This window comes from Odocoileus virginianus, chromosome 31 (assembly GCF_023699985.2).
Source record: "Odocoileus virginianus isolate 20LAN1187 ecotype Illinois chromosome 31, Ovbor_1.2, whole genome shotgun sequence".
Taxonomy (NCBI): Eukaryota; Metazoa; Chordata; class Mammalia; order Artiodactyla; family Cervidae; genus Odocoileus; species Odocoileus virginianus.
In genome coordinates, this window is record NC_069704.1 from 32,309,967 (window position 1) to 32,382,055 (window position 72,089).

The 72,089-nt window shown below is 39.3% G+C and overlaps 1 long non-coding RNA gene across 1 annotated transcript; it reads right to left on the reverse strand.

The window, feature by feature from the left end:
- Positions 1 to 37,107: 37,107 nt before the first annotated feature.
- Positions 37,108 to 46,310, reverse strand: LOC139032445 (uncharacterized). Its single transcript, XR_011484988.1, has 2 exons — positions 46,048 to 46,310; positions 37,108 to 43,868 (listed from the first exon to the last, which is right to left on the reverse strand). It is a non-coding gene; the product is annotated as an uncharacterized lncRNA (long non-coding RNA).
- Positions 46,311 to 72,089: the final 25,779 nt, after the last annotated feature.

Sequence of the window (72,089 nt, forward strand, 5' to 3'; positions counted from 1 at the left end):
AAACTGTCCAAGTGGTCTTATGAAAGCCTCCTCTTTGGAATTTAGGTAAGGAAGGTAATATCCATCTCCCTCCTTTCTGGGGGAATTAGAGACTCAGGCTGACAACAGCTCTTTCTGAAGAAATATCCCTGTTACTTCACACAATGTACAGTTTTTATAACCTTGATATTGCTGAAGGGGTCAAGAATGATGGATCTTGTTTTCTATCGTTACTTTGAAAATCATGTGTTTGAGAGTTTTTCCCACACCTGCTTTGATAAACTGAACATATCTTAGAAATACTTGGGTTGAAATTAAGACCAGAATGGTCCCACTTTAACATACCTTATATTAATAAACCAATATTTCCCCTAGTGGCTTTAACTTGTAAGTTGGGGTTAGGTAGGGCCTCACTGATCAGAAATGTTAGCTACTCTTTATTCTTTAACTGCCAACACAGAACCAGTATTTTATATGTCCAAACAATGGCTATATGGATTGAGAAAGGTAATTGATTAGACAACTGTAGATATCACAGAGACTTGAATTTGCTAAGTTAAATTTTCCTTTAAGCATTGAAGTTCCATGGGACAGTCTGTAAAGACTTTGTAATCATGTTTCTGCAAGTTTAATTCTTATTCCCTGGGAAGCCAAATATAAGAACTATTTTAGTTATGATCTTAGAGACAGAAGGGTGAATCAGAGATACTCTTCTCACTGCACAAGCCAATGAAAAAAGTACTAAAATTAACCTTCGATCTCATTCCACTAGTTCATTGTTTCACCAGCCTGTACCTCTTTACATTCCAGGTCAACATAAGCACATTTCTATTGTACTTAATGGTGCAATGTTAGGGGTGGTGGTTTTGGTTGAGGGTGAGACAGTCATGAAGACCTGCAATGAATCCAAAATGGAACACAGGAACGTAAGTGCCACACTCCATCCTACTGGGTTATTGGTCACCATGAATGTTTCTCTTTCATTCCTCAATTATCTTTTCCCTGTGTGAAGGACCATTATCCAGAATCTTGCAAATATGTGGCCTGATTTTGTGGATTCCCTAAAAATTATTGCAACTTCTTTGTATGTTGTTTCACACATCTATTAATAAATCTTTTTATTAAACTTAGCCTAAAGAAACTGACAAATTCAATTAACCATTCAAGAGGCTAGACTTGATTGTAAAGAAGCCAGCATTTATACTCTTACTTATCAGAGGACTTGGTGAAGTCCTTCTTTGATGATAATATTGGGCTTTATCATGATAAATATAGTCCTTCCTTAATATGGCTCCATTTTTATTCCTTTGCTTTTATGTGCTTTCTAACTATGAAAAGTATTCCTCTAGTAATGACCAAAGACTACCAAGGCTGGTGGCCCAGGCTAGTACAATCAGTTGAAATTAAGAGAGAAGAAAATATAAGGGATTGACATACAACAGTAAATCTTTTGATTTAATGGGTGCATGAGTAGCAAACCCATATACTACTGGTGATGGCTTTAAACTGTGTTTGCAAATTCTATGATACTTCTTCAAAAAGTAGAGTTTAAGTCCCCTTTTCATCAGTGTGAGAACCTAGTGACTAGCATATGTTAATGTGATGGCATGTAGCTTTGTAAAAGGCACTGGAACTTCAGCTTTTCTCTCTTGGGTTATTGACTTTGAAAGAAGACATCATGGTGGCCTAAGGGCACATCAAACAGTCCATGGAGAGGCTTCTGAGGCAAAGAGCTGAGGCTTCCTGGCAACAGCCATGAGGATGAGTCATCTTGCATGCTGATCTTCTAGCTCCAGTCAAACTTTCAGATTTTATTGCAGCCCAAGCTGACATCTTAACTACAGCATCATGAGAGGCTCAAAGTCAGAAATATCCAGCTAAATATTTGAGTTCTTGATACATAGAAACTGAGATATAATTATTTAAAAATCTATAAGTTTTGAGGGTAATTTGTTATGCAGCAACAGATAAATAATACCCTCCTGAAAGCAATACTTTCTGCATGTCTCTGAAATGGAGAGACACTGAAGTTGAGTTGAGTTGAAGTTTCATCTTAGTGATAAAACACAAGTCTTTCTTTTGTTTACTGCAAAAAATAGATGATTTGATTACTTTAAGAAGAGAATTCGTTGGCATAAAAGTGGAGCTTTAGAGAAAGCTGAAAATGGCAGCAAAAAGCACTCAAGGGTTTACCATTAAAGGTAACTGAAATCATTGAAGGCTACTGTTAGCAAGAGGTTTTTTATGTTGATAGAAAAGGGGGCAAGGGGGAAATGTGACACATTTTCTTAAGGGTATTTTCATTTACCAAAAATAGAATCTTAGGGGCATTCACATACTAGATTTGGCAGGATTTTCAAAGCAGAAAATCTTATGCAAACTCAGTTTGGTATCCTAGCAGAAATGAGAAATGCCTGCATTTGCTATTGGGTTGGCTTCCCTAGTGCACCAGGGTCCTGCTCTGTCCATGGCAATTTCCCTACATTCTGCCTACACCTAAGTAGTTATAAAATGTCTCCATATGTACTTTACTAATCTCTCCTTGAACTGCTTAATTTGAGAGTAACATCTTGTTCTTGCTGGTAGGATCCTTGGAGATCTGCCCCAAACCCACAATGTTGCCTTTTTGCCAATAGGTGGGGATTGGGCCTTATCGAGATCAGGGCCACCTCATTTTAATTTGTGGCCCCAGCAAAGCATCCAGCCCTCAGTAAGCAGTCAACACAAACGTAACAAACATGTGAACAAACGCACTCAGAGGAAGCAGAGGTAAGACATACAGTAAGGATGGGAGAGAAAACCCATTCAACCAAGAAGTATATTTTGAATGAACCTGAGAAGGAATATATTCCATCTCAAATATTATGAAGCTTGAGAATAATACCAGAAGCTGCATATTTTAAAAATTCTCTTCAGATAAAAGGCAACGTCTAAGTCAAAACTTGACCTGTAAGGGTAAGTTTTGTGTTTAAGAGCCAAATGGTTTGCAATCAGTCCGGCCTCACTGAATCCTCATGCTCCTTTTCTAGTTTTACAAAGTTAAGAAAGCCATTTAAACATTTGCAACCTCAGTTTTCTCATCTGTGAGATGGGAATAACAATATCTACCTTTAAGTGTTGTTGTAAAGTGAGATCATGTTTGTAAAGCTCTTAATATAGGGTTGAACACTGAGACAGAACTCAATAAATGAAGGCTTTTGTGTTTTTGTTATGATTTCTCAAAAGACATACAAAGCTAAAAATGCAGTAAACACAAAAATTAAAGATAACATATGCTGTGGACAATCTTTCTCCCTTTATTACACAATGTAAACTTGTACTGAAAATATGCTAGTCTCTGATCACTTAATCAGTCATTATGCATTGAGTATTTCCATCCTGGACTCCTTCCTATGTCAACTAAGCTTCTGCTTTAGGGCCTTTGCACTTATTGTTTTATCTGCTTCAAAAGCTCTTCTTTCAGATATTTACACATCTCTATGATTCATTTTGTTCAGATTACTATACAAATACAACAGAGGTTTCACTTCTCCTTACCTGGCTTAACTTTTCTTTATAGCCATTATTACTACCTGGTATGTAGGCATACATTCAGCTCTCCATATCTACAGTTTTTGCATCTTCAATTTGGATTCAACCAATTGAGGACTGAAAATATATTTTTTAATTCTAAAAAGTTCCAAAAAGCAAAACATGAATTTGCCATGCACCAGAAACTATTTATACAATATTTACATTGTGTTTGCATTTATCTACATGCGGTTACATTGTGTATATTCCCTCTAATCCACAGGTGATTTTAATCATACAGGAGATACACATAAGTTATATGCAAATATGATATCATTTTATATAAAGGACTTGAGTATCCACAGATTTTGATATCTGGGGACTGTGCTAGAACTAATTCCCTGTGGATACTGAGGACTACTGTGTTTGCTTCTTGGTGTATTATCTGTCTTCCTCATCCCTGTATAAGACTCAGGAGGGCAGCGACTTTGCTTTACTCACTGCTGAGTCCCAGTTTATAGAACAGTGCTTAGCACTTAATGAGTATGTAATAAATACTTGATGAATGAATGACTGAATAAAATTCTGAGTTGCAAAGATAATAGTGTATGATATTATATCAGAACTAGAGCTTACAGACTATATACTTGCACTTGTCCATTATTTTCTTCCCACCTGTATATCCTAATTCCATATTTTAAATCAAATTTAACTTCAACTCCCAGTCCCAACTCTCAACTGTTCCCAGGGAGATTTGTTCAAAGTACACTTGACATTAATACATCCCTTCTCTGAAATCCCTTAAGTTAGATCCTGATTAATGAGAAACAACTGAACAAGAGAAGCTATGTGACTGATTTCCTATGGTGGAGAAAGATAATTTGTGCTTTAGTGAAGATAATCCCTATTAAACTTCTTCAACCTAATAGCTTTATAAATAAGTACATTCACATTCACCTGGTGTTTGTACTCCTACCATCCTCTTACAGCCTCCTGTGGGAAGGTGTGGGGGCATATGAACTGGACAACTCAGTTTTGGCTGGTACCTAAATCCTGTAGAAGTCATTCCAAACGCATGGACTGTCCAGTTAGCGTAAACCTGCCCAGCCCTTGGGATAAATATATTAGTTTTCTGATTATATAAGAGAAAGAATATTTATGTTATCATAATTCTATTCCAGATCCTAGGAGATCTAGGAGATTACTCAGTCATCATGCAAGGAGAGAGTTACAAAAAGGAGGCATTTTCCAAGAGCCCTGGCTCTAGGATCAGTATGCAAACTCTGTGTTCTTGAGCAAATAGTTTACTTCCTCTGAAACTAAGTTTTCTTCTCTGCAAATACTTGGCCAATTTACCACACAAGGATGGAAGTGGCTTCATAAGCTATAAAGAGGTTTATATATTGAAGCAAAATTTACCCAGAGTGTCATGCCCAACTGGTGCGATCTTGGTAGATACCCACCACGCACTAAGACAAGCACTGTGGGTGTGATGAGTTCTAAAGCAAACCTAGGGCCACTGAATTAGTTTCCCAGGGCTGCTGGAACAAAGAACCACAGACCGGACAGCTTAAACAACAAACGTTTATTGTCTCAGAGTTTTGAAAGCTAAAGTCAGAGATCAAGGTTTGGCTCCTTCTAAGAGCTGTGAGAAAGGATCTGATCCATGCCTCTCTCCTAGTTCCTGGGGGTTTTCTGGCAATCTTTAGCATTCCTTGGCTTTAGAAGCCTTTCCTCAGTCTCTGCCTTCATCTTCACATGATGCTCTCCCCATGTGTGTGTGTGTCTTTGGGTCCCAACTTTCCCTATGTATAAGGACACCAGACACAATGGCCTAGGGCTCATCCTAACGACCTTATCTGAACTTAACTAATTACATCTGCAAAGACTCTACTTCCAAATAAGGTCACATTGTGAGATACTGGGGACAGGACATCAACACATGAATTTGGGGGAGAAATAATTCAACCCACGTAACAATTGTGTACCCAGAATGCCTTGCCAGATCAGATTATCACGAGGCAAAAGTTTGTTTTCCAGTTAATCTAATTTACCTTCCCTTACAATATGTTCTCTTTCCTCTAGCCGACTGCCGCACACTTCCATGATATCTTCCTGTTGGTGCCCAAACATCAGTTCCATACCAATGAGGAGAGAGGTGGGAGTGGTCTGCCTTAATAGGATGAATATTTTATCACGCATGTTGTTCAGAGTTGCTAGAGCAAGGTGATAATCAAAAGCAGATGAACTTTCAGTTGGTTATATTATTGCTAAATCCTCTACAGACAGTGTATCCCTTTATTGCCAGCACTCAGAGAGGATTGCTCCCACTGACCTGCCCAAACACAGCTCAGTTCACCAGTGGCAATAGCATGAATGTTTTCCCAGGAGGCTCCTCAATCCCTCTGCAAATAGAGTTTCAACAAACCTCATCGGCAAATGCATAAACATGCCCAGATATCCTTGTTGAGAAAGACTATCCTAAACTTGTTTATGGCTAAGAGAGTACAAAATGAACTTCTAAAAATGTACCGGGGTATGATTTAACAAACCCAACAAGGATCATTTATCTTTGGAAATGTACCTTTCATGGCTCTGCTATCTATTGTTAATTAAAGACTCATATTTTGTGAAGTTAATGTTAATTTGTCAGTCTTGCTGAGATGCAAATAATTTTTGTCCAGTTGAAAAGATAACCCTGTAAGGCATTCACCTAGCAATCTTAATCTTCTTTTCTTAAATGCCTACAAATACCTAGCTCCTCAAAAAATTTTAATTGAATTTATTATCTTAGTGGGTCCATTGTTAATTAATTAATATGTCTTTGACACGGTCAAAATGCATCAGTCCTCAGTAGAAGGATATGCTTAGCTGCATCCCAATTTTTATAGTGTATGGCTTATTCCAAACTGCTTAATATCCTGAAGTATGGTTGATGAAGACACTGGTACTTCTTTTATTCAATATATTTCTGTCTCTTCTTCCCTTTGACTGCTGTTAATGCTTCATTCTTTTTTACTCAATGTGAGAAAGAGCCACCAATAAAGGGAGAGGGAAAGTTTTGTTCTTATACACATATAAGAACAATTAGAAGGAGAGTTTTAGGTAGAAAATAGAGTGAGATGGCTTTCCATTGAATTGTATACTTGCCACACAATGAAAATTAATTTCTGGGCAGATGATGCCTGAAGAGAGGAGACATGAGTTCTCATTGGTGCAAAACCAGGAAAGACACTAACTGGAGGATTTAACATCACTGAAAATTCATTCTCTCTAGGACTTTTTCCAGGATTCCTGATTATGCAGCTTTATGTTTGTTTATTTTTTCTCAAAATCTAACCAACAGGAGATTGATTATTAAGAGAGATGGCAAATACCCTGTTTTACTGTAGTTACACTTGACTTTTCAAGCCCCCAAGTTGGTCATCTGCAGTGTGCATTCCCAGGTTTTTGTTGTATAAGAAGTTGCTATAATGAAAGGTGTGGTAGTGGCCCTTATGCACTGAATATTAGATATTGAAGTGAGTTGCAAAGCATCACCCTGCAGGACTTCCAAGAAGGGAATCAGAAGTCAATTATACCCCTAATCTTCACGGGGATTATGAAAATGTCTAGATAAATGGAGATGAGGGGAGGATTTCTGGCAAGGGTTTCTTTGAAAAGAGTTACGCTTAGTACAGTATCTAAGATAAGGAGCAATAGATGCTTCCTCTTTAGAGAGAGATGGTAACAGCTAATCTGAGAGCTGGTTTTGTGTCTCTTGAACCTGAAACACAGAGTGGTTCTTGGATGTGGAAAATTCAGTTCAGTTCAGTCACTCAGTTGTGTCTGACTCTTTGCGACCCCATGAACCACAGCATGTCAGGCCTCCCTGTCCATCACCAACTCCCGGAGTTTACTCAAACCCATGTCCATCGAGTCGGTGATGCTATCCAGCCATCTCATCCTCTGTCATTTCCTTCTCTCCTGCCTTCAATCCCTCCCAGCATCAGGGTCTTTTCCAATGAGTCAACTCTTCGCATGAGGTGGCCAAAGTATTGGAGTTTCAGCTTCAGCATCAGTCCTTCCAATGAACACACAGGACTGATCTCCTTTAGGATGGACAGGTTGGATCTCCTTGCAGTCCAAGGGACTCTCAAGAGTCTTCTCCAATGCCACAGTTCAAAAGCATCAACTTTTTGGCACTCAGCTTTCTTTAAACTCTAACTTTCACACCATACATGACCACTGGAAAAAACCATAGCCTTGACCAGATGGATCTTTGTTGGCAAAGTAATGTCTCTGCATTTTAATATGCTATCTAGGTTGGTCATAACTTTCCTACAAAGGAATAAGTGTCTTTTAATTTTATGGCTGCAGTCACCATCTGCAGTGATTTTGGAGCCCCCCAAAATAAAGTCTGACACTGTTTCCACTGTCTCCCCATCTATTTCCCATGAAGTGATGGGACCAGATGCTGTGATATTAGTTTTCTGAATGCTAAGCTTTAAGCTAAAATTTTCACCTCCTCTTTCACTTTCATCAAGAGGCTTTTTAGTTCCTCTTCACTTTCTGCCATAAAGGTGGTGTCATCTGCATATCTGAGGTTATTGATATTTCTCCTGGCAATCTTGATTCCAGCTTGTGCTTCTTCCAGCCCAGCGTTTCTCATGATGCACTCTGCATATAAGTTAAATAATCAGGGTGACAATATACAGCCTTGATGTACTCCTTTTCCTATTTGGAACCAGTCTGTTGGTCTGTGTCCAGTTCTAACTGTTGCTTCCTGACCTGCATACAGGTTTCTCAAGAGGCAGGTCAGGTGGTCTGGTATTTCCATCTCTTTCCGAATTTTCCACAGTTTATTGTGATCCACACAGTCGAAGGCTTTGGCGTAGTCAATAAAGCAGAAATAGATGTTTTTCTGGAACTCTCTTGTGGAAAATTAGCCTATCATCAAAAAAAAAGTCCTTCCCTGTCCATGGCCATGGGTGGAGTGTGCTTCTCCTATGTCTTGATCTATCATTCTACTATGTGGCTTGATTTGTCAGTAGGATGTTAGCAACTGATTCAAGCAAGAGCTTGAATGTATATGACTGGGCGTGCCTCTCAGTGTCTCCCCTTTTGTCATGGGAAGAGCATGCCTGGCTAGCCACCTGGTCTAAGGAGAATGAAAGACTCATGGAACAGACCTGCTGCTACAACCAATCCATAGGTATAAGAATAAACTACTGTTATTTTAAGCCACTGAGATTTGGGGTTGTTTGCTATGCAGCATCATTGTGGTCACAGATGATTGATATTTTTGTCTTACTGCTTTGATTGTAGAGAAAAAGAGAGTTGCTGCTTGCTTGGAATCAACCCCCACTCTCAGTGCAGCCACAGACATGCTTGAGAGTTTCCTGTGAACTGGATGTGCACTCTGCATTGGAAAGAGACTTGGCATGAGGTTTGTGTCAGGCAAGGCTGACAGATTTGGTTGGTACAGAAACAATGATCCCTTGTAATATTCAAATAGCTTATTATTCATAGAGATAGCAAAAGCAAGAGGAGAAAATGTGCTATTTTTCTGGGTCCCTTGTTCAATAGGACAGTAGCAGAACAAAAGGGTCTGGACACTACACCAGGAATGGTGGGACATCCAGGTGCAGAAAAGCCCATTCTTGCTGCGGATAAGCCATTTAGTAGCCTGCAGCTCTACCCTAAGTGGGAGAGAGAAAGTCTCAGACCTTGTCAGAATCCAGGTGGCACTGAGGAGCCAGCTGGTGACAGCCTCCCAGGAAGGCAAGTGAGAGATGGCCCCTTCTGCACTGTGTATCATCATTAGTCTTTCAGCCCCGAAGAAGTGTTTGAAGGGACTGCTTTGCCCTGCTCGGCTTAGTTGCTCAAACTCTTTGCAACCCCATGGACTGTATCCTGCCAGGTTCCTCTGTCCATGGAATTCTCCAGGCAGGAATACTGGAGTAGGTTGCCATGCCCTTCTCTGGGGGAATCTTCCTAACCCAGGGATGGAACCCAGGTCTCAGGTGGATTCTTTACCATCTGAGCCACGAGGTAAGTCCAAGAATACTGGAGTGGGTACCTTACCCCTTCTCCAGGGGATCTTCCTAACCCAGGAATCAACCCAGGATCTCCTGCATTGCAGGCCAATTCTTTACCAGCTGAGCTATCAGGGAAGTCCAAAAGCTGCTTCTAGAGGTATTTTCAGATTTGAAAATTGTAAGCAAATTTTAGTCTACAATATTTATCAAAAATATTCTAGCTTTATTCATAATTATAGAGGTTATCAGATATATTATTTTTAAGGCATAGCCATGGATGCAAGTAATCACAATGCAGAAAAATTTTCCTTTGTTTGTGAATACTGTATGTTATATATAGTATATATACCTGTGGGCTTCCCAGGTGGTGCATTGGTAAAGAATCTGCCTGCCGATGACGATATGCAGAAGACCTGGGTTCAGTCCCTGGGTCAGGAAGATTCCCTGGAGTAGGAAATGGCAACCCATTCCAGTATTTTTGCCTGGAAAACCCCACGGATGGAGGAGCCTGGGGTTGCAAGGAGTCGTACACAACTGAGCAACTGAACACACACACACATAGATACATACATGGTAATATATGTATTGTCTTAAAAATACTTGCTTATAAGACTATTGTGAATAAAATCCCTTTTAGATGAGAGTTCAAAATAATAGCAAATTTTTGCAAAGGCTCTCAAGTTGAGTTAGAACTTAGAAATATTTTACTGCCTTTGGGGAGGTAATATAAATACCAATTTTAGTAAATATGTGAAGACAAGCACAGACAACATGAAATCAGTGTTGAAGCAAAACATAGATGATTCTATGGAAGGTGTTAGCTGACGTGCCCATATTCTATGTCATGATATCAAATAGCATTTGATGTTCTTTCTGTTGACATTGAAGTAATTGTCATGAAATCTTTGTACTTTGGTATTTGTATAGGTGTGTGTGTGTGTGTGTGTCACTCAACTGTGTCCGACCATTTGCCACCCCATGGACTATAGTCTGCCAGTCTTCTCTGTCCGTGGAATTCTCCAGGCAAGAATACTGGAGTGGATTGCCATGCCCTTCTCCAGAGGAACTTCCCATCTCAGGGACTGAACCCTTGTCTCCTGCATCACAAGCAGATTCTTTACCATTTGAGCTACAGGGAAGTCGTATTGTATGGTTGGAATTGAGCAATTAAAGGATTTTTGTGATCTTGTTGTCAGTATTTTTCGATCCTCTCACATTCCCAAAACCCACTGACTCTCTTTGACAAATGCAACTGAGAGAATCCTCAGTATATTCAAAGCACTAAAATTATATTTTAATTCTGAAGGGAAGCCTCCTCCCAAATCCTATTGACTTTTAAGTAATCTATTAAGGGAAGTCTACTTATTTCTTATCACTTACAGTTTTCAATATCTCTTTAGCAGTAGGATTATGCAAATTAAGAGAAAAGCAAACAGTATTATTGAAGACTCCATCACTTGAAGAAACTCACTGAATGTGTTAAAGAAAAATGACAAAAAAAAACATATCCTTCAAGTGTTAAGGCTGTTCTTAAAAGGACCAACTTACTTACGAACAGAATAAGAAAATCTGACTTGAAGTGGATAATTATTACAGTACTTGCCATGACTATCTTTTGAAATGGATTTTATCCCTTGAAAAATTCAATTCTGTTATATGGATGTTACTAAATACTTTTATAGTATGTGTAGTATTGAAAAAGGGATTGAAATTTGATGATCATGCTCTTTCATTTTTTTGTCAGTGAACAATATTTAAAAAATTGTTGATCAAGTGATTCAATGTATTCCTGAAGAATGGAAAAGCAAGCTATGCCTTGAAAGATGGCACTCTGTGCTTAAAAAAAAGAAAAATCAGATTATAAAAGCAAGTCTTACAGTTGTTAATTTTATGCATGCACATGTTCAGTATACTGGCATACAATATTAATTTGAGCATAGTTTCTCAACATAGAATGTTCAATCGACCAAAAAAAAACAAACAAAAAAAACAGTTGGATGTGACCACTATGTTACAATGTGATGGGAACCTAGACTGTAACTGTAAGAAATTTGATAAGCAAATTCTGCAAAATAAGTAATTTGTCAGGAAAGCCAACTCAGCAGAGAAATATTAATAAAGAAGTATGTAATTTAGATACTTATCAGCCATTTCAGATAAAATACAAATAATTTTAAAAAATACAAATAATTTAGTATCAAATATATATACATTGCAATATTTTTCTTTTTTCTGAATCTACAATGCATGGACAATTCAAAATAATTAATGTTTTCCTGAGTATCCCATAGTTTTATTTGCTTAATCTGACAACCATGGTCAAATAGAGGATGTCTTGGGGTCTCCTAAGCTATCTAATTTGCTTGGGAACCAATCTTTGACACAAACAAATCATGAAATAAAGAGGAAAAGTATTCATGATAAATATAGAGTCTTCAAGTAGACCTAGAGCCCTGGAAATTTATCCAATAAGAGAGGTCCCATCACTAAAGATAGCCTTTCAACTTTGCCTCAATAGCCCAACAGCTAGAAAGATACAAGTAGATAGCCCATATATACTTGTATAAATTTTTCATTACTTTGTAGACATTTTAAAAGTCAGAGTTCACATAAAAATAGCTTGTGGTTCTTGCTGACTGTGGGCAGAGCTAATGTTGAGCCCTGGAAGATGCTTCCCATGAAGGAGTTTGAGCACAGAGGAGTGTGTAATCTGTCTGCCCAAGGCTTGCCTATCCCTGGGGGCAGCTAGGAGACTTTGGGTTGCATTTTTATTGTTTCTTAAGTAGCAGCAGCACTTCCATTAACATATTCCCTGGTTAGAAGATAAACTTCATTCATATAAATGTTCTCTAGGGTTTGCCTTTCTGTCTATAATGCTTCGCCTAATGGCCTCTCAAAAAATTACCTTTTCTGTCCTTGTTTTAAATTTACACCAAGAACCATGTTGCTGTCTCCTGGCTTGGGCGTAGGGTTTAGCAAAATCCCCAGACCATTCTTTTGCCTGTGGGTTACTGTCAGGAGAAGTTACTGTTAGGAGAAGGAAACGCAGAAGTGGAATTCACAGAGAAAGCAGTGTTTCAAGTAACAAAGCTCCTTCAACAATGAGATGCTTACTGAGGCAGGATGTGCAGTGGCACTGGCTGGGAATCCAGGAAATGCCCAAGAGGCAACTCACACCTGAGCTCCCCATTAAGAAGTGAAAGTGGGATGCAGGATGCAGTGGTATTTAAAAACATAAAGGAAGGCTTTGGTGCAAAGAGCAGTGGATTCACATTCTTACAGACTGATATTACGATAGATCTGAGTTCAAGTTTTTGGCAGAAAAAAATCAACCCCTTGAAGTGTGTTACCTCTTTTGATAAAACATATGGGTGTGATGCCTTTCTCAAGAAATTGTGAGGATTAAACACACGCACAGGCACTCAATAAATGTTATTTGTCTTTACCCTTCATTTATTCGTGCCTTCATAGTGTCATTCAATCTACAGACACTTATTGAGCGCCTACTATGTGATTGCACTCTGGAAGGTGTTAGGGATATAATGAAGACAAAACTCCCTCCCTCCAAAAAAAATAACCAAAACCCAGAGCCCTTGATTCTTACCCTTTATGGTTATCATACTGGCAGAAGAGACAGAAATTAGACATCAGATTACAACTAGAATACTTGCTATGAAAGGGAGATTTTGATGCTATAAGAATACACGTTAGGGGGCTTCAGGTCAGCTTTCTCTTATTAAAATTGAATGTAGATTCAAAGGATGACTAGGAAATAACTGGGCTAATAGGAGTTAGCATGAGCAAAGTTGGGAGGGAGCATTGGGCATCTCAACAAAGGAAAAAAGAACACCGATAAAGCATATTGGAAACTATAAAGAAAAGTGCAGAGAAGCAGCAGGGTGTTTGGTCTTACTTGCAAAGTTGAAGTAAATGACATCAGAACACTCTTATTAGCTCTAAAATTCAGCACATATAGCTTCATATTCCACCACACTGAATGTTTGTGGACTGACTCAGTGCAGAGAAATGGATTAAATTTTCCTTAATGGTCACTCAATTCAATTATTTATTGACCAAAGTAACCAGATCACAACCAATTATTTCAGTCTTCTTAATAACACATTAGCTTGATTATAGCAATAATTGCGAAAGATGACCCCGTTAATTGGTTTAGGGGAAAATGGGTTTTCCCATATATGTAGGGCTTAATGTAATCTAACATTGTTTGGTTAGAATCTAGCTGGAAATGGAAAGATGTGTTCATGACAAGCTAGTTTAGGCTTTAAAAATATGTCTTTGTTTATGACCTTATAGTACTGATCTCATTTTGACCTGACATGACCTGATATATTATGCATGGCTTCTAGGGTCCAAGAATACATCTATATATCTGTCAGAGAACCCACATCAGGAACATAAACCTTGAGAACGTAAACCTTTAACAGAGCAAGACAACTACACTATAGTGTCAGAGAACTCAGACACTTAACAACATTTCTATAGGTTTTATCCCCAAATACAGTTTGGTGGATCAAGCCTGAGATGGATAATCACCCAAACTGGGGTTTAAATCTAAGCTTGACCATGAGTTGTATGACTTTGGACTAATGACCTAAGTTGTATGGGGCCTCAGATTCATCACCTGTAAGATGGGAATTATAATTCTCATTTCTCAAGATTAAGTGAAATCAAATACACACACAGCTACCCAATTAGTATGTATTACTTTATCATCTTCCATTATAAGTTAAATGAGGAGACTGGGCACACATAACGAGGAAACTGATAAGCCCAAATAGTAGTTCCTGAGACAGAAAGGCGTTCCACAGGGAATGATAGCAGAGTCCGTGGAGAGGAGGTTGGGGCAGGACTCAAGAGAGGACGGTCGCTGGGCTCAGAGGATTCCATCTCCCAGAGGTGGGAGCATCAATAGTGGTGACTATTGAACCAACTGGACCCACTGGCAAAGGAGCTGATGTATTTGAGAACCATGGAACCTGGGAATGCGTGATAAGTCACTTCAGTTGTGTCCGATTCTTTGCAACGCCCAAAGAATGGGTGGACTGTAGCCCACCAGGCTCCTCTCTCCGTGGGATTCTCCAGGTAAGAATACTGGAGTGGGTAGCCATTCCCTTCTCCAGGGGATCTTCCCAACCTGAGGACTGAACGGGTGTCTCTTACATTTCCTGCTTTGGCAGGTGGGTTCTTTGCCACTAGCGTCACCTGGGAATATCTGTATTCTAAGAAGACCAATGTGCAAAAAACTGTTTTTTGCTCTCCTTGCTGAAAAACCACTGCTCTAAATGAATTCTTTTATTTCTTTGGCTCAAAAGACAGACTCAAAAGGCCTGAGGGGAACTGATCTGTCATAACTGGTGTGAAGTTATTATTGTGCTCAGGAGATTTACATGGAGGACCTGGCTACCCTTGTTATTGCCATCTCAGAAAGAAATAGAATCTGCATTCTGAGAAAGCCAGTTTCAGTTTTCCAAAATCCCACGAACCCCTCAGCTTGCAAGAGAATTCTATCGGCAGTCCCTTGGAGCTGGCTGCAGTCTTGTGTTAAAATCATGATCCCATTAGCCATAGAACTATTAATCTTCTTATAGACTGTTAGACAGAAAACCGCAGGCAGTGAAATAACAGCTGGTTGGGAGTGATGAAACTTTAAAGGGCACAGTTGAGAGGCCTGGTGTGAAACCACACCAAAGCTCAGCCTTCCAGCAGCAAACTCGATTGCCATCCTAGACAGACCAGCTGAAACACGTACTGAGCTGGCAAGAGCCACCGGATGGGTGTGAGGAGCCTGGGATGCCCAGCTACTCATGTAACTCACAGAATAAGCCTTGGAAGAGGCAGCCAAAAAGTAAAATCCTTGAACTCACACAGATTCTGACCAGCCCACACACATTTCTCTCCCTCCACTTCCCACACTTACCTGTCAGCCACGGCACAGGCACTGGCAAACTGCCTGGAGAAATGTTGGAGGCTTTCTCATTTTCTTAGGACTCATATTTGCCCACCGAGCAATTTTCTTAATACCTAGCCTGGGCTTTAGCACTGTGCTGGCTTAAAGAGCTATCCTATTTAAGTAAAATTTAGTCCTAGGGCTCCCAAGACTTAAAATGGTATAGCTAATCAGGTCAGCCACAGGAGGATTTGACTTGAAGGACAGGACCACTGTCATATTTCTGAGTTCCCGATGGCTCCCAGTAGTCTCCAGGTCTGGCTATGTTAAGTTGGAGTTGGGGCAGGAATAACATCACCCAGCCTCCTTCTATGAGCCCAACAAAAATATCAATGAGAAAATGCAAAACCTAATATCCAGCTGGAAATTATCATAGTTGGGGCTGCAGAATATAGGGGCAAGAGTAATCCCTTAGAGAAAGAGCCAGTGGAGCTCAGCAGCTCTCGTGGAGGACAGCATTTTCGTAGGGGCCTGTGAGACGTGTATCGTGGTAATGACTCAAGTGTTACCTTAGCTGCTTTTCAGGGCTTTGCTTTCTCAGGTGTTCCTCTTTTACTATTTGCAAAAAGAAGTCTCCTCCATGAGGATGTGGAGACATTGGAAACTTCCTATGTTGCTGCCAGGGCAGCCAGTTCGTCAACAAGTTAAAGAGGGTTACCTTATGACCCAGAAATTTTGGGCCTAGGTATATATGTAAGAGAGTTAAAAACATACGTCCACAAAAGAGACTTATTTCCGAAGGATCGTAAAAACAGCATTCATAATAGCCCCCAAATGAAAACAGCCCACATGTCCATCAACAGGTGAATGCATAAACAAAATGTAATATATCCCCCCAATGGAATATTATTCAGCTGTGAAAAGGAGTGAAGTACTGATATATGCTATAATATGGATGAAATTTGAAAGCATCATGCTAAGTGATAGAGGAGCTAGATGCAAATTATGTCTCCATTTGAAGGAGATGTTCAGATAAGGGGATTATATAGAGACAGAAAGTAGATCAGTGTTTGCCTGGGATCAGTGTGGGAGCCAAAGGAAGTGACTGCTAATGCATATGGGGTTCCTTTTTGGGGTGATCAAATTGATCTGGAATTAGATAATGGTGATGGTTACACAACCTTTTAAATATAATAAAACCCACTGAACTGTGTAATTTAAATGGTGAAATTCACAGTATGTAAAAATATCTCAATTTAAAAAATATCTCCTCCAAAGTGAAAAGAGACTGTAGAAACTTTATTTAAGAGACAGAATCTAGATTTGTGTTTGGAAGTTTGCATGTTTACTTAGGACACTGTATAGACATTTCATCTTGAGTACTTTATAATGTCTATAAACAGATATTTTCCTTGAAAGGGTAAAACCATGAATTTCAAATATAAGTAGATATAAGTAAAGCAAATATAAAGTGAACTCATATCAGAAGCTTTAATTAATTAATGAAGAAATTAGTAACATGCAACAACAACTTCAAGACATGTTCAAAGAATGAGAAATATATACGCAGAAAGGGAAAATGAAATGAACCTTAAAATTACTATAAAACTAGCCTATCCACAGGGCAATAATCAGTTGTGTTCCACAAGCCATAATTTATTTGTATTTCTGTGGACAAGAATTATTTGCATTATTATCAGTATTCTTCAACTTATGAAGTTGTGAAATAGCTCAAAGTCAATAAAAGGCAGAGGAAAATCCCCGAAAAGACGTGCTAGAGAGGAGATATAGTAATGAAAACTTTTTTGCTCATTTCAAAGTCTGTAATTTTTCTTGGCTTGTCTAACATACTGTAGGTACTTTGATGGTTGAATGGAAGAATGAATGAATACTACTGTTTCATTTAAATTTATTTTGTTTTAATCAGTTCAGTTCAGTTGTTCAGTCGTGTCAAACTCTTTGCAACACCATGAACCGCAGCACGCCAAATCATACATATTAAAACTTACATATTCCATAATAAATGCTGGTCATGTCAATCGTTATCCAGTGGATCCATATTTATTTAGAAGTTACTGGGTGCCGGGTCAGGAGCTTACAATTTAGTTGGGGTGGGCTGGGTGAAGAAATGAAAAACATCTGAATATGAAAGTGATTAACTGCTTAATGAGAAACACCAACAGAGCAAAAGGGAGCCCAGAGAAAAGTGAAGTCACTGTGGGCTGAAACACTCTGAGAAAGGAAGTGGTATTTTGAGCTGAACTTTCAACACATATTTAATGATCAGTCACTAAAGGTGACACCCTAAAATAAGTGCTTGAGTTCAGATGACACAACCCAGACTGAATCTCAACATTACTCTCTTTGTAAAGTAAGTTGGGCAAGTTACATGAGCTTTCTGCACCGCAGTTTTCTCTTTTTCAAGATGGGACTAATAAATAGAACCTAACCCATGAATTGCAGCTGGTTGACTGTGGCCATGAAATTAAAAGATGCTTACTCCTTGGAAGGAAAGTCATGACCAACCTAGATAGCATATTAAAAAGCAGAGACATTACTTTGCCAACAAAGGTCCATCTAGTCAAGGCTATAGTTTTTCCAGTGGTCATGCATGGATGTGAGAGTTGGACTGTGAAGAAAGCTGAGAGCCGAAGAATTGATGCTTTTGAACTGTGGTGTTGGAGAAGACTCTTGAGAGTCCCTTGGACTGCAAGGAGATCCAAGCAGTCCATCCTAAAGGAAATCAGTCCTGTGTGTTCATTGGAAGAACTGATGTTGAAGCTGAAACTCCAATACTTTGGCCACCTGATGTGAAGAGCTGACTCATTTGAAAAGACCCTGATGCTGGGAAAGATTGAGGGCAGGAGCAGAAGGGGACGACAGAGGATGAGATGGTTGGATGGCATCACCGACTCAATGGATGTGAGTTTGGATAGGCTCTGGGAGTCGGTAATGGACAGGGAGGCCTGGCATGCTGCAGTTCATGGGGTTGCAAAAAGTCGGACACGACTGAGTGACTGAACTGAACTGAACGCATGAATATCTCATGAAGATTAAATTAGCTATAAAAGGTAAAGTGTCACAAGCAGCGTGTTACATATAGTAAACTGTCAATAAATAATATTTATGTCCATTAAACTATTACTGAGGTCCATTTCTTGTTTTGTAACAGCACAAAGTCAGGAGGGAAGAAAGCTCTGTACAGGAAAGGGGTGTTGATTTCTTAAAATGCCTATAAGGTGTAAGCTCTCCCTAACACTTTTATATATGTCATTTCCTTTAATTTTTACAATAAACGGGCAAGTGAAGTATCATCATACTCTTTTTAAAGATCAGGAAAAGGGACCCACAGGGTGGATTAAAATCCTGGCTCATCTTGGGCTGAGAATCAGTGTTTGCCATATAAATGCCCTGTGCTCAGAGCAGGAATGCATGTACATTGTGCTGGGAGAGCACAGAAGGGGATATCCTTCTCTAGCAAGAGAGGTATCTTGGCAGGGGAAGAGCATTCCAGGTTGGGAAGTGGATTAGATGGAGACACAAGGGCAAACAGGAAATGGGAAATGGGAGGCAGGTTTTATAAACAATAACAATAACACGTGTGGCAATGACAAGGCAAGAGGAACGACTAATAACATCTTTATGTTTGGATGAAAACACATGAGGAGAAGGGCAGAAGCCTGAGAGTGATGCTCTCAGCACAAGCATGTAGAATAGCTTTAACTTCTTCAGACCTTGCCACTTCCCTTACATCAGTGTTGTCAAGCATTTCCTTGCAGCAGCAGGATCCTCTTGCCCTCTTGGCTTTCTCTTCCTCCACTTGCTGAAAGACAGAACTTGAGGACAATCTTTGGGGCCACATGGCTCCTTGGTTAATAGAACATTGTGCAAAAATAAATAAATAAATAAACTGAGTTAGTTAGAAATGATAATCCATCTAAGCAACCTGGATTTCTACACTCAGTCAGCAACTGTTTGAGGTCAGAGATAGGTGATGTCAGTGGTAGGGAGGGCAATGATTCAGTCCACTGCGGAGGAGTGAGGTAATTCACAAGAATAAAAAGTCTAGGTCATATCCACAAAATCATGGTAGTAGAATGGAACTCAGTTGTGTAAAATGTAGATCAGAGAGTGGAAGCACAGAAGAAGGAGGCATAACTTCCAGTATCTCTGAAGCAGCCGTTTGTGAACTTCGGTTGACTTTTATACTTCTGAGAGTTTGACCACTTGGCCCAGTCACTTTCTTCGAGCACGTATCCAAATATATATTCTATTGTCCACGTTGAAGACAGAGTTGCATCTTGTTGTTGGCCAGGGGATATAGTAGGAGGTTTATCAATCTCAGATGCTTCTTCATATTCAACTAGGAGGGTGGTTTAAGCTTGAGGTTTTGTGTCAAGCCCTCTCCATTATCTGAACCATTTTTTTCTGAGACACTTAATGGGGGATTCTATTGGCTGAAAGTCACTAGGTGTCTGAGGGTTCAACTTACACAAATCAATAGAAACTTACAATATATTTGATGGATCTTGACTTCGAACCTAAGCCCTAGTGATTCCAAGGTCACACTGCTCACGGTTTTTAATTTCAAATTTTCTTTAATGAAGAACATTTAGAGAATCAATAAAAATTGTTCCAGCCAGACTTTTGATGAGAGAATATGGCCTTTCAGTTACAAAAGGAAAATATGTATCAGACCTCCCTTTGGCAAACAAGAGAGGCAAAGAAGAATCTAAGTTTTGGAATTTTATTTGGGAATTGTGAATGTCTTTGTGTTTAGTAGTTTGTATAATATTCACCAAGGGTTATTAGAATCTGATAAGCTTTTTTGTTGCTTATAACAGACCATGCATGCTGAGAGTAACAATCTAATTATCCAAACTGCTGGTATCCAAGATACTGTCTTCCAAGATTAATGTGTTTGCGTTATGAGTTTCCCTCTGAGTGAGAGACAGTGGTCCTAAATAAATTGCACTGAATTGCTGTAATGAACAATGAAAATAAATCAGTTTCTCATGTCAATTCTAGATGTGAGTGATTTCCACTGTTGATAGAGCAAGGCCAGTCTTGTGTGTTAGAATTAAAGCAAAGCAATTCCTTGGACCATAAAAATCCATGACAGTCCTTCTTGGTTAATGAGCTTGCTGTTCTTCTCAGACTCTGTTACCTGCAATTTTCCTTTTTATTATTCCTTTCTGCAGATGCTTATTTCACGCTGTGGCTTTCAATCCTGCCCACAGGCATTTGCATAGTCCCAGAGGTTAGCCCACCTGTGAGACACCCTGACATTGAGGTTGCTTCTAACATAGTGATTAAAAAGAGACTGTGGAACCACAATGTTCAAGTTCAAATCCCAACTTCTGTATTTATTATGCACCCCTGCATAGTACTTAACCATTCTGAGCTTCTTTTTCATTGTCTGTAAATGGGGATGAAGAAATTTAAACTTTTGTATAAGGATAAAATGAATTCTACACGTAGAATGTGTAAAATAGTGCCTGACATATAGTAGGTCTTAATCATGTGAGTTTTTAATATCTTCACCACTACTACCTAGTATGATAGAAAGTGTCCTGGATGTGGAGCCAAATAGCTGGGTCCAAACCTAGTTCTCCAAGTATAATTCCATATCTATGAATTTGGGACATATTATTTCAACTCTGAAACATAAAACCCATCTATAAAAGGTGGCAAAGTATACTTCACAGAGTTCAAGAGGATTAAGGGGAAAAGCACATGGAAGCAGAGATACAGAATGTAGTGGTCAAGGGCATATATTATGGAATCACACTGAACTGGACACATATGTCAGCTAGTTATGTGGCCCTGGGGAAGTTATTTTTCCTACTAAACCTTAGATTTATTTGTAAAATGGGGACAACAGTGCTTTTTCGTGTGTGAGGATTAAATCTATTAGCACAGTTTCTGGTCAGAGTTCCATTGGACAATCAATAAACAGCAGTGAACACTGTTGTCAATAAAGCACATAACCAACACCTGGACCATAGCTGATGCTCAGCCCCCCATTTTCTACCTCCTCTCTGTCTTCCTCCACCCACTGTTTGGAACTTGGCAGAAGTTCTCCCCTGGAACCCGTTAGGAGCTGCTGCTTGGCATAGTCACAGCTCTCCCGCCCCTTTCCCTCAATATGAATTGTACCTTATTTCAGAGGCCTCAACTCATGTCTATTACTATTTCTTCTCCTGCCCAACATGGGGAGCAACACTTCACATTTTTTTATAATGCTTTGTGCTTTCCAGAGGGTTCGTAAAATAAGAAAATCCTATGGAATAGGGGTGTTTATTAGCACCGTTCAATAGATCAAGTGATTTGTGGGCAACAGCACACATTTGTTTAGGGGCTAGGATGTGTCAGACACTCATCAAATAGGTTTCATATCTACTGATTTCTCAGTTATATGGATGAGGAAGCTGAAGCTTAGGGAGACTAATGGGCTTGCTCACCGTAACACAGATGGGAAGACCCAGAGATGAAAGTCAACAGTGGGTCTGTTTGCCTAGAAAGCAAACTTATGGTTACCAAATGGGAAAAAGAGGAGGGAACTAAATTAGGAGTTTGGGATTAGCAGATACAAACTACCATATGTTAAATAAACCAACAAGAAAGTCCTACTGTACAGCGCAAGGAACCATACTAAAAAAATCTTATAATCAACTAAGGGAAAAGAATACACACACATAGTTGTATGCATGGATGTATATAAAGCTGAATCACTTTACTGTACATAGAAACTAACACAACATTATATATCAACTGTATTTTAATTTTAAGAAAAGAGTCTTTGAGTTCCAAAGCTTGAAGTTTTAACACAAATCACAGAAAGAATCAAGGATTTGCCACAGGATTATTACTGAAAATTTGTAGAAAGAAGATTATTTGAATGAATAATTTGATTTTTGCTTTTCTGATTAAAAAGAAATAGTGAAATGTACTGAATAAGTCAAGAATCTGCCCTTAAGACACTCATAGTTCATGAAATTCATCTGTACAACATGGAGAGATATTTGTATAACATGCAATAATTCTGATACAAACTTTTAGTAAAACTGAAACCTGCATTGTACACCATGGTAGTCATTAACTCTTTGTGAATATTTATGTTTAAGTTGAAATAAACTGAAATTATAGTTTTTTGCCACTTCATTTATTTTTTTTAATTGAAGGATAATTGCTTTACAGAATTTTGTGATTCTGTCATACATCAACAAGAATCATCCCATAGGTACAACCATGTCCTCTCCCTCCCAAACCTCCCTCTCATCTCCCTCCCCATCCCACCTTCTAGATTGTCACAGAGCCCCTGTTTGAGTTCCCTGTGTCATACTGAGAATTCCCATTGGCAATCTATTTTACATATGGTATTGTAAGTTTCCGTGTTACTCTCTCCATAGATCTCACCCTCTCCCTCTTCCCCTCCCCTGTGTCCATAGGTCTGTTCTCTATATCTGTTTTCCATTGCTGCCCTGAAATTCATCAGTACTATCTTTCTAGATTCTTTATATATGCATCAGTATATGATATATATTTTTCTCTTCCTGATTTACTTCATTCTGTATAGTAAGCCTCTAGCTTGGTCGACCTCATTAGATCTGATTCAAATATGTTCCTTTTTATGGCTGAGTAGTATTCCATTGTATACATGTACCACAACTTCTTTATCCATTCATCTGTTGATGGGCATCTAGGTTGCATCCATGTTCTAGCTATTGTAAATAATGCTGTAGTGAACATTGGGATATATGTGTCTTTTTCAATTTTGATTTCCTCAGGATATAAGCCTAATAGTGAAATTACTGGGCCATATGATAGGACAACAGAGGATGAGATGGCTGGATGGCATCACCGACTCGATGGGCATGGGTTTGAGTAAACTCTGGGAGTTGGTGATGGACAGGGAGGCCTGGCCTGCTGCGATTCATGGGGTTGCAAAGAGTCAGATATGACTGAGCGACTAAACTGAACTGAACTGATGCTGGTTTAAATACAATTAATATGATTAATGCTCTGCTCTCTGGGTCTTCTTCCAGGACTGCCTGACTCAAGAACTGGGGAAAGTTGTGACCTACAGGAACCCAGCACTGTGGAAACAGCATTCATCCAGCAGTAACTAAAAGCTTCTGGTCTCCTGGAGCCTGGGGAGCAAGGTACCCCACAACAAGGAATGGAAACTCCTTACTCTTTTAATCTCTCTCCTAGAAAATGAAGAAGGGACATGAGGAAACCTGGGACATGGAAATACTCTGTGTTGATTGAGGCAGTGGTTTTATGGGTGTAAGCGTCTGTCAAAGCTCATTGAATTCTATATCCTAAATGAATGTAGTTCCTTATATGTAAATTAAATCACAGTGAAATTGATTTTGAAAAAGAAATATATGGACATGAGTTTGAGCAAGCTCTGGGAGTTGGTGATGGACAGGGAAGCCTGGCATGCTGCAGTCCCTGGGATCACAAAAAGTTGCACAAGCTTGGGCAGCTGAACTGAATGAAGCAGACACATGCACGTACACATATGTGCATGAACACACACACATACACACACATGCACACACACACACACACACACACACACACTCTCAACCTTAGCCCAAGATGGGTAAAAAGATTGAACATACCAAGTTTTGGTGAAGGTGTGAAGCAAATGGAACTTTCCTAACACTGTTGATAGGAAAGAAAAATGTATAGTGTTGGAAAACTCTTTTGCAGGAACTATTGAAACTTAACATATGCATACCTTTGCCAGCAATTCCACTCCTAATAAATGACAGAAATGCAAACATATGTTCACCAAAAGATGTCTAGCAAAATGTTCATAGCAGCCCTGAAATGCTCAGAGCTTCAAATTGGAAAATATCCAAATGGCCATAATAGATGAATGGGCTAGCCCATTGTTGTATATTAATGTAATGGAATATTAAATGTCAATGGAAATAGACAAGTTATAACCATACAATATGGGTGAAGCTTAAAAATACCGTGTTGAATATAAGAAGGCAGACACAAAGGAATTAAAGAACATGATTATTCCATTTATTTAAAAAAAATTTCAAAATAGGCAAGTTATGATTAGAAGTCTGGTTCTGGTTACTCATGTGGGGAGTTAGTGACAAGAAGAGGGTATGAAGTGCTTCTAGATGCCCTACTTCTTTCTTGATGTGGGTAATATTTATATGAGTATTTTCAGGTTATAAAAAGTCACTGCACTGTGCTGTTTTGTTTAAGTCCTTTTCTATATGTGTGTTACATTTCAGTAATGAATTTACTTAAGAAACATTTCAGCAATGCTTAATATATTCATAGCTCAAACCTGCTGGGTTTGAATATTTTAAGGGAACCTGTGCTTCTTCAGAGAGAATGAACCATTACCATTTTAGATCGCTGTGAATTTGTTCTCCTTGAGGACATCCCAGCTATCATCTGTAAGAGCATATGGAGTTATCACAGGTAGGACAATATAAGGTGCTCTTCAACTCTCTCTTGATAGGAGGTGGAGGAACCAGGCTGGAGCCGAGAAAACATTCCTGTTCCAAGGGTAAGAAGCCCTGGAATAAAAAGAGGTGTATGACAAAAACCGCTACAAGATTGTAAAGTAATTAGCCTCCAACTAATAAAAATAAATGGAAAAAAAAAAAAGCAGGTGAGCCTCCTTCCCCTGATAGAAATTTAAAGGGAAAAGACTTAAGATTTTTTTTTTTTACTTTACTCTATTAGTAGTCTGTCTGTCTAGTTTGTGCATCAAGGTGAGAGAAAACTGAAAGATATGCCAATGATATTGGTGTAAGCCTGGGTGGTAGATGGTAGTAAGGCATCTTAGTGTTACAGAGGGAGTTTAGGCTTTGCAGACACACAGGGTTGAACCTGAATTCTGAATCACTGTCCCTTGGCGTATCTGGGTGAACTTGGAAAGTTATGAAATCTTTCAGAGCCCCAGATTCCTCATGTAAAACAAAAGAGATACATTTCACATTTGGGACAAGTATTAGCATTACATGTCAGAGTTCCACACACTTTATTTGACCATGAACTTTATCAAGATGAACTTTTAACATTTTACATTAGGATAAAAAACAACTTTTACAAGCATTTTACAAAGAAATACTCTTGTTATTTGTGGTGAATTGATGTTTTTGATTGTTTCATTTATTTTCAAAAAATTCTTTTGATTCTCTTTCATTTATTTATTTTAAATTATTTATTCTGCCAGCTACAACCATCTAAATCTATTTTATCCCCTACTAGTAAGCCATTGCCCATAGTCTGAAAAACCTCAGTCACAACCCTTAGTGCAAGACTGACAGTCATCAGGCATAAATGAGACACCATAAAGTTTGGATCAAATAACTTCTTTAAAATTCCATCAGACTACAATCTGCTGTTTATTAGCAAAGCAGGGTCTTTCCAAAGCAAAAACCCCTGAAAGGCATGGCTCTTGGTGAAACTCCTGACCTCAGTAGTGGTTCCCAACCAGGGCTCCATATTAGATCATCTCCTATGCTTAAAAGATGCTTACTCCTTGGAAGAAAAGTTATGACCAACCTAGACAGCATATTAAAAATCAGAGACATTACTTTGCCAAAAAGATCCACCTAGTCAAGGCTATGGTTTTTCCAGTAGTCATGTATGGATGTGAGAATTGGACTATAAAGAAAGCTGAGTGCTGAATTATTGATGTTTTTGAACTGTGGTGTTGGAGAAGACTCTTGAGGTTTCCTTGGACTGCCAGGAGATCCAACCAGTCCATCCTAAAAAAAAAATCAGTCCTGAATATTCATTGGAAGGACTGATGTTGCAGCTGAAACTCCAATACTTTGGCCATCTGATGCAAAGAACTGACTCATTTGAAAAGACCCTGATGCTGGGAAAGATTGAAGGTGGGAGGAAAAGAGGACTACAGAGGATGAGATGGTTGGATGGCATCACCGACTCAATGGACATGGGTTTGAGTAAACTCTGGGAGTTGGTGATGGACAGGGAGGCCTGGTGTGCTGCGGTCCATGGGGTCACAAAGAGTTGGACACAACTGAGTGATTGAACTGGGCTGACTATGCTATAAAAGCCTGATGCCCTAATGGTAATACCTTGATAGGAGTGTGACAGGAGTGCGTGCATGCTTAGTTGCTCAGTTGAGTCCAACTTTCTGCGACCTCATGGACTATAGCCCACCAGGCTCCTCTGTCCATTGAATTTTCCAGGCAAGAACACTGGAGTGGGTTGCCACTTCCTCTTTCAGGGGATCTCCCCCATCCAGAGATCAAACCTGCATCTCCTGCATTGCAAGCTGGATTCTTTATACGCTGAGCCATCAGGAAAGCCCTGTTGGGAGTGGAGTAAGAACTCATTTCTCAGGCTCTAAAGTAGTGACTAAATTTATGTTAATCTGTGAATTCACCTGAAACGACTTGAATGGAGAGTCTGGTGACCTCCTCAGGCTCTTGTTGAAGTCAGCAGACTAACATTGGTAAAGTACCTTGAGGTCCCTTGATCAAGTGACTGAGAGGTTATGTTAATGAGGTTGTGCCATTTGGAATTTACTCTTGAACAGAAATGAGGACAAGACAGTGTTTCCCTAAAGGGCGTGGTCAGATCACACACTCTCCTGCTGTTACGTCAGCCTCTGTGTATCTTATGGTGAAAGCACAAAGATTTAGCTAATTCTGGGAGACCAGAACTTTGCCTTTTTATCTGCATTCTGAAATATGTTTATGACCAAAACATCTCATGACCTATAAGATGCTTTTCCAATCACATCAGAACTTAATTGTAAAGATGCCCTAAGTTTCCAATCTGGTTGCAGCACTTAGCCTGACCAGAAATCTCTTCCTATTACAGAAAATATAGTTGAAAAATGACACAGCAGAAATATTCAGCAAGTTTCCTTCTCTTGATTTTTTCAAGCTACCCGGGTGTAATCTCTCACAATGGAGCATTTAAAACAAAGATATACTTGCTTCTTATATGAACATATTTCCATTTAGTATTTTCAGACATGTGCATGCAGGAGGAGAAAACGGTCTGAAAGAGCTAAGAGAGCCTTCATCTTTTGTGTGTGGTTCCGATCAATCATCCCATTTATCACATGATATGAAGCATGGGTTTGACTGCATTATGGGGCTTATTGAGCTCAGCTTTTTGAGACCCCATTTACTCTTCTAGAAGTATGTGCTCCGATTAATAATAGATGGTTAGCCACATAGTTAAGTAGAATGATTGGCACCTTTTATTGGTTGTTTTTAAGACTAAGTTTGTGAAACTGGCTGGCCAGAGCAGAGGTTTGTTCCTGGGCTGGCTAACAAATGCCTGCCTGTTTGTAAACTCAGAAAGCCCTCCTTCCAAAGATCAAACTATTGGTGTTCTCTGGACATTTGCTCCATTATTTGTGGTGCTCAAATTCTTGTGAATGCTATGACCCTAGAGTCTTCTTTTCCTATAAGGATAGGTCACCCTTTTGGTAACTGGAAAAGTTGATGCTGGCATGTTTTTCCCTCTAAGAAGTGAAGTCTCTCAGTCGTGTCCGACTCTTTTCGACCCCATGGACTGTAGCCTACCAGGATCCTCAGTCCCTGGGATTTTCCAGGCAAGAATACTGGAGTGGGTTGCCATTTCCTTCTTCCCTCTAAGCAGACAGCATAATTAGAAATTTACCACTGATTTGGTACAGTTGGGCTTCCCTGGTGGCTCAGATGGTAAGGAATCTGCCTGAAATGCAGGAGATCTGGATTTGACCCCTGGGTTGGGAAGATCTCCTGGAGAAGGGAATGACACACTACTTCAGTATTCTTGCCAGGAGAATTCCATGGACAGAGGAGCCTGACAGGCTATATAGTCCATGGGGTCACAAAAAGTCAGACAGGACTGAGTGACTAACACTTTCACTTTTTTGGGGGTGGGTACAGACAGTGCTTCATGGATTGCATAAGGTTTGGGAAGGATGGGCTGAACTTTAGTTGCTAAAACTCTGCCAAGGAATATGAAGTGAATAAACACTTAATCCCATACCTAAAAACCAGAAGCTTAAAATTAGAAAGGCTGACATTATAGCTAACATTGCATGCATATACAAGTGTATATGCTGAGCATATGTACCGAACGTGGGACTTCCCAGGTGGCGCTAGTTGTACAGACCTCCGGCAGCCAATGCAGGAGATGATGTGAGTTAAATCCTTGGATTGGGAAGATCCCCTGGAGGAAGGAATGACAATCCATTTCAGTATTCTTGACTTGAAAATTCCATGGACTGAAGAGCCTGGAGGGCTATAGTCCATGAGGTCACAAAGAGTCGGACATGACTGAAGTGACTTAGCATCCATGCACGCACCAAGTGTGGGACAGGTTTCTTCAAACCCTGCCCACACCCTGTACATAATCCGTTTATTGAAGTCTCCCCAATCACTCAGGTTGAGTGGGTCATCTGATTCCCTCCTGGGCCCTTGGAAAGATGGGGCCCTGGAAATCCAGATTGCATAAGTAACCTGGCCTTGGCCAAGGTCACATAAAGAGTAGTTGGGTGACATTATGTTTCAGCCTTTGGGAACGCAAAGTCAGTATTGTTAGATATTGCAGAATACACAGCTATGACTCAAGTTTTCTCAAAGGGGATGGATGACTACTCAGGTGAGTGGATGAAAACAGGTGAGGAGGCCAGAATTGCTGGCCAGCAATTCTGATGCTTTCCATGGGTTAGAAAGAAATATTAAAGGGGAGCAAAGGCATCAGCACATCTTAGAATTACAGGGTCATCTAGACACCACTATCTAGAAACTCACCAAGGGATTCTTACTTTCCTCTAGAACTTTCTTAAAGCTTTTGCAGTCCGATGGGAATTAAAGATGAACAGGTCCTTGTTGGTTATCTATTTTGAATGTAGCACAGGGAAATCTGCTCAATATTCTGTAATAATTTAAGCGTGAAAAAATTTGAAAAAGATAGATACATGTGTATGTATGACTGAATCACTTTGCTGTACATCTGAAATTAATACAACATTGTTAATCAACCATAACATGATACAAAATAAAAATTAAAAAAAAAAGATGAACAGGATTGATGTATAGTAAAACAGTTATGATAGGGGAGCTAGTCAATCCATTAAAAATAGCAATACAATTAATATCCACTGAGTGGTTATAATGCACTAGATACCATGATAATAACTGTGTGTATATTGAAGTATTTAATTCTCCCAAAAGCCCATAATGTTAGTCTGATAATGCATTTTACAGATGAGACTGGATTATAGAGTGACTCAGAAACTTCCTTAAAGTCTTAGCGCTAGTCAGCAGGTAGAACTGGGACTCAAATCTGTGTCTGTTTGATATCAATATCCTTACTCTGAACATTATGATCTATAGGTATATAGGTGGCTTTGTGGGTATTTTTTCCTTGTTATTTTTCCCAAAGCAAAATATTAATAATGCTATTATCTCCTGAATATTCTCCACTTTTCACCCCCTCCTTAGTATACATTTTCTCTTATTTCTTTCCAAGCACCCAAAAGATGTCTTTTCAATGATAAGAGAGCTCCTTTCTCCTAGCGTAAGCGAGACACTGTCTTTGATCTTCTGTAGCTTTGAAATTATTGAATCTAGATATTGCCCAACTCTCTTGCCCATTCTTTAAGTGGAGAGAACAAGATTGTACTAAATGTTAAAAGTAATGGACCAATATTTAAGAAGCACTAAGAGCTCTTCCACTCAATATTTTCCCAGAATGTAAAAGTATTTCCAATTACTGTGCTTTTCTCCAAACCTAGGATCAACAAATGAGTAACAGATGTCAACTTTCACGGAAGGCTACTCGCTGAATGCAGTCTGTTCTTGCTTATTGGAAACCCATTAGCATGGGTTCTTTGTGTTTCTGTTACCATGACAATATTTGACCCCTTCTCGTGTTTTTTTTTTTTTTCCCCAGATCTGACGCACACTTCACACAAGTGGAATCATTACAACAAGAATTACTTGCTGCCTATGATGATAATCTTAAGTGGATTTCATCTATTGTCCTTTATCAGGACCATGCTGTTTATATAAGGACCTCAGTTTGTCAAGTTAGGGATATTTTCACCTTTTATCTTTCAGATTTCAGCTCAAAGATCACCTGTGAACTTCTTTCTTGACTCTGCAAGACTATATTAGACTACTAAGGTTTCTGCATTATCCCTTTCATTGCATTTTCTATAATCACTGAAGTTTTCTTTTTTAAAAATAGACATTTTTAGAGCAGTTTCAGGTACACAGAAAAATTGAGCAGGCAGTACAGAGGATTTCCAGACATGTTCTACCTCTACACATGGACAACCTCTCCTCCATCACATCCTGTCCCAGAGTGAATGCTTGGTACTATTGATGAACCTATGTCAATACATCATTATTATCCCAAGTCCACAGTTTGCATGGTTTCACTCTTGGTGTTGTACATCCAAAGGTTTCTGATAAATTTATAATGACATGTAGCCACAATGATAGTATGATTAAAAGTAGTTTCACTGCTCTCAAAACCCTCTGTGCTCTGCCTACCCCTCATAAGCCCACCAATAAGCATCAATCTTTTTACTGTCTCCAGAGTTTTTCCTTTTCCATAATGACATATAGTTTACAGATTGTCTTATTTCACTTATTAATATGCACTTAAGGTTCCTCCATATCTTTTCATGGCTTGATAGCTCATTGTTTTAAGCCCTAAATGATATTTCATTGTCTGTGTATACCACAATTTATTTATCCATTCACCTAATGAAGTTCATCTTGGTTGCTTCCAAATTTTGTCAACTGTGAACAAAGCTACTATAAACATCTGTGTGCGGGTTTTTGTGTGAACAGAAATTTTCAGTTCTTTTGGGTAAGTACAAAGGAGCACAATTTCTTGATCATATGGGAAGAATATGCTTATTTATTTACCTATTTGGAAACTGTCAAATTGTCTTGCAAAGAGGCTGTACCATTTTGCATTCCCACCAGCAGTGAATGAGAGTTCCTGTTGCTTCACATACTTGCCAGTGATTGATGTTGTGTGTGTATTGAATTTGGTCAATCTAATGAATGGGTAGTGGTAGCTCATTGTTTTAATTTGTAATTCCCTGATGATATATGCTGTTGAGCACCTTTTCTTATACTTACATGCCATACGTTTTTCGTCTTTAGTAAAGTGTCTGTTCAGCTCTTGTCATCTTTAAATCAGGTTGTTCATTTTCCAATGTAGTTGTTTGATGCCTGTGTTCTCTGTAGTAACATAAAATCCTTGAAGGCAGGAGCTCTGAGCTTTTCTTACTGTTGTAGTCTCAGCACCTAGCCCAGGGTCTGTAGGGATTCAATAAGTGTTTGTTTAATAAAAGAATGAGTGTGCACATGAACCTGACCACTGCTCTGGCCAACGTGATGTCATTGAAACCCATATTTACTAAGGTAAATCATCACTGTAAGGTAATCATCACCATAAGCAGTTTCCTAATTCTAACTCTAAGTTCCCTTATTTCTAAAGTGAATGTTATTATGAAATAAAGCTTTCTAATATGTGTGAGAATTATATGAGATAATAACTGAAAATACTTTGTAAGCTGTAGTGAAAATACTTTGTAAGCTGTAGTGCTAGTTATTTCTAATATCATAAGATAATATTACTTATGAATAAGTCCAGCAAATCAGACTTTAAAGAAACATTTCAAGAAAATTTTAGGTGTAGGATAATTGTCATCTACTTCAGTAATTTCAGTCTGAGCTTAATGCCGAGCTCAATGATAGAGTTTACGGTAGAGCTTAGCTCCTGTTAAATGACCGTGTTCTATATGCCAAGTGTTTTCCACACATGATTTCTAATCACTGTAACCACCTTGCACTGTAAATATCATTCTTCATAGATGAAAAATCTCTCAATCACAGTGACTGAGCAAGAATTTGAATCCAGGTTAGCTTCACAGCAAACCCTATGTGTTTCCGCTTGCCCTGAATGGTGTCTGACAACTAAAGTAAATGAGCTCAAGTGGAAATTTTTAGCCTGCATACTTTTAGAATTTTCTGGAAGAATAACTCAATCTTTACAAGAGAAAATTGAGAAACTAGAGATTTCCACTGGTTACTGTGGAATAGAAGTATTCTGGAAGTCTTTGAGAAAGTGTTCTGCTTGCACCTCCCTTATTGGTCTTTGAGAACCTGAAGCCCCAAGCCTTCATGCAGAGATGGGCAACAAGGGCTCAGGCAGGAAATGTGGCCAGCCCTGCCTTGGCCTTGCTGTGAAGCCAGCCTCTTTATGTCAAATATGGGCAGTGATGCTTTCCCTGATGGGACTGCATGTTTCGGCTGGAAGCCCAGACATGAAGACAGGAATATATTGGTTGCCTACCCACTGGCTCAACATAATGACAAAGATCAGACTTAACTTGAAGAAAGGTTCTTTACTTCCTACAGTGGGATTGTTCACACTCATGTCTGGTTTGTAACTATATGACTAGACTATTGAGAGTTGCTTTCACAGTGACCCTTTCCTCCACATCTTGCTATATCCATAAAACTCTGCCAGAGACAGAGTAGAAGGCCACCTGGAGAACAGAGCACCTCAGACACCATGGAATTTAGAGCTGAATCTATTCCTGTTAGCCACAACACAACAGATGTAGATCTAAAGTAGTCTGTTAGAATCAGTCCTGGGCAAATTTTAGGAGGTTGACAATTGCTAGGATTTCTATTTTAGTCTAGAGTCTGAAAATGTATTTAGTGCTTATTCTGCTATCTAGGTACAGTATTCTTCTAAAAAATGCGGGTTCTTGCCCTAGTTTTTCTTTGCTAAAAGTCTCTTCAAGGCAGAAATAAATCTCTTCTCTGTATTGCTGTAGATTACGTCTTATAAAATGTATCCCTTCCTCTATGATAAAACTAGAAAATGGTAAGTGCTCTGTCATTATTGAAAGGCTACAAGCAAAAATGACCTTTCTTGTCCACTTTCTGCCAGCTGCCCACCCATGACCTGACCATCATCCCCATCTGAAAACATTTGATGAGGTCTTTCAGGACCACACATGAGAAACGGCATCCCCATCACTGAGACTGACTTCTGCCCTGCATCAGTGCTTCTTATTACTCTTATCTGCTTATTGGATTACCATTAGCTACTCATCTTGACAAATGCACAACCATAAATATAATTTACTGTATTTTGAAACTCTAAGCCATGGCTTGTATATATCTTTCTTTGTTTCCAGGCAGGATTTAGTAGTATTATTAAAGGATCCTTCCTCTGCCTCAGTCCAGGCTAACAAATATATATTTCCCAGCTCCTTTCCCCTTTATTTTTCAAAGCCCAAATAGAAACTGTTGCTTGGTTTATAACCTTCTAAATTTTTTTCCCTAAAACAGAAGGCTATGGTGTTTGAACAAAATATGGTATTTCCTTCATAGCAATTTGTACGTTAGTGATGAGAAAGAGCCAAAGTAAAATTCAAAAATATTCCTGACACCTTACATCATACATGTGCCAGCAAAGTTTCAGACAGGAATTCATGAAGTAAAGAATCTTTTCCTATTTTACCTTTAACAAGTAAGTGCACATTTTTCTTCATTTGAGCAGTGCATATCTTATGGAACTCTGAAAGACAAAGACCCTACCACTGGATTCCAGATGCCAAATATGGAATCTGTGATGGGTGAACCTCTATTCTGCCTCAGCGTCAGCTATGCAAACTCTTCACAATGCCTCTCTCACTTGTTCTAAAACCGCCAAACCTTATCTTCTGTCTGGAAAGTTCTCCACTGATTAACTGACATTTCTATTTGAGACACTTGCCTGGATTCTGATGTGGGAAATTCAGGGACAAGTCAAGAATGCCTGGGTTAAAAATTTTTTAGTTGGAGTTGAAAGAAAATCCAGAAATAGAATTCAGTGGCTTGGGCATGGGAAGGTTTCAAGAGTCTGTAGACTCGGCTAATGGATTCTGCAGTCACTGCTTTTTAAACCTCTCATCAAGCTATTTGCAAATAAGCAGGGAAGACCTGCCCTTTAGCCTGTGCACGAAACATGTACTGTCCTTACTTCAGCCCTCAGAACCCCCAAAGAGACCCTAGGGCACAGATCCAGTTTGCCCTCTGAGCTGTGAAGCCCCTGGGTTATCACAGTATACCCATCAGTGTCGAGAGCAGGTATAACTCATTCACTCACACAGGCAGATGCAGAGTAAAAGCATTTGCAAGTGATTGTATTATTTTTACCAAGTTACCAAGTGCTTATGAAAACAAAATGTTCTATTCAGAAAACCCCAGAATTTGCAATCCCTATCTTTCAAACTTCTGGGGCCTTTGATCTTATTTTTTTTTTTTTTTTCATTTATTTTTATTAGTTGGAGGCTAATTACTTTACAACATTGCAGTGGTTTTTGTCATACATTGAAATGAATTAGCCATCGATTTACATGTATTTCCCATCCCGGTCCCCCCTCCCACCTCCCTCTCCACCCGATCCCTCTGGATCTTCCCAGTGCACCAGGCCTGAGCACTTGTCTCATGCATCCAATCTGGGCTGGTGATCTGTTTCACTCTAGATAATATACATGTTTCGTTGCTGTTCTCTTGAAACATCCCACCCTCACCTTCTCCCACAGAGTCCAAAAGTCTGTTCTATACATCTGTGTCTCTTTTTCTGTTTTGCATATAGGGTTATCGTTACCATCTTTCTAAATTCCATATATATGTGTTAGTATACTGTAATGGTCTTTATCTTTCTGGCTTACTTCACTCTGTATAATGGGCTCCAGTTTCATCCATCTCATTAGAACTGATTCAAATGAATTCTTTTTAATGGCTGAGTAATATTCCATGGTGTATATGTACCACAGCTTCCTTATCCATTCATCTGCTGATGGGCATCTCATAGAAAAGTATAAAACACTGATGAAAGAAATCAAAGAGGACACAAACAGATGGAGAAATATACCGTGTTCATGGATTGGAAGAATCAATATTGTCAAAATGGCTATACTACCCAAAGCAATCTATAGATTCAATGCAATCCCTATCAAGCTATCAATGGTATTTTTCACAGAACTGGGGCCTTTGATCTTAGTATGACTCAGTAAGACAATCCCGGCCCCCATCCCACAGTCTGGGAGGGACTCCTCCCTGTATCCCACAAGATTTCTGGGGAGCTCTTGATTTCTTGGTAAGTCCACACAGCATCCAATGTAGCAGCAGGCTTTAGGTCTTTCTGGTTTCCTTTACCTCAGGCTGGAAATCACTCCAAAACCTTCCTTCCCTCAGAGTACCACCAAGTCTTTTATATCTAGTGAAATTTACAGAAAATTTGAACTATTAATAAGAGAAGGGCAAAATCTTCACCTTGGATTTTAAATATCACTATCCAAAGATTCCATCAGCCAATTCTTGCCATAGGCAATTTATCAGAAGCCAAGCTCTCCTGTGGCTCAGCTGGGAAAGAATCTGCCTGCAATATATTATTATATATTAAATATATAATTTAAATCTTATACACTGAAGCTTGAAGGTATCAGGTAACATAATCTACATTTAATAATGGAAGAATGGGAGGTTCTAAGATGCTAATTAATTTGCCTGAGGTCACACTCCTGGTAAGTGGTGGAGATAGGATTTAATCCAAGGCTTGGCTGATTTGTAGGTTCATGTCTCTTCCTGCACACATGCAATGCATTGCCAAGGATAGCTTCTTCTGGTCCTACTCCCTTGCTTTTTGGGTAGACAAAGAACATAATCCAGGCAGTCAAAGAACCTAGGAAGCAGATTGCTCCCAATAGCTTCATTTGTGCCTTCTGTCTCCCAAACATAAACTGAACTCATTAGAGAAAAAGTTTATTCTCCTGTCTATAAAGACCCTTAAATTCTCCAAAGCTTCACAGCTGTGTGAGGCACACTATGCCCTTCCTTCCTCACCCCAAAGTCCTACAGTAGAACACTAACTTTGTAGAAAAGCTTAGGTTTTATTCAAAAACACCCATTTTATTTTATCACAAACACCTATTGACACAGTTTATTAACATATCCCATTGATGGTATACATATTTTAGGTTAAGAATTATAATAAATACAATGACCTAGAATTAAACAAATCTTTTTTCCTCACTCAAGTAGAAGCTTAAGAATCTCTTTTCTCATATTCTCCCATCTTCTACAATGATCCTCCCAAGGTCATTGTCTCATCCACTCATTTGGAATAATGATGGGGTGACTAATGGCCATGTGGAGAAAATGGAAATCAGGGATGGTTCTGAGTGGCACAAACCTCTCCTTATTCCTGAGCTCCTCCAATTATAGTCATACCTGCTGACAGATGCAGACCTGCTAACTCACAGAGAAACAAGAAATCTTGGTATTTTTTTCTTGGCACTTAGAGTTACCAAGTTTCTCAAGAACTTCTTCCCTGGAGGAAAAATAGAAAGCATTCACTGACCAGAAATACCTTTTAATAAAGAGATCCTGGATAATGTCAATTGCCATTAATGAAAGATATCTTTTCCCTACCAATAATCTTCCAAAGATTGAACAGAAATCACCAGGACACTGTTGAGACAAAATCATGGTGGATAAGCCATCACTATTTCACACATGGATTAATGCATCCCCCTCCTATCTACTTTCAACTGCCTCCCACTGTGTGAGGGGGGCCCCAAGACCACTCTCAGGCTCAGCGATTTGCTAGAAGGACAGACAGGACTCAGAAAAGTTGTTATACTCATGATACAGTTTATTATACTAAAGGCATGCAGTTGGAAATCAGGAAAAGTAACATGGGTGAAGTCCAGGAGAAACAAGGCACAAGCTTTCAGGTATGTCCTCCTGGGGGAGTCGGACAGGACACATTGAATATTCTTTCAACAATGATGTGTGACTACACTTGTGAATTGTTTCAACTAGGAAAGCCTTGTGTTCAGGCTTTTATTGTGGGTCAGTCATGTCCATACGCAGCATCTGTGTGAGTGATCCCAGCTACTGAGACTGCAACCCTCTTATCTGCTGAAACTAGTACAGCCTGCCTTAAACCCTTATGAACAACAAAGCTCATTAAACAGAGCATTCCAAGGGCTCAGAAGTTATCTCCCAGGAGCCCCACAAAAGCATCTTTTTTTTTGAAGCCAGATCTCTGTTGAATGTGCAGGACTTGAGCAACCCAGGCCTGCTGAGTTAAGTCTCATTTCCCTTGAGTCTATTCTCTGCAGAGATGACTGCTTAAAGTTTGAGAGATGCTGTTTAAAACTGAAGACAGGAAACATCACGATTCCTCTGCTCAGAAGCCCTGAGCTTCCTTGGTGGGCTCAGATGGGAAAGAATCCGCCTTCTATGAGGGAGATTCAGGTTCAGTCCCTGGGTTGGGAAGATCCCCTAGAGAAGGAAATGGCTAACTATTCCAGTATTCTTGCCTGGAGAATTTCCATGGATAGAGGAGTCTGGCAGGCTACAGTCCATGGCGCCGCAAAAAGTCAGACTTGACTAAGCAACTAACCCTATGACTCCACGTCATCTGGTTGCCTGCCATATCTTCATTCACCCCATTTGCTCCTCCTTTGCTCACTAGACTCCAGTCACATCAGCCTCCTCTCTCTGTATCAAAACCATATGCACATTCATGCCTTCAGGAATATGTTTCCTCTCCCCAGCATGACTTTTTCTCATTTGTGCACAAGATTTTCTTCCTTGGTCACACCACCTAACATTTAACCCCATTCCCAGAACACTGAATATTTTATTTTTGCCTATTTTATCCTCCCTACCACTTATCATTAACTATTATACTCTATAACTTCATTACTATTCATTACTCATCTCTCCCCTAGAATGCTAACTCCTGAAGTGTGTTATCTGTTTGTTCTCTGCTATATCCATGGTTAGAACCATATGCCTGACATACTCGATACTATTGTTGAACGAATAAATAAATGAGGTGAAGGTGGCTGTATGGATCCCCATCCTAAGCAGCCAGGGAACAATAGTCATCATATCAACATCACATCAACATCATTAATAAAGCTTTACCCTTTTTGGTCATTTTACAGATTTCAAAAGGTTTCTGTAGTTATTAACTACCTGGGTCTCATCTCTCTGGGAGGTGAGTATAATAAGTGGTGAATGCTTCTTCTGTACTAATGTGGGATGTAGGATAAGGTGAGTACAAGGTAAGGAGATGCAGAGGAAAGGAGATTGGAATCAATGTCTTCGGCACTTTGATCTTCCATAAACATCCACTCTATGGGGCTTGTATAAGACAGTATCATTTATGGGTTCAGTTTGTCTCTGTTTATAAAATAAAGAAGTTGAACTTGGATTTGATAATTTGAAGTCCTTCTTTTTCCATAAGCTGGTTGTAAAAGTCCAGTTTAATGAGCTCCAATGTGGTTTCTTTCAACTTATACTGTTCTTTTTCTGAGAAAGGACAGCTTGGATCAAGGATCTTCTTTCTCTAAGACTATAGGTGGGATTCTAGGTCTGTCCTGAGATTCACCTTGAACTTTCTGTGGCAATTGCTGCTATTGCAACTAGGAAGGGTAAGTAACTCCTTCTAATACTTTCGCCACCTCATGTGAAGAGTTGACTCATTGGAAAAGACCCTGATGCTGGGAGGGATTGGGGGCAGGAGGAGAAGGGGACGACAGAGGATGAGATGGTTGGATGGCATCACTGACTAGATGGACATGAGTTTGAGTAAACTCCGGGAGTTGGTGATGGACAGGGAGGCCTGGCGTGCTGTGATTCATGGGGTCGCAAAGAGTTGGACATGACTAAGCGACTGAACTGAACTGAACTGAAGTTCACCCTTTTATTTTAACCAAGAGTCTCTACTGCTTTCAAATATATAACAATGTTTCAATAACCTGGAGAAGTGCCTATGCTATTTTACTAAGTGTTAAAAACAGCATCAAAAAGTAAATTTAAAGTATTGTCTTAATTTTACAAAAATGTATATAGCAGAAAGTATGGAAGTATGCAAAATGTCAACCGTGGTTTCTTTGTGTAGTTAACTTACAGTTTTCCCCATCTAGCTATTTGTTCATTTCTGTATTTTTCAAAATGTCTAAAATAAATATGTATTGATACCTAACATTATTTGCTTAATTTGAAATTTTAAGAGAAAGCCAAACATAATAAGAAAATTAAGTATAGAGAGACAAAATTTATAAGTTATTTTTATTTTCCAAGGTCATTTTTTGAAATTATGAACATAGTTAACCACAAAAGGTTAAAGTTTGTATTTTCCTTGGATTGAGTATCATTTCAGTACTTAGTCAATGCCAACTGGTAGTCAAGCTCTCCTTTTGGGGATGTATGCTGGAGGATCAGAAGTTTATTTGAGGAGAACAACCATTAGAATCACATCTTTAAGGCAATTTAAGCTGCTCCCAGAACTACCTTTTGCCCCAGCCTAAATGAATTTTCACCTATTTCAATCCACTGAGAAGTAACTCAGAACCAGAAAGCTTTGTTCTTTATTAGTTCTGGGACAGGTAGACCTGAAGCAGCAGCAAGTTCTTGTTCCAAATGGACTGATCCAATTGTGTTGACAGTGGTTTAAAACAAGTAGGATACTTTTAAGGCAGAAGTGTGTGTGTGTGTGTGTGTGTGTGTGTGTGAGAGAGAGAGAGAGAGAGACAGAAAGATTCTTGATATTCTCTTAAACTTTGTACTTCCTCTCTGCCCATATATAATTCTCCCTTATTGTGGGAAAGACATGATAGACAATAACAACAGACCCTTAAGTGAGCTGTTTCCAAGCTTCCTTTACACCCTATTGTTTAACTGAGTGCTAAAGTTCCTGAGTTTAATCCTCTTTCTCTTAAGTGCCAAAAACTGAGTGTACATGAAAAGCAAAATGTGTTTTCCCAAGTATCAGGTTTCACAGGCAGATGTTACATGGATGTGACCAACTATGTCTGTGTGTGTTTTCGGTAAACATTTCAACTTCTATTACTGATTTTAATTTACCCAGTTTATGTGTTTGTCAGCAACCCTCTGCCTCCACATCCAAGGGATTGGAACTCAGCTGAACTTCCCATGACACAACTCACCTAATTGTGTTCTGTATCAGTGTATGTTGGTGCATGTACTTTATCTTCCTTATAACACTACAAGTTCTCAAAGATTAGGGGCTGAATCTATTTTTGAAATTTTCATATTCTCTTACACAGTGTCTTTGTCATGAGAGTTGATGGTTGTTACTGAGATTACCTAAGTGGCCAGTGGGTGATGGCAGAGGGGGGACAAGAGGGGACAGAGATTTAAGATGTGTTAGTACAAGCTCTTAACAGTCACTGGACTGTGGGCATTAAAAAAACTCATTTTCTCTGATAATATCTTTTATATGTGTATTATTAGAGTCACTTTATAGATGAGGAAAAGGAGATTTGAATGAGTGACATCATTTATGTCATTTATGAAGCATTGGGATTCAAAAACATTTCAGTCTAATACTCCAATTTTAAGTCTTTTGATTGACTGTTCCAGGAGTTCACAGTGACCTTGGCCTTGAAATTTCCTCCAGATTACCTGGCAGTCATGGACATTTCATTCAGTACAGCGAGAAATGTACCATCTCTCTCTCGCTTTTCTACAGGGTCCACTGTCTTATTTGTGAGCAGCATCTGAAGCCTGGGAGAACCTCTGTTTCTTTTGAAACTTGGCTTTGAATGTTAAACCTATTTATTTATAAAGGGCATTTAAGAGCTCTCCAGAGGCTGATGGTTCTACTATTTGCAGGTGGGTTCCTGCCCAAACCGAGGTCATCTTTCAGAATAACTGTTGAAAGCAATGGTCTTTCTCTCTACTTTATCTTTTTCATGGCAGGTAACTCATTTGTCAAAGCATGCCAATCAAATCTCAATTATTAATGAATGCCCTTAGGAAGGAGGACATTTTAGGAATGGACACATCATGTGGTAGATTCCCGAATGTATTTCCTGGCGCTTGCCATCAGCGCTAAGTCACTTCAGTCGTGTCCGACTCTTTGCGACCCTGTGGACTGTAGCCTGCCAGGCTCCTCTGTCCATGGGATTCTCCAGGCACGAATACTGGAGTGGGTTGCCATGCCCTCCTCCAGGGGATCTTCCTGACTCAGGGATCGAACCCATGTCTCCTTCAGCTCCCACACTGTAAGCAGATTCTTTACCGCTAAGCCTCTGGGAAGCCCGTACTGGTGCATATGACACCGTAAACAATGGATGTGTGCAGTCCGGCCGCTTCACTGACCCCTGAGGTGGAAACGGATGGAAGGAAGTTCTTGTTGTGCTCCGTGATCACTCCAGTGAGCCGATCTCCCTCTCTCCTGCTCACAGCATTCTAGGCAGCTGATGATAACGGGGACACACCTCACATAGGTATTTAGGGAAAGCTGCACTACCGGGAAGAGCTCCTGGAAATGATGTGAATGAGGCACTGTGCAGGCAGACTCCACACAGTCAAAGTCCAGCTCATGGGGCAGGCTGTGAGGCTAGAAATTAATAGGAGAGGAGCCAGCAGTAAATAAGACAATCCCACCTCCACAGCCCCCCACCCCTTCCTCAGGGAGCTTGAGGCTTCCTCCTAACCTTTCTTTGACCCCAGCTTACTCGAAAGTGGTCTGTGCTGGCTGAGAGCTTGGTAGGAACCTTTGCTCCCTGCAATATTTTTTTTTACACCATACCTGTTCCCTGGTGGCTCAGACGGTAAAGAATCTGCATGCAGTGCAGGAGAATTCCATAGACAGAGGCGCCTGGTGGGCTACAGTGCTTGGGGTCACAAAGAGTCAGACATGACTGAACGACTAACAGTGTGTATAGAGAACTTGTACTGAGATTTCACAAGACCCTTGACATTACCCAAAAAGAACATCAGGAAACAGGGCAAGCATCAGCGTGTCTGCCTACATGCAGAGGAAACTTCAGAAAGAGAGCCACTCTGGACACAGAGTGATAGCAAATTCATTGAACTCAGAGAATCCACAGATTTTGTGTGCTTTGGGAAAATAAGAACTGACCATGGGACTCTGGGCCCATAGTTTCTGTCAAGTTTTTTTCCTCTGAGGATTTTATTTTCCTTGTGCTTTTCTTTGGTGAGAGCTGGACTTGAGACCCAGTTGATGGTTAATTAAAAACACAATAAACATCATTATTTACTTAAAATTAGATTTTTGTCCATTAATACTGAACTGCCACATGAAACAAAACACCCTCGTGCAGACAAGGCCCAGAGGGTTGCGTAACCCAGGCTGCCTGCTTCTGTTTTCCTAATGAAATGGCCGCGCCTCCGGTTTTATGGGGACGACAGAGTCTGGGAAACGCACACATCAGCGTTGCTCCTGAAAGAACATGCTGGTGAAATTCCTCTGCTCTGAGCTGCTTCTCTTTACTTCATTCCCCCTGCTGAGTTCTTCCTTCCTTACTCGGCAGAGGAGAAACTACTTTGGGGTTGAAATAAACTCAAATGAAGTCTGACTCTGTCCCTTATACCGGTAACTTCTCCTCTTTTATTGTCTGTGTGCCTCTCTCTGGATTTTCCTCGTCTGTCTTGGGTGTTTGTCTATTTTCACTAGCAGACATCCTCCCCATGCCCTGACCCTGTTCGTAAGGTCACGTTCCGGTTTGTGTTAGAACCCAGAACGGTTGTGCTTGGAAGTTGGAGCCCCAGACAAGATTACCAGAAGCTGAGATTCACTGTGGTCATAACAGAACCTGATCCGCAAGGCAGAGAGTATGTGAATCAACACTCCAGTTCCAGCTTGCTAAGGCAGGACCGTGACTGAGGTTTTGTAACGAGATGGGGAATATCCTGCCAGGGAGGGAGGGAGGGAAAGGTGTGTGTTTGGAGTGGCTTCAGACAAGAAGGCATAAGCTCTGTCGTTTGGTTTCAGGCGATATGGTTGCCAAGGGAAGTTTAGGAAAGAAGAGTCCTTCCCAGGGCACGTGGACTCTCATTATCAAGGTGGCCACTGACAGTCCATATGAAGGTCAGCCTGGCTGTTCATACCAATCCCGAGATGGGTGAGTTACTTTGGAGGGCAGGTGCTATACTAGTGAGGTGGTGGCATTGGTCAGGCGGGAGAGCAAAAGAGAAGCCTTTCTTTCTATGGTGGGATTCATGCTCCGTTTCCCCAGCTGCTTGCTCCCTGGAATGGCACCCCGAGCTCTGGCCCCAGGCCACCAGGCCTTGGAGCTGAGCATTCCTCGAGCCTTTGGAACAGCTTGGCATCCGGTCAGGGCGCACATCTGGCTGCAGCTGGATTCAGAACTTTCCAGAGGACTCTGGCACTTGGCAGTGTGTTGGGACTGTTGGCATTGACTCAGTTTGAAGGGGTTATAGCCCATATTTCCTCAAACGGGGCTTCTTGCTCATCAACACCTGCAGTCCAATGCAGAGAAGGAGTCTCTGCTCCACTCAGGCAAAGAGAGCAAGGTCACGAAGTTGGATGAATAAGCCCAGTGTAGCAGGTCCAGATGTCTGTCAGCCACGGGATAAGGTTTTCTGTTCAGAGGAGAGCAGTGAACAACAGGATGTGATTAGGAATTCATGGAACAAACTGGCTTCTCTCTGGCTGCCTGTGGCTTCTTCGTGGCACTCACAGTTTACCCAGACTGCAAGGAAGGCAGGCAGAAAGAGCCACGCCCACCCTCTTTCCCACCCTCTTAATGTGTCTGACTCTTCAAACACAGCAACAGTCATTTGTTGAGTACTTATTAAGTGCCAAGAACTTTATATACATTGGCTCGCTTAATCTTTACAAGAACCCAGTGATGTATGGTTCCTGCTCAGATTTGAAGCAAAGGAAACGAGACTCAGAGATATTAATTATCTCAGACTTCTAGACACTGTTAGAGAGTGGCCAAATGAAATTCTGTGTTGTTTCTATCTGCCTTCAAAGTCCATTACTCTTCATGACTTGGTCATGCCACATTAACTCGACTTTCCAAGAGTTTTGATAGGAGTTAGATTATCTAGGATACAGGGTGACTGCTGGAACAAAGACCTAAGATAAGAACAGCTTACACAAATTAAAAGTTCAGTTTTTCTCAACCAGGACAAAAGCAGTCCAAGGCTGAGATGGTCGTTCTGCAGGGCCAGGAAGGCACTATAGCTCCTCTACGTGGTTCAGTGTGGTTCTTTCTGATACCTGCTTCCAGCTGGAAAGATGAACAAAAGTGAGGCGAGACAACACCCCCTCTCCCCCAAATGGCTCAGTCATAGACCCACACATAACAATAAGGATAGCATAAAAATTAGGCTTTGTGCTAAACCTTTGTGTGGATGACTAAAGTCTAGTACCACATAAGCATAGAAGAGGGCAAGAATGGATGCTGAGGCACAGTTCTCCCTATTTGCCATGTATTCTAATGGCCCACCTAAATTTCAGAAGGAAAAAAAAGTGTGATACCTTTAAAGTAAAGGCATCTGGGTCTTTCTGGAGGGAATTGATCAAGGATAATAGGAGTCTGAAATACAAGCAAGCCATCTTCCTTGAGATATGGACAAATAGGAGAGAGAGAGAGAGAGACCCATAAAGATACCAGTGATTCATAGACCATTGGGTAGAACTGCTCATACGGCTTCCACTGGACTGCAACAGAGGCTGGAAAATATAGGGGAGTTTATGGATTTGGGATGAGCATCAATTGTCTCTGCCATGGAGATTTCACACAAACAAAAGAATTTCCAACTTTTCTTGGAAAATCAGATGTAGCAACTCAGCTCAGCTTTACTGAGCAAGATCCACTGGAGCTCCTCAACTGCCCCCTTTAGTCAGAGAAATTGGCTTCCAGTGTGTTTCATTCACCATTTAACACCCCACCTTTGAGGCCTGATAGTGTCCAAATACAGTTTTGAATGATTTTAGGAGGCTTGTCCTAAGTTGTTCCTGACAAGCCAAGGCGATTCATTTTATTCCAGAACAAGAATTGTTTCTCCCTAAATATATTTCCTTACATTTTCCTCAACGACTCTCTATACTTCCTCACACTTTGACTGTGAGAACAACCTTCATGTATTCCTGTGGGTTGATATTTTGGAACTCAAAGATTGTGGGAAACATCTAGTATGGGCTTTGCAAGCATAAGAAATAGTACTGTGCATATTTTAATGAAAACTTTATGAATGGCCATGCCTCCTCTTTTCACTCAATTCAAGGAAGGTGGAGAGAATTAGTAACCTAAAGACCTAGGTTGAAGTGTTAGTCTATGACTTGTTAGATGTCTGACCATGGATGCATCTTTCGCCTCTTGGAACCCTTATAAAACATTTAGTACAAAGTGATCATGGGAATTCCCTTGGTGGTCCAGTGGTTAGGACTTGGCACTTTCAGTGCCATGGCCCAGGTTCAGTCTCTGTTCATGGAGCTAAGATCCCACAAGCTGCTCAGGGTGACCACAAACAAAAATTGGTGCCAATGAGGATTAAGTGAGGTAAAGTTTGTGAAGGCATTGTAAACTGCAACACCAATAACACCAATTCACTTTGCAATCTATCTTTCAAGTTTTGTAGCTTTTTATTTCTTTTAAATTTTCAATGATGCAGTCTCCTCTACACTTACTTTATTTTTATTTTACTTAAGATAAAAGCAAGAATTTAAACATAGTTCTAGATATCTAGAAGAGACCAGAAAAACATTCTCCTTCTACAGTTCAAGAAACAGACCAACAAATAGACTTACCAGAGTCAAATAGCGAAAGCAGAATAAAAATTGAAAGTCACTCAGTCGTGTCCGACTCTTTGCTACCCCATGGACTACATGGTCCACGGAATTCTCCAGGCCAGAATACTGGAGTTTGTAGGTGTTCACTTCTCCAGGGGATCTTGCCAACCTGGGGATCGAACCCAGTCTCCCATATTGCAAGATTCTTTACCAGCTGAACCACCAGGGAAGCCCAAAAGTTGAAAGGTTGCAGGAAAATGGAAAGTAACACCAAATACAGCTGATTCTCATTATTTGCAGATTCTCTATTTGCAAATTTGCCTACTGGTTAACATTTATCTGTAATTCTAAAATCAATACTCCTAGAGTAGTAATTTGCAGACATGAGCAGAGCAGTGAAAAATTTAAATCACCCAACAAAACACATTCCTAACTGAGCTTGGACAGGATGACATTGCTTTCTTGTTTCAGGTCTTATACTGTAAACACATGTTCTTTTTGCAGTTTTGTTTTGCATTTTTGTGCTTCTTATTGGTGTTTTCACTCTTTAAAATGGCTCCCAAACATAGAGCTGCAGTGTTGTCTAACACAAGTGTGTGATGCGCCTTATGGAGAAAGTATGTGTTATAGATAACTCCACTTAAGGATGAGTTATGTTGCTGCTGACAAAAATTTCAATTTTAATGAATCACACACACACACACACACACACATTGTGTAAGATGCTTTAAATAGAGAAACACAAAACAAGATCAGGTATTGATTGGTTGATCAAAATGTAACCACAGGCTTGCAGGAACTTAACTCTATGTTTTCCTTAGAAGCAGTGGTTCAATACTAGCTAATTGTCTATCTGAGGCAAATTAATACAGCATAATTACTGTGAATAATGCAAATCAACTGTATATTGCCAAATGCAAGCCCTTCATCATAATTCAAAACTTTTAACAAGATTGCTTTCATTCCAAGCCCCTTTCAAGTAGAGTGATGGAACCAATGGGAGGCTGTGTCTTGGTGGCATTTTTGACATGCCACTGATGTTATCAGCTAACTTTGGAAATACATGGCTTAGCCACAGGTCACTTTGAGCTCCATGTAAGCTGTAGCATGAGACTGAATTCAAGATTTAGGGTCTAAGCTCAGAGGTAGATATACTTCATTCATTTTGACTTCACAATCAACATAAGTTAAAAGTTGACTGATTGGTGGTTTAGGTTAATGAGATGAAAAATTAGGAAATGTTTATGTATATTATCTAGGGTGAAACAGGTCACCAGCCCAGGTTGGATGCATGAGACAAGTGCTCGGGCCTGGTGCACTGGGAAGACCCAGAGGGATCGGGTGGAGAGGGAGGTAGGAGGGGGGATCGGGATGGGGAATACATGTATATCCATGGCTGATTCATGTCAATGTATGACAAAAACCACTGCAATATTGTAAAGTAATTAGCCTCCAACTAATAAAAAATAAAAAAAAAAAGAAAAATTAGGAAATGTTTAGATTTCTCATTTCCTTTTGAAATAGTTGTGTAAATCAGTCTATCTTTCTGCCTTTCTTGTCTCCTTGCCTTCATCCTATTCTCGTGTCTCTTTTCCTCTCGATTTTAATCTCTTTCACTTCTCTTACTTCCCCCTCTACTCTCTCTTTGCCCTCATTTCTCTTTCCTGATGTCATGACACTTCTCTGTGTACAGAGCACAAAGCAAAACAGAAACTTGATAATTACTCATTTAATTTCATGACTACAGAGAACGAGCCTATAAAATGCACTCTGAGAACTCTCAAAATGCAAAGATCAAAAGGCGACTTGAAGAAGCTGCATTTTGAGATAGCTTTTAAAACCTCTATTTATTTTTTTCTCATAGCTCAGGGCAACAGAATTAAAAAAATGGAAATACATTTGAAGAAATTCCTGAGAGTTGAACTGTATTTTAGGTAACTTAGATCCCAAAAGTGACTTTTTTAAAATGTGAAAAAACATGATACATAACTGTATCATTTTAATTACTTGAAAACGAAGGCTTAGTTGTGTAAATACACAAATGAGATCTAGAAGGATACATCAAACGGTAAGTTGCTTGTGATTATGGATGACTTTGTTTTTTGTTTCTTGTGTTTTTTGGTTTCCTATTATGCATGTGTTAGCTTTTAAGAAATAAATATTTTAAAAGTCCAAAAAAATTGAATTAGCTGTTGATTGCATTGAGCAAAGCCTGGGAATAAATCAAAAAACCAATTCACTTGGAGACTTAGTTAGAAATTAACTAAATTTGGAGCCTTGTTTGCCTTTTGTGAAATATCTACCTGATTTCAGTATTTCATGTTTTAATAACAAGGCTTTCTTTGTTAAAGATACGTGAACATTGGAGGGAACATGCTTGATCTTGTTAAGATCTGTTGGGGCGCTCTCTCTTTTCTCCCTTAGATGCACAAGTTTCAGTCCTGATCCATCATGCCAAGATAAGAGCTGGAGAGCTTTTAGTTGAAGAGTAGCCATTTAGTGCCTCTGAAAGAAGTCTCAGTACAGCTTCCCCATGCACCCGGAGTCACTTTAACAATGCAAGGGAGCACATAATGCACTTTACCCTGATGTTTCACTACTTTAGGCACTAACCCATTGTCAGATCCACCATCGATATATTATTAAATTCATCACTGTGCCTTTGACATTATTTTAATAGCTCTGGCAACTGCATGATAGATATAAATAAATCACGAGCCTGAATTTTCTTTTATGTGACTTCCTGGCTCAATCCACCACTCACTTTCTCTTTAGCCATAAAAATCCTTAGGCAACCAGTCACTTTTTCAGTTGGTAGGAGCACTGTGACAGGAGCTTTACATAGCTGCTTTCTGAAGCATTTGCTTTAACACTGCAGATTTATCTATGGAGCCAAACCCTTGAACATCAAAGACAAGGGTTTTGATTGTTTGATTGGCCCTGGTCTACTGAGAACTTGGCCTCAGCTCTCTCCAGTTTCAGGTACCTGGGAAACACATGTCCTCGTGATTCATGTACATAGGTAAAACATGCTTTGAAATGTTTTCTTCAATCCTTGCTAGATGAGAGCAGTGTTACTATTTCAAGCTTAACCAGCAGTCTGGATTTCTCTATTTCACAAGCTTGAATAAATCGAACATCTTATTTTGAAAGTTCTCTGCCCTTTTCTTCCTTTTTTCTTTCTTAGCAACATATGAGCTCTTACACCATTTACTGATGCAAATTGCAGATATTTTTTCAGAACTATGCTGTGGCTAGCTTCTTTAGGCTAAAAATATTCCAGCTTAACTGTGTTAGAGATGATGATTTATGAATTTTATGGGAAACCAGGGTAAGATCACTATTAGATAATATTATCACCAGGAAAACACAGGTCCCCAAATCGTGCTTCTAGAAGAATTATTATGCCTGAGAACCAGATAAACTGAAACAGAAGATAAAGTACCACTGTTTTTAGCTCACCCCCATCTTCACAAAAAAGTTGAGTGAAATGGATTGGGTCACAAGAAAGCAACTTTTCCTTTCACAAGTCATAGCCGAGGTGCTCAAGCTTGAGTATGTGTCAGAATTACCTGGAAGCCTCATTAACATGCAAGTCACTTGGCCCTATCCCTGATGTAGTAAGTCTAGGCTGGGGCTTGAGAGTTTGCATTTCTCACTTTGAGATCTGCTGAGTTAGGCCTTCATCACCTCAAGATAAAGCAAAACATGAAGTCCAACCAGCCTATAGCCCTCTAAGGCCACGCCATGTTTTTGATCTTAACCCCATGATGTCAGGAAAATTCCTTCAGTTCCTGGCACTGAGCTGTCCCCAGCCCAGTACCCTGGGCATTGTGTTCCGTTTCAGTAACTCCAGGCCTGCCTGATGGATGAGAGAAACTCAATACTGGGCCCCCTGGGTGGAAGAAGGGAAAGAAGACAGTGCCACTCCATCATCCACTGGCTCTGCCCAACATTGGAAAACTCTGCCCTTCACATGTGGCCCTTCATTTGTATGATGGGAGTTGACCAGTCAGCTAGGTTCCCTCACTGCACGCCCAGCATCAAGGAGGGAGTGCAGAGAAGGGCTCACACTGGTTTTAGAAAAGGAAATTGTATCCTCGTTTCTTCCCCCACTGCCAATTTCTTCAGATAAACCACAGCCAGCGGCTTCTCATGTGTATCTCTTGCCCACTGGTATCAAGGCATCTTCTTTGCATGTGTGCCTTTATCTCAACAGCAGAAGTGCACAATTATGTTTGAAAGCAGACTTCAATTCTAAATGTGTTTGCAGAAAATATCCTTGAAAGTAATCCTATAATGAGTATTTTTGTAAATTATGTCTTTTCTCCTTAAATCATCTATTTTATATATTCCTATCATGGATATAGTCTGCAGTGAGTGAGACATGTAAATTTGCATTTATCTGCCCATTGCTTATTTTGCTGTTAACATTTTATTATAGACAATTTCAAATATGCTTTTATTTTTTTCAATTTTTTAAAAGAACGATCTTTATTTTAAAAAATTTTTTTTATTTATTTATTTATTTTTGGCTGTGCTGGGTCTTCATTTTTGTACAGGCTTTTCTCTAGTTGTGATGTGCAGATTTCTCATTGCAGTGGCTTGTCTTGCTGTGGAGCATAGCTCTAGGGCATGCAAGCGTCAATATTTCTGGCACATGGGCTCAGTTGAGGCCTCTAGAGCATAGGTTCAATTGTTGTGGTGCACTGGCTTGGTTGCTCCCTGGCATGTGGGATCTTTCTGGATTCAGGGATCGAACTGTGTGTCCTGTATTGGCAGGCACATTCCTTACCACTGAAGTACCTGGGAAGCCCTCTTTGTTTTTTAAAAAAATATCTTCCCCAACTTTTCTGCTGTTTCAACTTTATCTGGTACGGAGAGAAAACACAAGACTCTCTTAGGAATTTGGGTTAAGGATAGTAGACTTCCCATCACACAGCATTTTCTTATTTCCCTTCAGTGTTAGGAAAAACTATGCTTTACTTGAGGAAGTGATGTCTTTTTTGGATAGATAATGTGAATCTTGCTCTGATTGTGCTTCTCTCTACTTGAGGTCTTTTAGAGACAATTTGCAATAGCTTCTAGCTTGTGTGTAGAAGCTTTGGGCACTCATTTCTGAATGCTACAGTGGTCTTTAATTTCTTCCCCTTGTCTCTTAAAAATTTTATTTTATTCAAAACATTTCTGTTAACACTCTCTGATCAACTTTGAAAAAGGAGATGGGGTAAAAACAAATGCATTTTTCAGACAAAGGGATTATCTTCCTGCACAGCCCATCATGGAGTCTATGTGCTAGACAAGAAAAGCATTTGATCTCATCAAAAGAAATCCATGCCCAGCAGCAACCTGACAGATACATCGCAGGAACATTAGTGGTCATCACGAGAATGCGTACTTATGGCCAGTCTAGAAGCCTTTTTGCATCCATTAGTCTCACGTGAGCTCATTGACTTTAGCGAGCTCCAGTGAATGAAAGCCCTTTCAAGTCTGGTTCCTTCTAACCTCCAATAGGTTGTGATTCCATCAATTTCTACTATTTGGGGTTACAGAAATATTATATATTAAGGTTAAAAAACCAGGACAAGATGGTTTACAATATATAACGAAGTCCTACAAATCTTTACAAAAAAGACAACTCGTTAGGAAAAAGGAATTGGATCAAAAGAGTATTTCACAGAACTAAAAATGACCACATATGTATGAAAGAAGTCTGGGCAATCTCATTCCTAACAGAGAACAAGCAAATTACATAACCAACAAAATAGTGGCCTTGGCCGACTAAATTGGCAATATTTTAGGAAAAGTAGGAGAGTATGGGAAATGAATACTCTTAGTCACTGTTGATGGGATTATTGTCCTAACCTGAAGGTAAATTGCGAAGAATTACCCCAAACTTAAATGTGGAGACTGTACCAGGAATTCTTTTAGGGAATTATCCTTCACAAATAGTGGCACATGTATACAGAGGCATGCATATGCATGCCATGGTCACATCCATTATAATATTGAAAAAAAAGGATAATTAAATGATCCATCATGGCTGCTATCCAAAAGTCTACAAGCAATAAATGCTGGAGAGGGTGTGGAGAAAAGGGAACCCTCTTACACTGTTGGTGGGAATGCAAATTAGTACAGCCACTATGGAAAACAGTGTGGAGATTTCTTAAAAAGCTGGAAATAGAACTGCCATATGACCCAGCAATCCCACTTCTGGGCATACACACCGAGGAAACTAGATCTGAAAGAGACACGTGCACCCCAATGTTCATCGCAGCACTGTTTATAATAGCCAGGACATGGATGCAACCTAGATGCCCATCAGCAGACGAATGAATGAGGAAGCTGTGGTACATATACACCATGGAATATTACTCAGCCATTAAAAAGAATTCATTTGAATCAGTTCTAATGAGATGGATGAAATTGGAGCCCATTATACAGAGAGAAGTAAGCCAGAAAGATAAAGACCATTACAGTATACTAAAACATATATATGGAATTTAGAAAGATGGTAACGATAACCCTATATGCAAAACAGAAGAAGAGACTCAGATGTATAGATCAGACTTGTGGACTCTGTGGGAGAAGGCTAGGGTGGGATGTTTCAAGAGAACAGCATTGAAACATGTATATTATCTAGGGTGAAACAGATCACCAGCCCAGGTTGGATGCATGAGACAAGTGCTCGGGCCTGGTGCACTGGGAAGACCCGGAGGGATCTGGCGGAGAGGGAGGTGGGAGGGGGGACCGGGATGGGGAATACATGTAAATCCATGGCTAATTCATTTCAATGTATGACAAAAACCACTGCAATGTTGTAAAGTAATTAGCCTCCAACTAATAAAAATAAATGAAAAAAAAAAGAAAAAAAAATGATCCATCAATAGGTGAATGATAAAATAATCATTGTATGGATGTATCCATATGATGGCACCCTTTGCAGCAGTTTAATGAGCACAATAGCTCTCTGTATGCCAGTATGGAAACACTCTTCAAAACATATGGTTCAAAGGATGAAAGCAAGATGCAGAATGATGTGAAAAGAATATGAGTCCACATATGTAGCAAACAAACTATTGCAGACAATATGCTTTTGTATGTCTTTAAGAAGGCAAACACACAGAGAAAGGACTTTTAAAAAATAGCTAGTCCTGGTTAGGGGAGTGGGCTGGAGGTGGCGATGGGGAGAAGGAGTGAAGAAGGGCTTTTAATTTTTTATCATATGTAGTTCTGCAAGGTTTGAACTTTTACTTTCTCATGTTTGTATCCCTGCATGGTGCGATTACCCCTCTAAAGGAGCCTTTAAAATAATGATAAAAATTAAGATAAAAGAACTAAATAGATACTCAAATATAATCTGGGTAATGCAATTACAGATAGTTTTTAGTTTTTTTGAGTGGCTGTTTCCAAATTTTTACAGTGAATATATACTGTTTTGTAAGCAGACCAAGAAGAAAAAAGCAGCAACAACAGCAACAAACTTCCTCACTTTGATACATTTTACTCTGTCCGTTCTAAGCACCTGGGAAAGGGATAGAACAGAACAATGTATTTTAACCACAATAATTTTCTTTCCCATTCTTTCAGCTACTCTCATCATTGTGAAGTGAAGCCACTTAGTCGTGTCCAACTCTTTGTGACCCCATGGACTGTAGCCTACCGGGATCCTCAGTCCATGGTATTTTCCAGGCGAGAATACTGGAGCGGGTCGCTATTTCCTTCTCCAGGGGATCTTCCCAACCCAAGGATCAAACCTGGGTCTCCCACATTGTAGGCAGATGCTTTACCATCTGAGCTACCAGGGAAGCCCAGCTCTCATCATTAGAGAGCATCTTCTGTTGCCTCCTTTCCTGCACTTTGATACTTTCTGATGGAGCTTCTTGGGTTAGATTCACTGTGTCTACTCTCCAACACTAGGAGTAAGTTCAGCCCTTGTTATTAAGTCGCTAAGTCATGTCCAACTCTTTGAGACCCCGAAGACCGCAGCATGCCAAGCTTGCCTGTCCTCCATTATCTCCTGGAGTTTGCTCAAATTCACGTCCACATTTCAGTGTTGATAGTGTCTTATTCCCAGAAAAGCCATCAACTCCCACATCCTCCAGGGGAAGGATGCTGAACATTTTTTTTTTTTTTTCTAATTTGCCCTTTTTGTTAGTACAGCATTATGCAGCCCAGAGTCCCCATCTTCTGTGGGTTTACCTAGACACCTGGACATTTCTTTTTTTGAAATAAACATGTTTTCTTCCAGCTGTGCCCTCATGGACAACTCCCATCTCCATTTGGTCTAGAGCTTTCACAAGCTGAACTCTTGCCTATCTCCCTTGGATCAGCTCAGAGTCATGCTTTCTCCTGAACAGGCCATGTGGAATACTTGTGGATGATTTCCCATGGCCTGTTCACCTTTCAGAATAAGCACATCAAGGTATCCATATGTGGCACATGTTTTTGAGCGGTAAAGAGAATTTCATGGAAATGGATCCATGAATGGGCTTCCCTTTCCCCTGCCACCTTGCTTTTCCCTACAGTAGTATCTCTTATGTATACAAGTTATCTCCTTAAGGCAGACTTCTCAATCTATAAGATATATGCAAATAGCCTAGGGATTTTATTAAAATGCAGATGCAGATTCTAATTCATTAAGTCTAGGGTGGGGCCCAAGACCTTGCATTTCTACCAGCTTCCCAGGGGATGGTGATTCGGCTGATCCCTAGGGCGCACTTAGAGTGGTAAGGTTCTCAGGGACAGGAGTGGGAATTAGTCTCATCAAAGCCATGTAAGGGTATGAATCAAAGGTGTGATTGAACTTCTGGATACAGGTTTCATTTAGATATATCATCTTCAGTATAAACCAAAAGAACCCCAGTTTTGTAGAAAGACCTGGCTGTGAATCCCATAATACCAGAATCCCAGGAGTGGAAAAGCAGCTCAGAACGGATGTACTGAACTCTCAAACACAAAACATTTATCCCTTTTCTTTCTTGATATATTTAGAATTTATTTCAGGTTGTCGTACGGGTACAGAGTAGTTAAAATACAGTGTGGTTATTTGAGCATTTCTTTATACTGAATATTTGTTTAAAATTTTTTACACTGAACACTATTTATATTGGTTTTGAATATATTATTTTGAGGTTTTCTTAGCAGTTTCTCTGTGTGTTACAATATATGCTCACAGTTTACAGGTATTTAATGACTTCAAGTGAAATGAAACCTTGTTTCCATTTATTTCTCTTTACTCTCAATTTCTCTCTTTCCCTTTCTGTTACAAGATATAAATAAAAAAAAATTTGCCATTGATGGCCTTTAGTACACTCACAATATTTTGCAACCATAACCACTTTCTAATTGTAACACTGTGCATTCTAATCACCTCTGAAAGAAACCATATACCCATAAGTAGTTACTATGCTTCCTCTCCCTAGTCCCAGGTAACCACTAAACTACTTTCTGTTTCTATGGATTTGCTTGTTCTAGACATTTTATATAAATGCAATCAGGACACATGGCCTTTATGTCTGATTCCTTTCATTTATCTTAATGTTATCAAAGTTTATTCATGTAGTAAGATATATCAGCATGTCATTCATTTTCATGACTGTATCTTATTCCATATTAACTGGTATGTGAATGGGAAACTTCTATCATAAAGTCATTATACATTTGGATTCATTCAGGACTGGGACTAGGGTGACATAAATGAACAAAGTGAAATAATTATCGAGAAACCTTCATTTTACAAGAAGCTAAAAGAAACTTAATGCTCATGGTAAATAATAAGATAATATTTTGAAAAATCAAAATTAATGCAAAAAGTACATGATACAATATCAGTTTTAAATAAAGGCAGGGTCAGTATTACTGTTGTCTCCTTGACTTTGACGGCAATGTGGCTTGGCACATCACTGTTACTGGCGATGTATTTTATAAGTTGATATTTGTTAGTCATACCTTTTCACACTGATTTTTATAAAATATTATACTGGGAAATTATTTTGTTCTGATTCCTGAGCTTTTGGTGTCACCTTAAATTGGGCATCAGAAGAGAGAGTGTCTCAATCACTTCACCTTAATCCTGGCCCCTGGAGAAAAGAATGGCAACCTACTCCAGTATTCTTTCCTGGAGAATCCCATGGACAGAGGAGCCTGGCAGACTACAGTCCATGGTGTTGCAAAGAGTTGGACACGATTGACTACCTTACTACTATTGTCCTTTTATTTATGCAAACTAGTGTGCCCTCATATATGCTAATAAAACAAGATAAAATACTAGCAGAATGGAACAAAGAACAAGATGACTTCCAAAATTAAGTTAAAATGAGTTAAAAATTTAGTGAAAGGCTTGAAATATAAAGTCTTGACAATCTTCAAGAAGATAAATCCAAAGCCAATGACATAAAAATATGAGAGAAAAAAATTCAGTCAGTTCATTTCAGTCACTCAGTCATGTCTGACTCTTTGTGACTCCACGGACTGCAGTATGCCAGGCTTCCCTGTCCATCACCAACTCCCAAAGCTTGCTCAAACTAGTGTCCATTGAGTTGATGATGCCATCCAACCATCTCATCCTCTGTCGTTCCCTTCTCCTCCTGCCTTCAATCTTTCCCAGCATCAGGGTCTTTTCCAATAAGTCAGTTCTTTGCAAGAATCTAACCAGAAAAAAAAAAAAAAACTACCTTCAGACTATTAGGAATTATAAAAGTTAAACACACACGTATACACACGCACACACACACACTCCTACACATACACACAGAAGAGGTATTTACTAACTAAATTTTACCAGAAAAATTCTGTGACCTAAAAGATACATGTCTCCAAAGAGTGATAGAAGAGTCAACTCAGGAGCATCATTACAAAATTTCAGAACACCAAGGATAACCACATAGAGAGAAAGAAAAAAAGAAAAACAAATTTCAGACAAAGGAATGAGTATCAGAATGACATCAGGTTCTTGAAAGAACAGTTTAAGCACAGTGTGGGCAGATACTCTGCTGCCTGGCCTGCCTCACTGTGAATGACTGCATTATGTCTGAAAATAAAAAATACAGTGATGGTAAGTGACATTTGTAAGTGATGTTACAGAGATAAATCTCAACAAAGTGGTCCCCAAGTACAATACAATCAAGAGTCTGAAAAACCCAGAGCAGGTGGAAGGTGAGCCACCATCCTTAGAATGCTGTGCCCTCTTGTACATTTGGCATGTTTGAATCACACCACGATATAAGCTCCATACGACCTGGGACCTGCTTTACTTGTTCACTGAAGTATTGGCAGCATCTAAAGTATGGTGTGACATAATCAAGTGCTCTGTAAAAACTTACTGAGCAGATAAATAAATGGATCTTTGAGGTTCACTGATCGTCTTATGAGGAAGGCGGATACCATGTAAAAATGTGTCTAGACAAGGTAGGAATAAGAACATCCTGGTGCAGCATGAATCAGAACTGCAGGGAGCCCAGAGGCCTCCCATCTTTGCAGGTCTGTATTGGGAGCTTGGATATTCCCCTCTGGCCTACTTCATGCTGCATTCTTAGTTTTAATTAATAATGGAGACTTTAATGAAACATTTGGAAGCACAGAGAGGCTTAATAACAACACGAAAGCACTTGCTATCAGAAGTGTTCATTTCTAACACTTGCCGCCTTATTACTTTGAGGTATACTGTTTTGTTTTCCAACAGTTTAAAAGACATGTTTCCTAGAGAAGTCAGCACGTCTATTTTCAGAGTTTGAAGAAAACATATCTTTGGCATTTATATAGTTTATGTCTCATTTGTCAGTTTATTATTTTTGTTCTGATATTTATTTTTTCTCCTTATTTCTAATCCCTCCAATGAATTTAATCCCATCCTTCACATGTGTATGCCCAAGATAATATTCTGAACCTTGGCAGATCTCAACTAAATACTTTCTAATTAACTCATTGCCATTTCCATCCGTGGTTTCATTTGGACCAAATTAAAAAAAAAAAGTTGTCCTGTCTCTAGCAGATGCCTTCAGACAGCTGACAGTGCACTGTTGTGAAAGACTTCGACAGACTTGCCAAGCAGACTAAGGGCTCCTTCCTTTAACCTTAAAGAAATGTCCCAACTGCTACCAGAAATATATATGCCTCCTGCCCAGGAATAGGGAGCAGAGCCAAGTCATGTCATGTTTCTGCTTAAATTCTTGTTAATCTGATTTTCAATTATTTTTAAAAGTTTTCCTTTGGTAAATGCACCAAATAAATGCATGTGATTCACTTCAGAGACCACGGCAGTTCTGCATTAGAAACAGGCCAATCCTGTGAGTGATTAGAAAGTTTCCTAGAGGACCATTCTGTGCAAATTGGACTTAACACAAGATCTGACTTCAAAGGACAAAACTGATGGTTAAGTGGAGAAAAATTATTCCCTTGTGATTAAAAGGAAAATGGTATATTTTGTGCAGACTGGACGCATCTTTCTGATACAAAAGCTTTCCTCTCTCCCATTCTGTGCCTTCTGTGAGGAAGCAGCGTAAGAGAGAGAGAAACTAATTACACTCTGAGAATTTCCCCTCCCTGGGAAAGCTCGGGACTGGTGCTACTTCAAGTGATGTCTGTGGACCTGGCTGCCACTCCTCACACTGCTGGTTGCCGTTAACAAGACAAAGAACTTGCAAGGGAATGTAAATCTGTTACATCATTAAGCAGACTTTTCAGTCCCAGAAATTGACAAGGAGACTCTCTTGATGAAGGAAGCAGGCCTTGATTCTCTGAGGTAAGCTTCTGTCTCCACTGAACTGGTACTTTGGGTAGCACTCTGGTAATCCATGGGGCTTCCCAGACATCGCTAGTGGTAAAGAACCCACCTGCCAATGCAGAAGACTCAAGAGATGGAGGTTCGGATCTTCCCTTGGTTGGGAAGATCCCCTGGAGGAGGAAATGGCACCCCACTCCAGTATTCTTGCCTGGAGAACTCCTGGATAGAGGGGCCTGGCGGACAACAGCCCATGGGATCGCAAATAAGTCAGACATGAGTGAGCGACTGCATGTGTGAACATGGCAGTCCATGGTGGAAGGAAAACTCCTGAATTGACTCTGGAGAAGCCACTGATTTAGTTCTGGTTGCAACTGACAGCAACACACTCAAGCCAGCCCAAGAAAAGACTTTAAGGACACAAACATGGAAACTCATGGAAATCCAAAAGCTGAGATCATGGATCAGAAACTTCCAGAAGCTAGCAAGCCTGCTCCAGAAGCAAAGTGCTTTAACAGGAGTGGCAGCAAAATCTTGTGACCTACATATGTATGCGGTTCAGTTAACAGATTTTGGAGATGTTTCACTCCTCTGCATTTACTTACAGTTTCTGCTTCCTCTTGACTGTGTGTATCAGTATCCAGCACTTCATGAACTGAATCTAATTCAAGTTGAGGTCACTTTTCTCTCAATGAATTTCATTAAAGGTAAAAGAAACTTGGAGTTCTTAAACCTCTGCATGGGGATTCCAGATAATACAAGGGCTCTAGCAATATATTTGAAAAATACTTTACTTTCCGTTGGCAATGATATAAAAAAGATTTTGATGAAGGCGTAGATCACAGTGCCAGTTACTATAGACAAGAAAAGGGTGAATAAGAAGCAGAGCTTAAAATAAGCTGTTTAAAACAGACCAAAATCAGTTGTCTGAGCAACAGATCTACCTTGCAGATGTGCTTTATTTGACCTACATATTGCTTTCATGCACCTTCACATTCATATACACTTACATGTATATTTTAACATTTACCCTTGTGTATTAACCCATATTGTGCTGAGTTAACTCGTATGTACTAGGTTACTCTGTGGCTGCTGCAAAAATTGCCACAAGCTTGCTTCTTACAGTTCTGGGGGTCTGGAAGTCCAAAATCAGTTTCACTGGGCTGAAATCAAGATGTCTGCAGGAGATATATTCCTTGAACATTTCAGCTACTGGTAGCTGCCAGCATTCCTTGACTTGAGACTGCATCATCTAATCTCAGTGGTCACATTGCCTTCTCCTCTTCTATGTGAAATTTCCCTCTCCTCCCTTTCGTAAAGACATGCATGGTGGGCATTTAAGGCCCACTCACATAATTCAGGATCATCTCCCAAGATCCTTAACTTAATCACATTTGCAAAGACCCCTTTCCCAGAGATATCTTGGGGTGTTGCATTCAGCCTACCATATACTATGAGACTATTTTTTTTACTATTTCTGATCTATGAAAGTAACTATCATATGATAAAAATGAATGGTTGCCAGAAAATAAATCAGGTTTAATGTAAAATACAGATCTCTGTCTTTTCTTAAAAAATGGGAAGACTTGGATAAACTGGGGCCAAATCCTCAGTAGGAACACAGGTGGTTGTCAGCAGCATCTAACCCTGTGTAGAATTCACCTGTGGTCTCCAGCTCACTATTGCATCCATTTATGGTACTTACTTGGACCCTGAATTGATTTGAGTTTGTAACCTCTGACAGAGTTGCAACATTCGCAAAGGCACACCTCTACTACAAAGCACCAAGGATACTCTCATGGATAAGGTCTGCGTGAGCTGGTTCTAAAGGTTAGCCAGGCAAAGTTCAGGGTGGGGAATAGGTAAGCTCATTCTATATATGTAAGCAGAGCCAGGAAACTGGAAAAGAATTAGCTTCTAAGCCACTGTATGGCACGCCGATATTTCTTCCTACAGCCTTGAAGGCAAGATTGCTCTTACATGATGGTTGAACCCACCTGGAATGAAGGGATCCTAAGAGAGCCTCAGTAACTTCATTGTGGTCGTCGCCCCATTAATCCCATGTTAGAATCAACTGATTGGGGTAGCTGGCCTATTCTACAAGGTCCTAGAAGGCACAGTACATTTGTCCCTATGGCAACTTGCAGACACAAATCATAATGCAGACACAAAATGAGATACAATGATACTCCTTGATGATAAACAAGAAATACATAGCTTTCATTACTTTTATCATGGTTCCAGAAGTGCTTTGTGTTTATCTGGGGAAAGAGGAAGAGTGAATCATGCAGAGACAAGCCCCTGGGTTGGGAGCACATTGGTGTGTTCCAGGAGCAGTGAGGAGGCCTGTGTGTCTGCAGTGAAGGGGTGGATTGAGGAAGTAATAGGAAATGAGGTGAAAGAGAGGATCTTGTAGGCTGTGAAGGGATTTGATATTTATTATGATAAGATTGGATAATATGGGAGGATTTTGAGCAGGGGAGTATTATGACCTGATTTGTCTTTAACAGGCTAACTCTGGCTGCTATCTAATCTGGGATTAGATTATAGCTGGTTCAGAGTGCTAGAGGAGAGATGAGAGAAAGAGTCACACAAGAGAAGAACGTGTCTGCCCTAGTGGTAGGAGAAATATTTTTGAAGGGAGAGTAAGAAAAATGTCACAAAGCCCTTATACAATTAGAACCAGGAACATCAATATATGATTATGTCCCAATTTAAGACAAAGCAGTAAGGTTTCAGGGGAAGGACTATGGCATAGAACTCCTCTAAAACTCTATACCATTCCTAAAATATAGTAAAATGAGCAAAACATACTTCTTAAAAAATGGGAAAATAGAAGAATAGCACTGGAATTGCATAGCTCCCATGCAGGGGCCTCGTCATTTATAGGGTCTTTACTGCGATGCTCTATGTAACACATTTTTCACTCCCTCCAAAATAAATAAAAGGTACAGTGCCATTTACATTAGTAAATTTGACTGAAAATTCTGTGGGAAAACAGGAAAGAGTATTTATATCACATATCACATGCAAAGGTCCTAAGAGAAATTTCATGACAATTTCAATTTCGTTGATTAATTCTCCAAATTCAAGCCTCTCTGTACTCATTCTCTGTACTTCCACCAACTTTGTACAAGGCCGCTTTACTGTCCAAAGGAGTTAAGCTCTGGTTCTCAGCTTAGATCCTCTTAACAAAACAAAACCAAAAGTAGTTGGCCCTACCCTCACTCTTCAGATGTAGCAACAATCTATTTTACTGTTATTCAAGCAAGGCTCCAAGTTCTAGTCCCCTATTCCAGGTAGCTTATTAAAATATTAACCCAACAAATACAGGCCTTTTCTAGGATTAGGGATGTTGCTGACAGAAAATACAATTTTTCTACACATTGTGATAAAAAGAAGTCTGCAATTTTTGTATCAAAATTATATAGAATATCAAACACTTTGTAAAATTTCTTTCAGGAATAGAGAGAGAGTAAAGTCCATAAAATGGCACACAGCCAATGGTGTCCCGCAGCCAGTTCGTAGTGGCTCATGAAAGCCATTATTGTATGCCCTTCACTACTTCCAAATTCAGGGGCACCATGCTGCAGCTGAAATCAGCCATGAGGCTGCTGTTTACACCACAGGAATTATAATGCTGAAATGAAACCTTCTTTTTTTCCCCTATAAAATTGATTTGCCACATATCACTTCTTATTGGAAGAGACAGCAGAAAAAAAACTTATAAAAACTTCACTTTCATTCTCCGACTTAAAACAAGGAAGATTGAGAAGTCTAAATGAGAAGTCCACATAAAAACAGATTAGAAACCAAATATGAAAAACCTGTATGTTGATCTATTTAAATGTACAACTAGAATCAAATGACTTGGGGCTTTCAGTTCTTCTAAAATACACTAGCCCATTCCTCCTTTGTCCTCTCCCTCTCCCCTATAATTAAAAGACCCTAGATGTACTGCAACAAAGGATACAAAATTTGTGAAAGTAGAAAGAAGGCAGTGGACTGCCTAAAATCCTTGGGCTACAAGGAACAATAAGATAGTGAATTCCCTGGGTTTCCTTGTTCCCCACCACCCTGCCACCAGCCCATGTATCCTTGATAAGACATTGCAGAAGCTTCCAACTCAGCACTGCTAAACAACATAGGCAAGGCATGTTTCTCCTAGCCAAAGAACTCAGGAAAGAACAGCTAACAACAGAAAATCTTTTTGACAGGGTTTTAACCTGACACAAATGGAAAAGCTGAACTCCTTGCTTAGCTTTCACTGGGGTTGTATAGTAGGTTTATCTTGCAAAACTCTAAACCCTCACAGAAGCAGGTGGCATCTCTGATTCCCTTTGCCAAGTGGTGTCTGCAGAGCTGAGCATAGAGCTAATCTTTCATCTCCCATCTGGCAGAAGGAGGTAGTGAAAATTTGGTTGGCATATTGTGTGATGTTGGATGAACTAAGTGGGCAGTTGATCTTTAATCCCTTGCTTGTCAAAGCAGGTAGTGGTCCAAATCACTTGGTCATGGTTGAGTTGATGGAATCCAATGGGGACCTGAGCCTCCACCCCCACACAACAGAATGGGTTGTGATGAGGAAGTAGTAGGCAGAGCTAATCCCCATTCAGTTTTGCCACCTTTCCTTCAGTGCCATCAGAGTCCACCTCTACCTAGAATCAACAGGGAGCTTGGCAAATGTACTAGTTGGCACTCTGCTTGCCCCCTCATCTCCTCTGGTTCCAGTGGGAATCTAGGGCTTTACGTTGTTTTTTCAGTAACAGAGTGCTGTGAGTCGGCCCTCTGCTTCTTCCCTCTCTGATGTCAGTGAAGCCCAGTGAGGAGCTGATCTTGTACCTTCACTTGAAGAAAATGAAGCAATGTAATGTGGTGTCCGCTTTCCCTGGGAAGTTACTGGGGCAGCTGAACTTTCATCCAACTTGTTTCACTGAGGCAATGTGAATCAGGGCCTCTATTTGCTGGTGTGTTGTCAGCACTGCCTTGCAAGAGGCTGAACATCCCATCCAGCCCTTATGCTATATCTCAACCTATTAAATAGGATATATGGTTTCAATCCTAAAGGAAATCAATCCTGAATGTTCATTGGAAGGATTGATGCTGAAGTTGAAGCTTCAGTGCTTTGGTCACCTGATGCAAAAGGCCAACTCATTGGAAAAGACCCTGATGCTGGGAAATATTGAAGGCAAAAGGAGAAGGGGGTGGTAGAACATGAGATGGTTAAATAGCATCACTGACTCAGTGGATATTAATTTGAGCAAACTCCGAGAAATAGTGAAGGACAGGGAAGCCTGCCATGCTGCAGTCTGTGGGGTCGCAAAAGTCAGACTTGACTTACTAATAACAATAAAGTTTCAAAATACAGTATTTAAAATGTCCAGGATATAATAAAAAATCACTAGTCAGTCCAAGAACCTGGAGAATCACAACATAAATGAGAAAGAACTGATGACAAAAGTGAGACAAATCCAAAGTTGGAGCTACCTGAAAATGCTTCAAAACAGTTATAAATTACCTTGGGTTAATAAAAATAGAAAACTTCATCAGATAAGTAGAAATTATATAAAAAACCCAATGGAAGTTATAGAGCTGAAGAATATAACAACTGAAAAAACCCCACTGGATGAATTCATTATAGAGTCTACAGAAGATAGAATTAGTGAACTTGAGGACAGATCAATAGAATTTACTCAATCTGAACATAAAGAGAACATGAATTAATGAAAAGGACAAAATCTCAGGTACCTGTAGGTCAAATGAACTAATAACAAAAGAGCTAATATTTGCATCATTGGATCTCCAGAAGAAAAAGAGAAAGAAAGATGCTGGGAAATATGACTAGAAACATCCTGAACTGTTGATACCTAAATGTTTATTACAATCAGTGTGTTGAAGAAACTAGAAGGAAATGGAAGTTCACCAGAGACTTCAGTTCAGTTCAGTTCAGTTCAGTTCAGTTCAGTTCAGTTGCTCAGTCGTATTCGACTCTTTGCAACCCCATGAATCGCAGCATGCTAGGCCTCCCTGTCCATCACCAACTCCCAGGAGTTTACTCAAACACATGTCCATCGAGTCGGTGATGCCATCCAGCCATCTCATCCTCTGTCGTCCGCTTCTCCTCCTGCCCCCAATCCCTCCCAGCATCAAGGTCTTTTCCAATGAGTCAACAATTTGCATGAGGTGGCCAAAGTATTGGAGTTTCAGCTTCAACATCAGTCCTTCCAATGAACACCCAGGGACTGATCTCCTTTAGGATGGACTGGTTGGATCTCCTTGCAGTCCAAGGGACTCTCAAGGGTCTTCTCCAACACCACAGTTCAAAAGCATCAATTCTTCGGCGCTCAGCTTTCTTCACAGTCCAACTCTCACATCCATACATGACCACTGGAAAAACCATAGCCTTGACTAGATGGACATTTGTTGGCAAAGTAATGTCTCTGCTTTTTAATATGCTATCTAGGTTGGTCATGACTTTCCTTCCAAGGAGTAAGCATCTTTTAATTTCATGGCTGCAATCATCATCTGCAGTGATTTTGGAGCCCCAAAAAATAAAGTCTGCCACTGTTTCCACTGTTTCCCCACCAGAGACTTAGTATCCTTAAAAAAGAACCAAATAAAAGCTATAAAAATGAAAAATGCAACATCTGGTATTAAGAACTCAATATATATGTTTAAGAGCAGATTAAATGCAGGCATGTAGACAGACACATTGAATGATATACCAATAAAATATCCAAGCAAAAGTACAGAGAGAAATAGAAAATGTGAGAACTATAGGGTAAAAATGTAAGAGCTATTTGGAAAACAGTGGGGTTTCCCACGTGGTGCTAGTGGTAAAGAACCCACCTGCCAATGCAGGTGACTGAAGAGGCGAAGGTTTGATCCCTGGTTCTGGACGATCCCTTGGAGAAGGAAGTGGCAACCTACTCCAGTATTCTCGTCTGGGAAATCCCATGGACAAAGTCTGGCAGACTTCAGTCCATGAGGCTGTAGTCAGACACTACTGAGTGACTGAGCATGCAACATGGGGCAAATGCTATTTGGAGCTATTAAGAACTATTTGGAAAACAATAGAAATAGACTAACATATATGACTTCAAGTTTCAAAAGCAGCCGATATGAGAGGAAATTATCACCTTCAAAGGAGCAAAAAAACAACAATTAAGTCATCATTAACTTTTCGGTAGAGACAGTAGAAGCCAGGACACAGTAGAATGACACCTTTAAAATGTTGAAAGAATGAAACTGCCAATTAGAATTCTTTATGCAGTGAAAATATCCTTCAAAAACAAAGGCAAAATTAAGATGTTTGCAGAGAAACCAAAGCTAAGTGTTTGTTGTTAGCTGACATGACTGCATGATATACTAAAGGGAGCTTTTTAGCAAAGGCAAAATGAAGGAAACTTTGAAATGAAGGAAGAACAGAAAAGACAGGTTAAAATGAACATTGACTAAATAATGCATTAGTGGTAATGTCTCACTGTGTTTAAAACGCATTTAGACTCAAATGCAGAATAACTATACATTAAAAGTGGTAGGAGGCAAATGTACCTAAAGCATTATCAGAGAGGCAGTGAAGGTAATAATCTGCATCATTAACCTCTTATAACTTAGGAGTATACATGTTCATGGATAGAATAGCTATTCAAAGGGAAGTAAAAAGAGAAAACATAACCAATAGGACAACAGAGGAAAAGATGGTATAATAAAATATTTTATTACTTTCCAAAAGATATCAAGTAATGAAAGAAAGGAACAAAAAATCAAGTGTTTGATGGCAGTGATAAACACAAATATATTAGTAATTACAGAAAGTGAAATGGACTAAATACTCCAATGAAAACTCATAAATTGTCAGCCATTTATATGTTGCTTACAAAACACACTCCTTGATATAAGTAAAGTATTTTAAAATATACTTTGAAAATACCATCCAAAAGAAAGCTGAGCTAGCTATGCTAATACTAGACAAAGGAGAATTTAATGTAAGAAGCATTTCTAGAGACAAAGCAAGTTATTTCATAATGATATACAGATCAATCTGTGGATTGATCAATCTATTGATCTATATACAGATTGATCTATATATAGATCAATCTATTGGAACAATATAAAAATTCTAAATTTGTAAGCACTCAGTAGCACTGCTTTAAGACATATAGGGCAAACACAATTAAAGAGAGATTAGACAATATACAATGATGATATGGGCTTCCCTTGTGGCTCAGCTGGTAAAAAATCCACCTGCAATGCAGGAGACCTTGGTTCAATCCCTGGGTTGGGAAGATCCCCTGGAGAAGGGAAAGGCTACCCACTCCAGTATTCTGGTCTGAGAATTCCATGGACTGTGTAGTCCATGGGGTCACAAAAAGTCGGACATGACTGAGCAACTTTCAGACTAGACTAGACAATGATGATATAAAATTTTAACAAACTTCTCTCAACTGAGAAGACAAGCATAAAAGTCAATAGTGATATAGAAGATCTTAACAATCTGCATATTGATACATACAGAATATTGGACCTGATGGGAACAGTATATAGTTTATTTTCAAGTTGCATAAAATATTTACCAAAATTTCTAAGAAAACAATAAATATAGAAAAGTTTTTAATATACAATGCAAGTATTCATTTTGACCTATGAAATAATAGCAAAAAACCCACAAAACCTCAAAGAAATTAGAAGGAAATAATTAATTAAAAACAGAAATCATGAAAGGGATACCAAATGTTCAATAAAGAAATCAACAGTGCCAAAGTTGGCTTTTTGAAAAGATTAATAAATTTGACAAACTCATAGCAATATTGATAAAGGAAAAAAGAATAAAAAATTCCCAGTAATGTGAATAAAATGAGGACATCAGTATGTGTTCTAAAGATATTAAAAAGATCATAAGAAGATACTATAAGCAATTTTATACCAATACATTTGAAAATTTAGATGCTATGAACTAATCTCTCAAAAACAGTTGTTAAATATGACCCAAAAGGAAATAAAAAATCTAAATAAGCTTTTGACTGAAAAAATTGAGTGATAGTCATCCCAGAAAGAAAACTATCCCCAGATGATTCACAAATAATTTTTTCCAAATATTTAAGGAAGATATATCATCAACCTTACATAAACTTCCAGAGTAAAGGAAAATATAGAACACATCTGAATTTGTTTTCAGAGGACAGCTTAATTTTGATACCAAACTCTGAAAAAACATAATAATAATGGATATTATAAGCCATGTATATCATGATCTAGATATGAAAATTTTATATGAAATACTTGCAAATCAACTAAACTAACACATAGACATAGTTTAGCATTCAAAAAATCAGTTAATGTTATTTACCACATTAACAGAAATAGGAAAATTACTATATATTCCTTACTGAGAAATACAAAGCATTAAATAAAATTCAATACTCATTATATTTTTAAAAATCCTCTTAGAAAGCTAGAATTAGGAGACTCTTTAATTCAAAAAAGATTTTTTTTTTTTACACAAAATGTTACAGTAAGATTTTCACACTTAAGGTAAAATATTAAAAACTTTGCTCCTGAGATTGGGAATGAGACAAAGATGTATACTTCAAGCTCCTATTCAACTTATACTGGAGATTCTAGCAAGCACAATAGGATAAGAAAATTAAGTAAAATGCTTCCAAATGGGAAAGGACAACATACTGTCATCATTTGAAGATATTGTTATTGTGCACAAAGAAAATTCAAAAGAATCTGCAAATCATTAGAACTAACAATTGAACTTAGCAAGATGACTAAATACAAGGCAAATATTTTAAAAATAAATATTATTTCCATATTTATCTCTGTATACCAGAAACAATACAAAAAAGATGTTAATGACCCAGATAGCCATGATGGTGTGATCACTCACCTAGAGTGACATCTAGGGGAGTCTGAAGTCAGACTAGACATCTTGGAGCTAGACGGAGTCGGAAGTCAGGTGGGCCTTAGGAAGCATCACTATGAACAAAACTAGCGGAAGTGATGGAATTCCAGCTGAGCTATTTCAAGCTCTAAAGGATGATGCTGTTAAAGTGCTGCACTCAGTATGCCAGCAAATGTGTAAAACTCAGTAGTGGCCACAGGACAAGAAAAGTTCAGTTTTCATTCCAATCCCAAAGAAGGTTCAAACTACTGCACAATTGCACTCATCTCATATGCTAGCACAGTGATGCTCAAAATTCTCCAAACTAGGCTTCAACAGTAGGTGAACCGAGAACTTCCTGATGCTGAAACTAGATATTAAAAAGGCAGAGGAACCAGAGATCAAATTGCCAATATCCATTTGATAATTTCTTAGAAAAAGAGAGTTCCAGAAAAACTTCTACTTTTGCTTTATTGACTATGCCAAAGCCTTTGACTCTGTGGATCACAACAAACTGTGGAAAATTTTAAAGAAATGGGAATAGCAGACAACCTCACCTGACTTCTGAGAAATCTGTATGCAGATCAAGAAGCAAAAGTTAGAGCCAGACATGGAACAATGGACTGGTTCCATTGGGAAAGGAGTATGTCAAGGCTGTATATTGTCACCCTGCTTATTTAACTTATATGCAGAGTACACCATGGGACATGCCAGGCTGGATGAAGAAGAAGTTGGAATCAAGATTGCTGGGAGAAATTTCAATAACTCAGACATGAAGATGACACCACCTTTATGGCAGAAAGGGAAGAGGAACTGAAAAGCCTTTTGATGAAAGTGAAAGAGGAGAGTGAAAAAGTTGGCTTAAAACTCAACATTCAGAAAATGAAAATCATGGCATCTGGTCCCACCACTTCATGGCAAGTAGATGCGGAAACAATGGAAACAGCAACATACTATTTTTGGGGGCTCCAAAGTCACTGAAGATGGTGACGGCAGTCATGAAATTAAAAGATGCTTGCTCTTTGGAGGAAAAGCTATGACCAACCTCAATAGCGTATTAAAAAGCAGAGACATTACTTTGCCAACAAAGGTCTGTTTAATTAAAGCTATGGTTTTTCCAGTGGTCAAGTTTGGATGTGAGAGTTGGACTATAAAGATAGCTGAGCACCGAAGAACTGATGCTTTTGAACTGTGGTATTAGAGAAGACTCTTGAGAGTCCCTTGGACTGCAAGGAGATCAAACCATTCAATTCTAAAGAAGATCAGTCCTAAATATTCACTGGAAGGACTGATGCTGAAGCTGAATCTCCATTAGTTTGGCCACCTGATGCGAAGAACTGACTCACTGGAAAAGTGCCAGATGCTGGGAAAGATTGAAGGCAGGAGGAGAAGGGGAGGGCAGAGGATGAGATGGTTGTATGGCATCACTGACTTGATGGACATGAGTTTGAGCAGGCTCTGGGAGTTGGTCATGGACAGGGAAGCATGACATTCCATGGGGTTGCAAAGAGTTGGACACAAGTGAGTGACTGAAACAAAATAGAAATTAAGATGAAATAATCTACACACTATTATAATTAATACTTGAACTTAGCAAGGTAATTATAAAATAGAAAATTAGTAAAGTATCAAAATCCTTAGAAGTACATACAATAAAATTAATGAAGACTTCTATTTTGTAAACTACAAAACATTATTGAGGGAAATTAATAAATGAATTTAGGGAAATAAATAAATGGGATAATATTCCATGATCATGGATTGGAAGACTCATTATTGCAAGCATGTCAATTTTCCCAAAATTTATAAACACATTCAGTGAAATTCTAATCAAAGTTCTAGCAGATGTGTGTTGTGTGTGTGCATGCGTGTGTGTATGTGTGTGTGTGTGTGTGTGTGTACAGGTTAATTTAAAAAAGTGATTCAAAAGTGAATGTGGAAATACAAAGAGGCAAGAATAATAAAGACACTCTTGAAGACGAGCAATAACAAAGCTGGAAGGCCCAGTTACCAGAAACCAAGAATGACTATAAAGCTATGGTGATTAAGACAAAGTGATATTGACTCAAGGGTATGCATACTGACCAGTAAGACAAAAGAGAGAACTCATAGACAGGCCTACACATATACAGTCTCCTGGCTTATGACATTGACATTGAAATACGTTGAGAAAGGATAGTCTTTTTAATAAATGATGTGGGGTCAACCGAATATACACATGGAAAAAAAATAAATCTCAACTTCTGTTTCACCCCACACACAAAAATCAATTCCAGATGGACTGAGGATGAAAATATAAGCAATAAAACAATAAAGCTTTTAGAAGACTGTTTTCACGAATATAGGCAAAGGGTTCTTAAATGTAGAACAAAAAGCATTGGTCATAAAGGAAAAAGAAAAGATTTATTGGACCACAGTAATGTCAACTTCCATGTGTGAAAAAATACTTTTAATGGAGTGCAAAAGCTAGCTATAGAGTGGAGTTATATATTTATAACATACATTTTTAACGAAGTATTCTTTTGCATAAGAGACAGATTAAATACATACATATATGTCTATATATACACACACACACACACACACACAAAGTTGACCATTGAACAATACTGGCTTTAACTGTCTTAGTTCATTTATATGTAGATTTTTAAAAAATAGTAGATATAACAGTACTACATGATCCTTATGGTTGAATATGGGAATGTGGAACCGTGAATATAGAGGAAAGTTACATAATGAAGTTGTTCAATCTGTTATAAATTGCGTGGGATTTTTGATTACTCAGAGGGTCAATGCCCCTAATTCCAGTGTTGTTCAAGGATCAGCTGTATATATATAGATTTTATGTATGTATCTAATGTGTATTTGTATAATATAAACTATAATTATATGAATTATAACTATATCATTACATAAAATATTATACATAGATATGTAATCAATGAAAGGCAAGAAAACCAATAGAAAGAAAGACAACAGACATTTACAGAAGAAGGTATCCAAATGGTGAACATGTGCATGAAAAAATACTTCGTTAGTCATCAGGGAAATGCAAAAATAATACCACAATACAACTTCAACACACCCACCAGAATTGTTAAAATGTACAAAAGCAAGTGTTGGTGGAAAAATCAGAGCTCTTGTGTGCTGCTGATGGGAGTGTACATTGGTAAATCAGTTGGAAAACTGTGCAGCATTGTTTACTAAATCTGAACATATACAGACCCTACGGTTGAATATTTTCCTTTTTAGTTATATGTCCAGCAGAAATCTGAACATATGTTCACCATGAACATGTATGAGGAAGTGCATAGATGTACAACTTGTGATCATCAATATTGGAAACAACTGAAGTGTCCATCAAAAATTGACTGACATGAAAACGTCTTGGTCACAACAAGTGGTCCTACAGCAGAAGCTGGCAGGGACCCTCTAACTGGGGACCCTCAG